Source organism: Cibotium barometz, chromosome 14 (genome assembly GCF_041138505.1).
Source record: "Cibotium barometz isolate CiBa-2024 chromosome 14, ASM4113850v1, whole genome shotgun sequence".
NCBI lineage: Eukaryota > Viridiplantae > Streptophyta > Polypodiopsida > Cyatheales > Cibotiaceae > Cibotium > Cibotium barometz.
Window position 1 is genome coordinate 36,362,453 of NC_141059.1, and position 72,089 is coordinate 36,434,541.

Here is a 72,089-nt window from a genome sequence, read left to right on the forward strand (position 1 = left end):
TGGGGGGGAGGAGTCAGGAGACCAGAGAAGGAGACGAACCGGAGATTCAAAAAAATGGAAAACATCTTCTGTTCATGTCATGTAGGATTTCAAAATACAGAGGAATTCAGGCTGCATCTAGCGATACGCCTCTTGTAATTTCCGACAAATAAAGGTGACGGGCTGCACAACTGGATATGGAGGGCAGCCGTGTGAAGAAGAAGGCGGGCTGATAATACTGGGGGGCGGCAGCCACAAGGAAGGATAGCCGTGTGAAGAGCTGGGCTCTTGTGTGCAGCCGTTAGCGAGTGCCATGGAGCAGCAACTGGAGGAGCCTGAGGGGTGACAACAGGCACAGGTGACCCTCCAACCAGTGACAGAGAGGCTGCAGGTAGCCATATGCAGAGGAGGAGCTGGAGCAGTCACAGTGGACTGTGGCTGGTGGAACAGGTGGGGCTCTGGGAAGCAGGGTGCAGTGAAGGGGGCTCTTGGGCAACAGCGTATATATGCAGAGAGACGCCAGAGGTATGTGGCCAACGTGCAGAGCTACTGGAAGCCTTCCCTGTGAAGAGCAGTGAAAGGGCGGCTCTGGTGTGAGTACAGAGGACGCAGCAGTGGCTAGCGTCAAAGGGCTTACGGGCTGGTGACTGCAGCCGCTAGTGTATGCAGAGGAGGGTTGGCATTGGCGAGCATAAATCAATTATGTCCAAGAGCAAGACAAGCTTGTATTATGAAGATATCGCAAGTGCGAGCCTTGTTTAAGTTGCTTTTTGTGAATAAAGAAAGAATTTGGCCTAGCTGTAAATAACAGGTCTGAGGGTGTGGTCCAATGATGCCGAGTTAAATGAGCAGGTTCAGGTATTGCCAGAAGTGCCAAGCTCTACTACATTGAAGTACAGGTGTGCAGGCACCAAACACACCATATACAAGTCAAGTAATGATATTGCTGCTTTCTTAAACAAATGATTGCTCTCTCATATTGCAGCCACAAAGCTGTGGCAAGTTCAGGGAATTAACATATAGGGATTCCAAACAGGCAGTGATGCACAATGCAGCCCTTGAATCCCACAAGATTGATATGCAAATGGCTGATGCATGGCTGATCCAAAGATCAATGTCTTTTAGTGATCATGAGGTCACAATGTTATGGTTTTTCTTGGGTTTTGGAACCATAAGAAGGTTAGTTTGCTCATGTATATGAGGTGTCTATGTTGGCTTTGATTTTATAGTTTTGTTGGATGTTGAGCCTCTGATGCTCCATGATAGCCATGTGTATCTTTCATGTGAATACCATGAGGTGATTTTCTGGAGTGCAAAGCCATATGAGATGAGACATGCCATGTTAATGTCAGTTTTTATATGTATCATGTGTCCAATATTGGCTTTGAGGATGCACATGTATAGTTGGGTACTCAATCTTTGATGGTACCAGCTTCTGCTGGTGGTGCCCCTTGAGGAGCTATCTATTTTGTTTCCTTGCTGGGATTTTGGAAGCTACTCTCACAGCCAGAAGTCTCGCACTTTCCCAGCGACACCGCCCACGTCACGACAACACGAGCTTAGATATATATGTACATGAAACACATTAGTAAAAAAATGCATACCTGCTCACATTGTTGTGGCAATACGAGCCTATCTTTCTTTGTTTGCCAAAACTTTGTAGAGTCAATAGTTACATAGCCACTTGCATGGCGTTTTATCGTTGCATCAGGCCCTTTTTTCACCACGTTCATTTGCCATTTGACATCCAAAACATACACAAAGAAGCGACGAAAGTCAAGCCTAAATATGTCTTGGATTATGCCACAATAATCATCCATTTTTCCATTAGCTCCCTCAAAGCTACTAATGACACCACAATCTTGTGTATTTCTCTTTTCATCAATTCTTTGTGTTCGAAAATGCTTGCCTTCACACCATATAGCATTGAACATAGTGCACTGGACCAAAATAGAAGCAATATTTGTGTAAGCAATGTGAATAAATATTAAAAGCAAATCACTTACAACTAATGCAAAACATTAGTTCTATGTACCTTTAACATGCATCCTCGTGCATACTCCCATTCTTCCGCCGTGATATGCAGCCCCTCGTCGCTCTCTGCTCTCTCCATTTCCTCATGCAACCAATCAACATGGATATCATTCGGAAGTGTTGCTAGATGCTTAGGGTACGCCTTTTGAGAGCCATGTTGCCTTCGAAAGAGAGCTCTTTCTGCTTGCCTTTTTGTCTTTGCATCCTCATATCTTGTAACCCATCTGCTCATCACATCACTATTAAGGATACAAGTGAAATTGAGGTCATCAATCAATGTTCTGTCAATTACTTTACTCTGTCCTTTTCCTTGAGGCACAATAGAGGTCATCCTCAAGTCCTCTTCATTGCTCCATAGTCGTGGCAAAGAGCTGTCCACCTGACCAAGAAATTCTGAAATATATACAAGAGACTCTTGTATCAACCAACCCTCGGCCATGCTTCCTTCAGGCCTTGCACTTTGCCTCACAAAGTCTTTTAAGGTCTTCATGAAGCGCTCTAGGAAGAACATCCAACGTCGTGCATGCACAGTACCCAATAAAGCGATTTCGTCCACTAAATGCACAATGAGATGTAGTTGACTTATGAGAATGGTTCGCGGAAAATTATCCTCTACCAAACAAACCACCTCCACTGCCATAACACGCGCATCATCCAACGTGGCTGGATCAATTGCTTTGGAACTAACATATCTGAAAAATAAATAAATAGTACGTTATACCTCATGCACGTTCATTTTGCAAGGTATAATGAAGGGTGATCTGACATGGGTTTTACATACCTCACAAGCTCGCCCATCTTATAAATACATTTTTTCAAACTCTTATTTGCACAATGGTCGATGCTAGTAGGTAGTATGAACTGCGCACATAAGAGCACATGTATGTATGGTTTATGGCATTACAAAATTTAATTTCAATGTACAAGACTTGGAAAACACTTACTTGAAGCATCTTGTGCCAATCGTGGGACTTCAACCCATATAGTTGCTCAACGCCTCTTTTCTTAGTGGTTGTAAAGGCTCCCTTCAATGATCTCATGCATCCAGTGGGAGTACGCAAAGTGGTGATGGCCTGCTTTACCTGCTTCTCCTCTTTCTTTGATATAATCCATGGTGCAGGCGGAAGACGAACGTGTCCACCCACCTCTCGTGTGGCCAAGCTTGACACATACGTCCTGCGACCCGCAAGTCCTCACGTACGCTAACATTGTCTCGTTTACCAATAATATGTTCCCAAATACCAGATCTCACATTCTTGAAGATGTGCATGGGATCAAGAAGATGGTTGATCTTAAGATGGGTCCAATATGGCAGCCAAAAAAAAATGGAGTACCTACACAAGGGATTGCTCTATGTGACCTTTAATCCAATTAGAGACTACACAAAACAAGATTGAAAAAACATTACTATACCTGTTCATGCCATCTGGAGGAAGAATAGTTGTAGACTCCCAAATACGCTTCCAATCTTTTGCACGAAGTGTTTGTGGAGGAATGTTACTCTTACTAGCAACATATTTAGGATGATCTGAGGGGAGAAATCGATGATGATTATCGAATATGGTTTTACACAAACCGTCAGCATACTCATGTACTAACGAAGGGCCACAAAGAGGACATGCATGTTTACCCGATGTTTTCAAACCTGTTAAAATATAAATAAAAGTTAGAATAATAAAGTCAATATGTATAATTAATATATATAGCCAATAGTAATAGAGTAGAGAGGTAATTAGAATTCTTACCAGAACAATCGCTGTATCCTGGAAAGTCATGCATTGTCCACATCAACACTGCTTTTAAGTCGAAGTGTCGAGAGGAGGGAGGCCTACTAATGTCCACCACCGCAACACCTCTCCATAGTTCCTCCAACTCATCAATCAATGGTTCAAGATAAACATCCATATGCTTGACTTTATGTTTCCCTGGAATTAGAAGGGATAACATAAGATGTCCCTTCTTGATCGCCATTGATGGTGGAAGGTTGTAATTCACCAACACAACTGGCCACACGCTGTATGCGGTGCTTTTGAAACCAAATGGATTCACTCCATCCATACCTAGGCCAAGTCTCAAGTTTCTGGGCTCTGTTTTAAAGCTGGGCCACTCATCTTCAATATGCTTCCAAGCAGGAGTGTCTGCGGGAATTCTCCACATGCCATCATCCGATCGATGTGAGGAATGCCATGACATGAGCTCTGCTATGGATTTGCACTTGAACATGTATTTGATGCGAGAAATTATAGGAAAGTGTCGCAAGACTTTACGAGGTACATCAAAACTCTTCATATCTGTTCTATACCTTGCTTCACCACAAGTGGGACAATGTCGAGCCTCCTTATGCGTCCCACGAAAGAGAATGCAATCATTGACGCGTGCATGTATGCGATCATAATCCAATCCTCCAAGAGATGTCACATAGCGCCTTGCTATGTCTCTTGAGGTGGGTAGTCTATTTTCCTTTGGAAGCATGTTTGATAATAGCCTGCATCCAATATCATCAATTATAATTAGTCTTAAATCCTAAACCTTAAACCACTAATTCAAATTTGTAAGTTAGAATGCTTACTTCAATAATGCGTCAAGACTTGCATTGCTCCATCCATAAACTGTTTGTATATTGAGTAGTTCCAGTGAAGCACGTAAAACAGAGAATGTGCACCCTTCAAACACCGGTGTCGATGAAGCCTTGTAAAGATGCTCTTGTTCCATATCATCGTCGTCCATACCTTTGGGATCATCCTTAAAAAGATTCCGCACCATATCATCAAGCATCTCCTCTTCCACAACTTCGTGGGGTGCAGGGCTATTGTCATCCCTTTCCCACTCATCTCTGACAATAGATCCCAAAGCTCCAGCATCATCTCGTCGATGCTTTGCGTGCTCTCGTCGCGCGTAGGGTACCATGTTAGGGTGTGGTACTGCATCCTGCTTCAATTAGAGTTTATATATTACAACTCTATTAATTTAATTTGGATACCATGAGTCATTTGAATACCATCAATTTACATCTACTCACCTCTAAACCTGTTTGATTCCATTCTCCATACATGGAGATGTGATTCAAGGTAATTCGACGTGGTCGTACAATGCATCCTTGACATCGATTACACATACATTTGATCCGTTGTCCCAACCACACATCGCGATTATGATGACGCATTGTCTCATCTTCCCCAGAACTGCTTGAAGAGGTTGATGACATCTTATGTACAAACCAAAAAACACAAAATCATAATATGTTTTTAATGAAAGTATAAAAATCGTGTGTATTGACGCGGCTATTTCCTAAAAATTGCGTGTATTAACGCGGCTATTTCCTAAAAATTGCGTGTATTAACGTGGGTAATTTCTGCAAAACGCGTGTATAAATGCAGCAAAATTAACATACACGCGAACATACACGCGTTTATAAACACGACGGTCTGTTTAAACTAAAAATAGCCCGCCTTCCCCAAATATAGATTTTGAACTAACATATCAACACTGCTTTCGTTTTCGCCTCTTCCAACAGAAACGAAACCAAAGTGCAAGGAGGGAGCAGAGAAGGAGCACACACGGGAGGAAACCGAGCAAGAAAGAGGACTCACTTTTTCAGAGGTGAGTCAGTTTGTCCTTTGCCTTGTCTCCTTCCTTAGATTTGTTTATGCTATTTTCTCTTGCTTTTTGGGTTTGTCTCCGTCCTTTTGCTTCTGTGCACACGATTGGGTGAATGATTCTGACAGGGGCGACAGTGGACCTTTTATAAGGACACTTTGTCTTTGTCGGAGGTCGGTCCTTTTGAAATTTTTTTTTCGCAGGTCGCGTGTAGAAACGCGTGTTAAAGCGCGTGTACCCTGTCTGCAGAGTCTGTTCACGCGGATATACACGCGTTTCTGGACGGGTGTATACACGCGTTTTTTGACGGGTGTATACACGCGTTTCTGCATGGGTGTATACACGAGACTGCGTTTCCTGTTTCTATGATTTGCAGGCAACACAACTGACTTGAATGATGATATTTGTGTGAGTCAAAAGACAGCCCATGATGTACATGAGGATTTTTGTTGTTGCAGGTTCTTTATGGATATTCCAGGTTCTTCATCCGATTCATTTGCGTATAGCAACTGGCTGATGGAGATGCTGAATCATTTTAGGCGACATCCTGGTCCAGTTGAGCTTACAGAGTATATGTATGCCCATCCCCCTCCTTCCCTGCCTGATGTCTATACCCCTACCGCGAGTATCCAGGGCACTCCAGTGCCGTCTATTCCTACGAGTCCGACGAGACGGCATGCAGCTTCTCCTCTTCCACGTCCACCGAGGAGACATACCTCATCCCAGACACACTCACGTACACCCTCACAGCCACCATCACGTGCTCCCTCTCAGAGCCACCGTCACGTCAGGGCTTGCAGCCACCGTCACGTAGACAATCCCCCAGTCGTGACTCCACCCGCAGCAGTAGGAAGAGTGGGAGTGGAGGATGCGGCGAGTGCTTTGGTGGGGGAGGTGGGGGGGAGGTGGGGGAGGTAGTAGGGCACGCGGTGAGAGAGGAGATAGAGGGAGAAGAGTTAGAGGAGACAGTTCGGAAGAGGAGGAGATGAGAGAGGTGGAGAGAGTGATCTGTTATGATGTGACGGATAGGGGCGGGATAGTGATGGATGCGAGGGGGAGGGAGGTAATGGAGTACATGCGTGGGGTAGTATCAAACTCATATAGAAATTGTTTTATTAAATTTAAAGATCAAAATAGCCGATTAGTTGGGGAGGTGATAGAGGCTGTACATAGTCGGTACCCCAATCCCCCACATGCTACATTCTCGGATGTATGGGGAAAGACGCGAATAAGGGAGATCTTAAGTAATAAAAGATCTCACCTTAAAAAACTCGCGTACGATGACCGGCTAAATGTAGCTGTGGGTGGCTATCCTGCCAAGAAACCTGCCCACTGCGCACAAACGCGAGTGGAAGGAGGCAAAGAAACGAGCAGAGGGTGGCGTGAAGAGCAGGCAGCATGTGGAGGCACGGCGGATCCAGATGGAGACCATTGGATCTTCGCATTTCGGATCTGGCGGCATCGAGTCATGGGAGGCAGAGTTCATAAGTATCTTGCCACTTTATTTGATTGTTTACTTAATTCATTGATTCTATGATTGTTTTAATCTTACAAATTGTGTTGATTATGATACAGCACGGGTTACGGGGAGGAAGCCCACAACCCACGATACTGCGTATGCTCGCCGGCATAGCAGACGTGACACGTGGGCCATCTTCAGAGCCAAGGGACGTATTACGGACGCGCAGTTTGAGATGGCCATGAGACCATACGGTCGACAGGTACTTGAAAATTTTAAACGAATGATTTTGGTTTATTGAATTACATATATATATATATATTATATACGATATATTACTTGAACAGGCACAAGCTGCTGATGATCCACCCGCCGCCACTGCAGAGGGTGGACGTGAGCACTACTCATCGGACATTCCGACCGATGTGAGCTCATCTGAGCATGGAGGGAGCACCGAGTCATCATCTGGGTTTGAGTAGTACTCAGACTTATAGTATCACGTTCCATATTGAGGATGTGGCTGTATATATTTTTTTGTAAACTGAAGCCATGGGCTACTTCGAGATATGGACTCCCTTGAATACATGTATGAAATTTTGATAGTAATATTGAATTGTGAATCGATAGTATTACATTCATGTCTGTCTTGAATCGTGTATTGACAATGTATGCATTCATGTCGTTCTTGTCTTAATCTCCCTCGTGCATATGTTCTTCGTGGATGGTCTAATGCACAAAAAAAAAAAATCCAGAGAGTGTTGGAATGCTGGAACAGTATTCAGCCACCAAATAGCACTCTCTGGATTTTTTTTTTGCTCTCTGTTCGCGTGTATAAACGCGTCAGGAACTGCTAAAAATCGCGTCTATATATGCGGATAATCTGCAAAATACGCGTGTATTAACGCATCAAAACTGATAATTACGCGTGTATAAGCGCATCTAAATTAAAGAAACGCGTGTATAAACGCATGTATCAACGCGTCTGAGTACATCTGAACTGAACAAAAACGCGGCTATACACCCGTGTATAAGCGCGTCTAAGACGTCCTATATACACGCGCTTTTACACGCATGTCTGTGGTGGCCGCGATGATACACGTGCTGATACACGGGCCCGCTACTTTTTTTCACAAGTCATTTTTAGCAGCTAGGAGCGCGGGTATGAGCCCGATCCCTTGTAGTGTATGCACTATCATGTGGATTTAAGGATAGTCAGTTGCTTGAAGATTTTGGAAAAATGGAGTTTCTCAGGTATAAACAAGAATTAGCTACTCCAATCGAAGATCATGCAGACGATGAGGCAACTCCAAAAAGGAGAAGGATTTAGTGGTATTTAAGTGATGATGATCATGATACTCATCAACATTGTATACAAAGTTAACCAAAAATGAAGTAATGCAATTTTGTATAATTACATTCTATTAATCCAGCTGTTGAATTTTTAAAGGCCTCAGCTCTTTTCTGTTTCCTCGCCTCTATTTCTTTGAATGTTTGAAGCAATATTAAGGACTTTAAGGTTTCTTTCTGATGAATCTAGTGGAGTATTTTGTGGTAGAACCACTAGAATACTTCATGCATGTTGTTTTCTTTTCTTCTTCCTCCACCATGTTGTGTATGTCTGAAATATGCATTGCGAGCCATGTAATGTGATTTCTCCATTCCTTGAGTGTTCCATATACTTGGGTCCCCATATTTTTGAATAAAGAATGGCATTTGATTGTAGCTAATATGTGGCAAATCAACAAAAAAAAAGAGAGGTTATACATTACACAAGCTACTTCTACTAAAAAAAAGGCATCAAGCTTACCATGTAGTGTGTTACGTTGAATTTAGTCCAAGAATCCTTCATGACTTGTTTAAATGTTTGCAGATTGTCTTGAAAGTCTTTTTTATCTTGCTTTGTCCAAGTAGATTTCTTAAACATCTTGAAAAGAACATCAATTGACCACCAGACCTCTACTTTGGCATGTCTTAATTCACCCTCTTGGTCTTTCACAACATTATGGAGATTCTTCCATTGATTATACTTGATTTTGCTATTGTAGTTCGATTTGTATAGATTTCTTGTCTTGGTCTTTTTCTTTTTTCCAGGATTGTAGAGGTTTTGAAAGAAATCTTCTTGCTTTAGTCCAAACATCTGTAGGAGTTGGAAGTAGTCTCCTTGTAATCTTGGCAGTCTTAAGAATTGAAGATTATGACTTTTGAAGAGCATTGTAACCTTTACGACGACTGACACCATTAGTATCCATAACTTCTTGTATTTATGATGCGAAAACTACATTACTACTAACAAAATGTTGTATAATATCACTTTTGACCAACTTGAACTTCTTTCTCTACATCAATTCCTTTACCATTCTTGAAGTAAGGAAAGGTTTTAATTGCTTTTCTAGATGGAGATTGTGGTTGATATTCTCCTTGTCAGGTTGCATTATAACCCTGTGGTTACAACAATGATAAATTCTAATATCTAGAAGAAAATATTAACAAAGCAACTTCTTTAAGTACATTTATTACTTGATTGCTTGAATTCTTTTCTTCACACCACCTAAGCCAGGCTTCAAAGTCTCAACATTTTGGAACTCTCTCCTCCTCTGCCTTTCTCCAATGCTAGTGTCCTTTGCCCTATATCTCCTTACTTATGTCCTTAATATTATAATTTCAATCTCATTTTCCTCCAATCTTCTGTTGAACGGAGGAGTTTAGTTGCTTGATGTGGTGTATAATGTATTTCACCATTTGCATTTCAGAGGGCCTTGCAATCTTCTGTTGAACGGAGGAGTTTAGTTGCTTGATGTGGTGTATAATGTATTTCACCATTTGCATACGTAGCAGTGGATTTGCAATATCCTAGCAATCCATTGACTCCATCTCCTATAAAACGTAATAGAGAGTAGTTGGGTTTGAGAAGGGAGGATGGGAAGCGGTCATAAGATTGAAAGGGTAAATTGATCCATCACACCAAAGATCTATGTTCTGCAACCCTACCATTCACTTGTTTTCCTTAACGTTTGATGAGAGGATTGCATAGTTTTTTCTGCGCTTTTGAATGGGATCATACTCATCACTATCAAGATTAATGTGCATATGATACTTTTTCTTTTTATCTTCTTGATTAATATGGTTAATCGAAGGGTTACTTGCATTGTAATCCTCCATTGGTTACATGTAAAGATGAAAGAGGGTGTGTGGAAGTGGTTTATTATTTGAATTTCAATTATACTACCATAATTCTTCATTAAAGAGGAAAATCTTAGTGAAGAAGATTCAAAAATACAATTGAAGCCTCATTAAATATCAGAATATAAGGTTATGACAAGCTTGCAGTCTTATTCATAAATAAGGTTATGACAAGCTTACAACATTTCTTAAATATCAGAATGGTAATTTCGAATAACATGTACATTCTGATATTCAAACATTTTGGTATTTTTTAAGTTTTCTCTAGTGAGAGAAATTAGAAATTAGTGAATTTTTTACAAGGCTCTCCAAATGATCTTCGAAATGTCCTAATGTGTCGCAATTGATGACGTCTCAGAGAACGTTTCACACATGCATCCGCACCATCATGCTCACCCCGTTGACCAGTCTCAAAGAATGACCAAATCATAGGGATACTATCTAGACTGCACATGCCACCTATAAACCCATAAGAACAAGTCTTAGTTATTGTTTTCTTTAAGATGTTCTAGTGAATTTAGTTTATTTACAAATCCTTGAGAACTATAAGTACTACCTGTAGAGCCAATAGAACTGTTGTGCCGACTTGAACTGTGCACCATAGCCATCTGACCAAACCCATCGCTGGCGCCATGTGATCCCATAATCTCGCAAAAAAATATCATGGAGATAAAAATACTATCGCACAAAATGTGCATCATGTGAATGATCATCACACTGATGTAGAAATGATACTCTTGAATATAATGACACGGGCCTTGAGGGTACTCGCTATTCCATCTATATGTGCCTCATAATAGCAACTTGGTGAGGTAAGGGAGAGAGATGATTAGGGCACAAAAAATCAATTAAGTAATATAGCTCAAACACGAAACAGATATGATGAAATATAACCATTACCTACTTTGAGAAGTAATGGTGAGGTAAGGGAGAGAGACGATTAGGACACAAAAAATCAATTAAGTAATATAGCTCAAATACGAAACAAATATTATGAAATATAACCATTATCTACTCTGAGAAGTAATACTAACGTCGCCACGACACTATCTCTTGGTCACTTGCATCAAGATCTACCATTGTAGCCTTGTGCAAGTGAACCACATGATGTGCAATTTCTCTCCACACAAGGCATCATATGGAAATGGGCATCCTCCGTGCGTGCACACAAAAGAGATTGGATGAAATCATGAGGACTACGAGAGAACTCTCTATGCCCACTAAGAGAACGAAACACATCATAAAAAAGTTGTAACTCAACATGGTAACGACAATAACATGTGTCACGTTGTTCGTGAGTACCTCACAAACCAAGGCTTACACCCCTCTAATGATCTTTACCCAATTTTAAGGTCTAGATATGATGCCACAAACTGAGAATACAACTCTATTTGGGTCATTTCAAAAAAAGCAAGCACCGTGCTCAATGAACACTCCTCTTACGCAAAGCTTTCTTGAAAATTGGTGAGGCACGATAATTTTCCTCCCAAAACTTTTCTATCAAGGCTCTAATGGTTTCATCTAGTAGGCGATCATGCCTAGCTACACGACCACTACTTGCCCACAAAGCACCAGCCTCATTGGTATCTAAACTTTGCTGTCTAATAGACCCAACTCTAAGTGCATGTGGTGCTATGGAAAGGATTCGAGATGTGGCGCTCACCTTACTCTTCATTTGGGAGCTACTTATGGCTGCCACAATAGCCCGTCGAGCAACCAAAGTGTCCATAGAGTTCCTCTTCTTGTTAACTATATAGGAACAACGAACACTTTGTAGCACCGCCATGCCATCTCTCCTCTCTCTTTGACCTCCAATGTTCATGCGGGTTATCTAAACTAAGGGATAATCGGGGAGAAGAGGGTGGAGGGAGAGGAAGAGGAGGGGAAGGCTTGGATCATTGCCAACATAAGGTGTTGCTCGTTAACGTGCTCTCCACTCTCTCTTTCTCTCATGAGCTACCCTTTTCCTCTCCTCCTCTTGAACTTGGTGGACGGGGGAAAGTCTAGTCTTATCACGTTTGCGACTCCTACGACTTTGAGAACCCATTCTAAAGGAAGCTAAGAGAGAAAAAATTATGAAGGCTCAATAATGGGATAGTACTAGAGATGTGTGTTTATATAGGAAAAATAGCTTATCCACTTCAAATCTCATTGGATTTCCTATCCATTATTGATTAGATAATTAAGATAAACATAAAGATAAAAATAAAACTATTATCCACTTGAAAATTTAATATTATTAATAATAAATAATTATAAATCTAAATATATATCATTACTAGATATATAAATATCTTTTAAAATTATCTTTTGTTTTATAACTATATAACTACATTTTCTTTCATAATGTGTTTTTTTTTAAATTTTATTTAAAAGTTTTTTCTACGCGTAAAATATTTTTAAGAAATATTAAATTCAAAAAATCAAAATTTTAAAATGAAATAACATGAAATTTAAAATTTTATTATTTATCTAATTTTGAAAATATAATTCTTTGAAATTAGTGATTTTAAATTCTTTTATATTAATAAGTTATATATATTTTATTCTTTAAAATTATATATTTTATTTCTCTTTAAAAAAATAAATAGTAAAAATATACTTAAATTTTAAATTTTAAAATTTTAAAATAAATTAACATGGATATTGAAAAATATTATTTATCTAGTTTTAAAAATATAATCCTTTGAAATTATTGATTTTTAAATTCTTTATATTAATAAGTTATATATATTTTATTCTTTAAAATTTAATATTTTATTTCTCTTTTTTTGGAAAATACTAAAAATATACTAAATTAACTTTTTCAAAAATATATTTTTGAAAAAAATAGGAAGGTGGGAAGGAGGTGCTAGGTGTTAGGCGTACATGCAATATGGCATTTACTTAACATGTAGCAATATTATGGTGGCTGATGTGGCTATTCCATGATGTGGCATGCCATGTCACCAAGTGCGAGGTGGCATGCAAAGGTGACAAAAAGATGTGGCATTAATGATGACTAGGATATTGAGGTGGGAAGTCAACTAGATTGACCATGTTGATACGGAGGGTGGAAGTGGCAAGGTGAGGTGGCATGGTGCTTATGTGGATCCTCTCAAAGCTGATGTGGACATAAAGTGGCATGCATGTATAAGATTTGTGCCCATCCAAGCCTCACACATGGTATGATATCTAAGCTTTGAAGATTACCAAGCCTAGATTTCCAAACCTAGGTTTTAGACTTGAAAAGGGGAGAGTGGACACAATATGGAAATTTTCACTTGGGAGGATTGAAAATGGACCTTCCCATAATCAAATTAAGCTATTTAAAAAATAAATTCATGGTAACAAGTATATTGATCCCTAGAATTCTTAGATTGAAAGATTCAATATTTGATTTTGTAGAATTAAATTACAATTGATTTAATGGGTCTCTGATAGTCAAATTTTACAAAGTAAATCTACAAAAATCAAACCGTTACATTTAAAATTTTACCCTAGATCCGAATTCTACTAATCTTTCCCAATCTAATCATCTCTGGATCCATACAAATTGAGCATTTTAAATGGTAGATGTGGTGGGAGGACAAAATAGTATGTTTTTTTAAATAATTTTAATGCCTTTTAAATAATATAGAAAATAGTAGAACACATTAAAAATTACTTGATAAATCAAGTTAAGCTCTATGTTGTGTGAATTTGTGATATGCAAAGTGGGAACATCATATGAGTAATAATGTAAAAGTTATAGACAATTTACTCACATTTAGTGTACATGTCCAAACTTCTGATATGGCATGTATACAATTTTGGTTCCCAAAGAAAAGGGGCTTTATAATTATTGGATATCCGATAAGATTATAGTTTTAGTTGCCCAACTTTACATATGATGTTTCATTAGAAGAGCTTGAAGTGAAACTCCTTGGCTAACTAGGAGAGATTGGATATTCTTCTTGAAAAATTGCATGTTTTCAAGCTAAACCCAAGGGTTTCCACTAAACAAAACTAGACTCACCTCATCTTGCAACCACCCTACTTAATTTATTAATGTAGGGTCTCTATATTGCATAAAGTTTACAATAAACAAATAGCAATAATATAATAGTTCATATAGATCACTTTTTATGTATGCCTTGTTTCTTCTCTACCTAGGAGAGTATGTAGGCTTTTGACTTAGTAATATACTCTACTCTGACTATCTAATTTTTATATATACCAATGGGTAAGATGTAACATCTAATGTTTGATTAAAGAAATAAATAAAAAAAGGTAAGAAGAAAATTGTCTTAGGAGGTAACACAAGGCTTGGGGGGTGCACTACTAAGAAACCCTATGTATCACTTGTGGTTCAAGGGGTATTTAAAAAACCCTTTACCTGTGAATTTTTTATGAATAAAACGACCTCTTTTTCTTTATAGACTTATGATTTTTTTTTCAAAATTGAAAATTGAGGGAGAAATGTGCTAATATGTAAGAATTCACAGAAACGTGCTCAAAACAGTTAATGTTTCAGAGGCTTGACACTTATGTAGGACTCACTCTCACAAGGAGACCTTTGGGGAAGGTGTTGTGGACTCTTCTTTGCTAGTGCTATCCTTATTTCTAATCTTGATCATTGTTTTTCTTAAATTTGAAGTGCTATGTTGGAGTGAAAAGTAAGAAACTATTTTGGAGACAAATATAAACCCTTCTTTTTCACTCTAAAAAAGAATGGTTCACATTCATATATGCTCAAAGCTAACCCTTCCTCCTCCCCCTTCCACGTCCCCACAAGGTGTAGGGTTCTTTTTTTTGGGCAAAAATCTACACTTAGAAAATATGAAAATTATAAGTTTAAAGAGACAAATATGTATACCAAAACTTGTGAATAATCTATTTATACAAGACTCAAAAGTGTGAATAATCTATGTTTTCTACGAGTGTGAATAATCTATTTACACAAGTAAGACTCAAAATAAACCAAAATTAAGTAGATTGCAAATTAACTATTCCTTTTGTGCCATAATTTAGGAAGGGTAAAATTCCTATATATTACATACACTATAATTATGTAAATGCAAAATTGCAACATAACTTGTAGGGACAGTGGAACTGTGGAAGTGGTAGTAGTATGAAAAGAAGCTACAAGGGTGGTTGCAAGATGAGGGTACTCACTTTTGTTCACTCTCTCTAAAATTGGGACATCCATGCATCTCGGGCGGAGTACCTCGATCGTGATAGTGCCGCGAATTAAAAGACGACACGTGCCTCCCGAGCCTAAATCGACATATCTCAATCGAGATGCCAACTAATGCCACGCTAGCAGGTCCGGGTTTCCAGGCGTCATCCATGTCACCAATACATGTCACCGCCCGCCACCACATTATCTCGATCGAGATATCTATGCCACTCGGATCCACATCAGGGCCACGCTGTATCCCCCTAGGCATATTTGACTAGCACATCTCCATCGTCCACGTATCTCGAACGAGAAATTAACATCAAATCGCGACCATTCATTGTTCGAGGTAATGGGATACAATCTCCACCATCCCATATCTCGATCGAGATACTGAGATCAAATCTCAGCCGTCCAAATATCTCGATCGAGATACAGAGATACAATCTGCACCGTCAAAATATCTCGATCGAGATACGTAGATGCAATATCCACCGTCCAATTATCTCGATCGAGATACGTAAACGCAATCTATACCGTCCATTCACGTACGTTGGAAGATGCGATCTCGGCCGTTTAAATATCTCGATCGAGGTAGATAATGAATCTTGACCGTCGAGATACCTTGTCGTGGTAATGCCTTTAAATCGTGGCCGTCTATGTACCTCGAACGAGATAGTAATATAAAATCTCAGCCGTCGATCCTTCCCCAACCCTAAAATTAGGTGTGTATCTTGGCCGTATGTTGCACTAACCCTAATATCCAGAGCGTTAATCTTGCAAACCCTAAATTGCATGATGTACCGAACCTCGATCGAGGTTATAAAACCAGAAAACTTTTTTTTTTGCCTCATTGTCACAAGTCGTTTTCACTCTCCTTGCTCTCTTGAGTTGGATTAGCATTAGTGAGCCCATTAGCATTGTTTTATAGCTTCATTAGTGCTGCTTAGCACTAAGCATTAGACCCTTCACATTGGACCCTTCACATTAGACCCTTCACATTGGACCCTTCACATTTGGCTTAGGTTTTAGCATGGAGTCACACGAGGAGGGCCACGAGGAGGGCCGCTCATCTATTGCGGACCTCATCGCGGAGATAGACCGCGAGTTAGCGGCTATCCGTAGGAGTGCTAGAGACACTCCGTCTACATTACATATCGTGGCAGACTTGGAGGCGATGCTTGTGTCCCTTCGTAGCCTTCACGATATTGTTTATGTAGATGAGTGGATAGCCCACCATCGCACTGCTCCTGTGTCACATGGCCTGACATATCGTCAGGTCTGTGATCTTGCTCCTATTAGGGATGGAGCCTACCTAGATCTTTTCCTCGATAGTCGTGGGATGAGGCCTGGGGCGGGCAAGCCCCTCACTATTTCGCGGTGTTCGCATCCTCGTATGGCGGCACATATCTATAGTCGATATGTTGCCGCATATGGGAGGATGCCGAACAACCGCCAGATTCCCATATACTTCGCAAAGTAGTTATATGCGGAGTTTGTCTTAGGGGAGGAGGTGGATTACACCAGCCATCGTCCGGGTGGTGGTGCTGGCCGAGGCCGTCTCAGGACCAGGGTAGGCGGCCTCCACTAGCCCTTCGTGTAGCACCTACCACAGATCCTTCATTTGTGCCATTGTCGACAGTAGAGGCTCTTGGCACCCAGGTCGGCATTGACGTACGGAGTACCACGGAGAGCATCCAGCACGTGGTGCGCCTGTTCTCACGATCTATACCGACGACAGATGTCGAGGTATTTACATATATATTACGTCTTAAGTTTTTTTGGTCATTTATCTTCATGTTTATATATACTTTTCTATATTTTTACATGAGCAGCATGGTTGATTGTGTCACGTAGGTTCCCACACCTACCACTGAGAGGCTCACTCAGGAGTTGGTAGAGGCGAGAGCGGAGATTGACCGCCTCAGAGCTGCATTACAGATGGCAGAGGCAGCTACTGCAGAGGCACAGCATCTGAGAGAGTCCGACATCCAGCAGGTAGGTTTCTCTTGCACGTAAAAGAGTTATAATTAAGGTCCTAAGTTATAAATTTCTTTAAGTAATACCTAATGAGAGACTAATCAATTATTTTAATGCTTTACTTTTTTGCGTAGGCTCGGACCGAGGTAGAGAGCTCCAGAGCTGAGGCACAGCATCATCAGATTATGGAGCAGATTGCCCAGCACAGGGCAGAGCAGCTGATGCTGCATGTTCGAGAGTTTCGTAGATCCTCGGACGTGATAGTGCCTTACCTACCTTTATATCCACGGCCTGTTTTCACAGAGGTTTTTTGACGACCTCTCCCGCAGGATGCACCACCCTTCCTACGTGATGCATGCTGCTCTTTATGTATCAAGGACATTGATAGTACAGGTGGATATGCCCTGGGATGTGGACATATTTTCCACTTGTCTTGCATCACCCAGGAGCTAGTCCGGTTCTCAGCATGCCCCTCCTGCCGTGCACGCGTCGACCTAGCGACGTACAGGGTATTGGGCATCGATGATCTTCACCCAGGCGCCTCGTTCAAGTAGATGCCAGGACTGGCAGGCCTGTCGACTTTACATCAGCTATGGACTTGGGACTCGACGCCTTCGACGATAGAGCCGAGGAGCCTGAGGTGCCTCCTGAGATAGAGTGGAGCTCACATGAGTTCGACGCTTACCAGAGAGTCCTACATGAGAGCCAGGTCACAGCATATGAGCGCGTGGGTGGTGCTGGCCCTAGTGGCACCTCGGGTGATGGTGCTAGCAGCAGTGCTGCTTCTCATGAGCAGCGTGTCCTTACAGCAGAGGAGCTTACACGAGCAGAGTGGCAGACACGTACCATTGCAGATTATAGATTTTGGGTTTACAGACAGAGGCGTCTTGCATTAGCACGACGTAGAGAGAGAGAGAGGGCCATAGCAGCTTTTGGGACTCGTGAGCTCCCGAGTACACCGACACCAGCTCACGATCCTGCCTTTGAGGCAGGCCTCCCCGCAAACATTCGACGACCCCCGCAGCCGGCAGCACAGCCTCCTCGACGTGCACAGCAGCCTCGACGCGCACGTCGACCCGGCAGTTAGAGATGACGATTTTGATTGGGTTGCTGTTGATAGTGACTAAACTCAGACTAGCTGGGTTAGCTCACTTACATTGTACTTAGATTTTTGGGCAGTGACTAACCTCAGACTAGCTGGGGTAGCTCATTTTCATTCTGATGTACTTATTTGATGTTTATATCATTATGAGTTTTTTCATTATTGAGTATCATTACATTTTAGTTGATGTTCTTGATTTTATTATATTTTTTATCACTTTGGCTATCATATTGTTTGTTGAAAATCTCCATGCCATCGTACCCAAACATGCTCTGATGGTGGGGACCAAACTTTGCAAGCATGGGGGGGGGCACCCACCCCCACATGCTTGCAAAGTTTGGTCACAATCAGAGCATGTTTGGATTGGTAATTAGCGCCCAGTGCGGGTTTTTGAAGTCTCTTGGTGCTTAAGAGGCCATGGAAAATCCGGGCCTTCCCCATACCATCGTACCCAAACATGCTCCGATGGGGACCAAACTTTGCAAGCATGGGGGGGGGCACCCACCCCCACATGTTTGCAAAGTTTGGTCACAATCAGAGCATGTTTGGATTGGTAATTAGCGCCCAGTGCGGGTTTTTGAAGTCTCTTGGTGCTGAAGAGGCCATGGAAAATCCGGGCCTTCCCCATACCATCGTACCCAAACATGCTCCGATGGGGACCAAACTTTGCAAGCATGTGGGGGTGGGTCCCCCCCACATGCTTGCAAAGTTTGGTCACAATCAAAGCATGTTTGGATTGGTGATTAGCGCCCAGTGCGGGTTTTTCAAGTCTCTTGGTGCTTAAGAGGCCATCGAAAATCCGGGCCTTCCCCATACCATCATACCCAAACATGCTCCGATAGGGACCAAACTTTGCAAGCATGTGGGGGTGGGTCCCCCCCACATGCTTGCAAAGTTTGGTCACAATCAGAGCATGTTTGGATTGGTAATTAGCGCCCAGTCCGGATTTTTCAAGTCTCTTGGTGCTTAAGAGGCCATGGAAAATCCGGGCCTTCCCCATACCATCGTACCCAAACACCGATAGGGACCAAACTTTGCAAGCATGTGGGGGTGGGTCCCCCCACATGCTTCCAAAGTTTGGTCACAATCAAAGTATGTTTGGATTGGTAATTGGCGCCCAGTGCGGGTTTTTGAAGTCTCTTGGTGCTTAAGAGGCCATGGAAAATCCGGGCCTTCCCCATACCATCGTACCCAAACATACTCCGATGGGGACCAAACTTTGCAAGCATGTGGGGGTGGGTCCCTTCCACATTCTTGCAAAGTTTGGTCACAATCAGAGCATGTTTGGATTGGTAATTAGCGCCCAGTGTGGGTTTTTCAAGTCTCTTGGTGCTTAAGAGGCCATGGAAAATCCAGGCCTTCCCCATACCATCGTACCCAAACATGCTCCAATGGGGACCAAACTTTGAAAGCATGTGGGGGTGGGTCCCCCCCACATGCTTGCAAAGTTTGGTCACAATCAGAGCATGTTTGGATTGGTAATTAGCGCCCAGTCTGGGTTTTTCAAGTCTCTTGGTGCTTAAGAGGCCATGGAAAATCCGGGCCTTCCCCATACCATCGTACCCAAACATGCTCCGATAGGGACCAAACTTTGCAAGCATGTGGGGGTGGGTCCCCCCCACATGCTTGCAAAGTTTGGTCACAATCAGAGCATGTTTGGATTGGTAATTAGCGCCCAGTCCGGGTTTTTCAAGTCTCTTGGTGCTGAAGAGGCCATGGAAAATCCGGGCCTTCCCCATACCATCGTACCCAAACATGCTCCAATGGGGACCAAACTTTGCAAGCATGTGGGGGTGGGTCCCCCCCACATGCTTGCAAAGTTTGGTCACAATCAGAGCATGTTTGGATTGGTAATTAGCGCCTAGTCCGGGTTTTTCAAGTCTCTTGGTGCTTAAGAGGCCATGGAAAATCCAGGCCTTCCCCATACCATCGCACCCAAACATGCTCGGATAGGGACCAAACTTTGCAAGCATAGGGGGGGGCCCACCCCCACATGCTTGCAAAGTTTGGTCCCCATCAGAGCATGTTTGGATTGGTAATTAGCGCCCAGTCCGGATTTTTCAAGTCTCTTGGTGCTCGAGGCCATGGAAAATCCAGGCCTTCCCCATACCATCGTACCCAAACATGCTCCGATGGGGACCAACTTTGCAAGCATGGGGGGGGGCACCCACCCCCACATGCTTGCAAAGTTTGGTCACAATCAGAGCATGTTTGGATTGGTAATTAGCGCCCAGTGCGGGTTTTTGAAGTCTCTTGGTGCTGAAGAGGCCATGGAAAATCCGGGCCTTCCCCATACCATCGTACCCAAACATGCTCCGATGGGGACCAAACTTTGCAAGCATGTGGGGGTGGGTCCCCCCCACATGCTTGCAAAGTTTGGTCACAATCAGAGCATGTTTGGATTGGTAATTAGCGCCCAGTGCGGGTTTTTCAAGTCTCTTGGTGCTTAAGAGGCCATGGAAAATCCGGGCCTTCCCCATACCATCATACCCAAACATGCTCCGATAGGGACCAAACTTTGCAAGAATGTGGGGGTGGGTCCCCTTCACATGCTTGCAAAGTTTGGTCACAACCAGAGCATGTTTGGGTACGATGGTATGGGGAAGGCCCGGATTTTCCATGGCCTCTTAAGCACCAAGCGACTTCAAAAATCCGGACTGGGCGCTAATTACTAATCCAAACATGCTCCAATGGGGACCAAACTTTGCAAGAATGTGGGGGTGGGTCCCCCCCCCCATGCTTTCAAAGTTTGGTCCCCATCGGAGCATGTTTGGGTGCGATGGTATGGGCAAGGCCTGGATTTTCCATGGCCTCTTGAGCACCAAGAGACTTGAAAAATCCGGACTGGGCACTAATTACCAATCCAAACATGCTCCGATTGTGACCAAACTTTGCAAGCATGTGGGAGTGGCCCCCCCCCCTGCTTGCAAAGTTTGGTCCCCATCGGGAGCATGTTTGGGTGCAATGGTATGGGGAAGGCCTGGATTTTCCATGGCCTCTTGAGCACCAAGAGACTTGAAAAATCCGGACTGGGCGCTAATTACCAATCCAAACATGCTCTGATTGTGACCAAACTTTGCAAGCATGTGGGGGTTGGTCCCCCCTCCATGCTTGCAAAGTTTGGTCCCCATCGGAGCATGTTTGGGTGCGATGGTATGGGGAAGGCTTGGATTTTCCATGGCCTCTTGAGCACCAAGAGACTTGAAAAATCCGGACTGGACGCTAATTACCAATCCAAACATGCTCTGATTGTGACCAAGCTTTTCAAGCATGTGGGGGTGGGCCCCCCCATGCTTGTAAAGTTTGGTCCCCATCGGAGCATGTTTGGGTGCGATGGTATGGGAAAGGCCTGGATTTTACATGGCCTCTTGAGCACCAAGAGACTTGAAAATACCGGACTGGGCGCTAATTACCAATCCAAACATGCTCTGATTATGACTAAACTTTGCAAGCATGTGGGGGTGGGTCCCCTCCCCATGCTTGCAAAGTTTGGTCCCCATCAGAGCATGTTTGGGTACGATGGCATGGAGATTTTCAACAAACAATATGATAGCCAAAGTGTTAAAAAAATATAATAAAATCAAGAACATCAACTAAAATGTAATGATACTCAATAATGAGAAAACTCATAATGATATAAACATCAAATAAGTACATCAGAATGAAAATGAGCTACCCCAGCTAGTCTGAGGTTAGTCACTGCCCAAAAATCTAAGTACAATGTAAGTGAGCTAACCCAGCTAGTCTGAGTTTAGTCACTATCAAGATAGAGATCTAGTCAGCAGCACCCTCTCTAGCTCTCAACTGCTCTAGAATGCTCTCATGGTCATCCACTCGAAGCCGAAAACGAGGGTGAGAACTGTGTTTTCGGCTGTGTACTCGAACAAGAGTGAGCCTGGTAGCAACCACTAGATGAGAGAACTGAAATGCCTCTAACTCCCACTTCCAGTGCTGGAACTCAAGACTCCCCCGATGAAGTCGAATCTGCTGGTAGAACCGGCCTGCCACAATCATGCTATGGGCGTCATAAGAAAACCCATGATCATCCACTGTATCCTGGTCAAGCATGCACTTTGGCCTAGTGCAACTCATCAGATAGTAGTCTACTCCCTCGCTATTTCCCTCACTGGCAATAACAGCAAATACATCACCCTCCTGTAGCAAATCTGTCAGGTCATCATAACTGACCATGAACGCAGGACCTGTGTGCTCATCAGACACCACTGGATGTGAAGGATGCTCGGGGGAGAGGAATGTCTGTATCCATGCATCTGCCCATCCTCTCGAGGCACAATGTGACCAATCGCCATCCATACATGCTCCACAGAAGCATGCAAACCGTCGGTGTAAATCGTGGGGGCCGCCATGCACGTGCTCCTGATGGAATGTAAGCCCAAGGTGCCAGGTACTGTGTCACAATCATGGGAGGCTCTATGGTCAATCATGCCACCATCCACATGCCAAAAAAATCTCCTGACAATCCGAGCATCACGTTTGGGGTACGATGATGCTGCACTCCCACACAAATATTGGGAGCACCACTCGACTACGTGGCCCGCATCTCTGAACCGCTGAGCATCCCGTTCGCAGTTGATGACGCCTCAAGGCACGTTTCACACACGCGCCCGCACCATCATGCTCTCCCTTCCCGTGACCAGTCTCAAAGAATGACCAAATCACTGGGATACTAGACTGCACATGCCACCTATAAATCCATAAAAGATAGTCTTAGTTATTGTTTTCTTTAAGATGTTCTAGTGAATTTAGTTTAATTGTAAATGTAAGAAAGCCATAAGTACTACCTGTAGAGCCAATAGAATTGACGTGATGACTTGAACTGTGCGTCACAACCATCCGACCAAACCCATCGCTGGACATGTCTGATCCCACAATCTCCTAAAAAATCGTCATGGAGACGAAAATAGTGTTGCACAAAATGTGCATCATGTGAACGATCATCACACTGATATAGAAATGATACTCTCGAATAATGACACGGGTCTCGGGGGTACTCGCTATCCCATCTACATGAGCCTCTGCATGTCGATAGCTAATGTGGACCAAAATAGCAACCTGGTGAGGTAAGCAATACATACGTTTAGGACACAAAAAATTCAATTAATGTAGCTCAAACATAAAACAAATATTACAAAATATAACCATTACCTGCTCTGAGAAGTAATACTCAGATTGTATCTCCTGAAAAGGTGTGAAAGTGTAGTTCTCTGCAAAATCAATCACAGAGACGACCACACCAATAGGAAACTCTGCTAGGCATGCTCGGAACTGACGATCCTGCCACTTGGCACAATGACTGTGCCGTATGTAGGGGTAGATCTGCTCCCTAAATGTGGCTGTGAAGTGACAACGTGGTGTATGTTTGTCCACGAGCTGCAACTTCCTGGACTGTCCACCACTCTGGAGCTGGTGTGTCACATACTCATAACGTTGCCATGCCACTATCTCTTGGTCACTTGCATCAAGATCTACCATCTGTAGATGTGCAAGTGAACCACATGATGTGCAATTGCTCTCCACACAAGGCATCCTATGGAACTGGGCATCCTCCGTGCGTGCACACAAAAGAGAGTGGATGAAATCACGTGGACTACGAGGCAACTCTCTATGCCCACTAAGAGAACGGAACACATCATAAAAAAGTTTGAACTCAACATGGTAGCGACAACATGTGTCACGCTGACGTGAGTACCTCACAAACCAAGGCTTACACCCCTCAAATGACCTTTGCCCAATTTTAAGCTCTGGATACGAAGCCACAAACTGAGAATACAACTCAGTTTGGGTCATTTCAAGAAAGCAAGCACCGTGCTCAATGAACACTCCTCTTGTCACTCTCTTACGCAAAGCTTTCTTGAAAACTGGCGATGCACGACAATTCTCCTCCCAAAAACTTTCTATCAAGGTTCTAGTGGTTTCATCTAGTAGGCGATCATGCCTAGCTACACGACCACTACTCGCCCACATAGCACCAACCTCATTGGCATCTAAACTTTGTCGCCTAATAGACCCAACTCTAAGTGCGTGTGGTGCTATGGAAAGGATGCGAGATGTGGCACTAACCTTACCCTTCATTTGGGAGCTACTTATGGCTGCCACAATAGCCCGTCGAGCAGCCAAAGCGTCCGCAGAGTTCCTCTTCTTGTTAACTATATAGGAATGATGAACACTTTGTAGCACCACCATGCCAGCTCTCCTCTCTCTTCGACCTCCAATGTCGGAAAGCGCCCTGCAGTTGGCCATGTTGGGCAGATCAATCAAAGCATCAAGCACACATGCCTGTGAAGACGTGAGGTCTTTGAAATAGGAATGGAAGATTGCATGGGCACGACGATGTGCCCCTGACTTTGATAGTTCTTTCCTATCCACACGAAGGGCGCCCAAAGGAGGGGGGTGGGTTCTTGTAGAAGAGAGGACTCAAGAAGGGCGGGTTCATGTGGATTATCTAAACTAAGGGGTAGTGGGGGGGAAGAGGGCGAAGGGAGAGGAAGTGGAAGAGGAGGAGCAAGGCTTGGATCATCGCCAAACGGAAGGTGTTGCTCGTTGACGTGCTCTCCACTCTCTCTTTCTCTCACGAGCTACCCTTCTCCTCTCCTCCTCTTGAACTTGGTGGATGGGGGGGAGTCTAGTCCTATCACGTTTCCGACTCCTACGACTTTGAGAACCCATTCTCAAGGAAGCTAAGAGAGAAAATATTATAAAGGCTCAATGATGATGGGATAGTACTAGAGATAAGTGTGGGATAGTACTAGAGATGTGTGATTATATAGGAAAAATAGGTTATCCACTTCAAATCTCATTGGATTTCCTATCTAAGATTGATTGGATAACTAAGATAAACATAAAGATAATTAAAGATAAAACTGCTTTTTTTAAATAAAGTATTTTTTTTAAATTTTATTCAAAGGTTTATTCTACATAAAAAAATTTCAAGAAATATAAAATTAAAAAATTTATTTTTTTTTAAATTAATAATATGATCTTTAATAATATTTTTATTGATCTAATCCCAAAATATAATCCTTTAAAATTAGTGATTTTAAATTCTTTTATTTAATAAGTTACATATATTTTATTATTTAAATTTCTATATTCTATTTCTCTAAATTACTAAATTAACTTTTCCAAAAATATGTTTTTGAAAAAAGAGGGGAGGTGGGAAGGAGATGCCACGTGTCACAAGCGTGCATGACACGTGGCATTCTCTTGACATGTGGCACTATTATGGTTGATGTGGCAATTCCATGATGTGGCATGCCATGTCACCATGTGCGAGGTGGCATGCAAAGGTGGCAAGATGATGTGGCATTAATGATGACTAGGATGATGAGGTGGGGAGTCAACTAGGTTGACCATGTTGACATGGAGGGTGGAGGTGGCAAGCTGCTTATGTGGATCCTCTCGATGCTCACGTGGACATAAAGTGGCATGCATATATAAGGTTTGTGCCTACCCAAGCCTCACACATGGAATGAAACCTAAGCTGTGAAGTTTACCAAGCCTAGATTTCCAAACCTAACTAGGATTGGTTTTAGACTTGAAAAGGGGAGAGTGGACACAATATGGGAATTTTCACTTGGGAGGATTGAAAATGGACCTTCCCATACTCAAATCAAGCCAAATGTTTTTTAATAAATTCATGGCAACAAGAGTATTGATCCCTTGAGTTTTTAGATTGAAAGATTCAATATTTAATTTTCTAGAATTAAATTACTATTGATTTAATGGGCCTCTGACAGTCATAATAAATTTTCCAAAGTAAATCTACAAAAATCAAACCGTTAGATTTGTAATTTTACCTTATACCCACATTATACTAATCTTTCCCAATCTAATCATCACTAGATCCATACAATTTGAGCATTTTAAATGGTAGATGTGGTGGGAGGATAAAATAGTATGTTTTTTAATAATTCTATTATCTTTTAAATAATATAGAAAATAGTAGAACATATCAAAAATTACTCGATAAATCAAGTTAAGCTCTATGTTATTTGTATTTGTGATATGCAAAGTGGGAACATCATATGAGTAATAATGTAAAAGTTATAGGCAATTTACTCACTTTCACTATACCTGTCTAAACCTAGGACAGGGCCTGTATACAAATTTGGTTCCCAAAGAAAAGGGGATTTGTAATTATTGGATATTCGATCAGATTATAGTTTTAGGTGCCCAACTTTGCATATGATGTTTCATTAGAAGACCTTGAAGTGAAACTCCTTGGCTAACTATGAGAGATTGGCTATTCTTCTTGAAAAAATGCCTGTTTTCCAGCTAAAGCCAAGGGCGCCCACGACATGAAACTAGATAACCTCATCTTGCAACCACCCACAAGTACACTAGCAAATTATCTTTCAATTCTGTGAGAATGTTAAAAGATCTTACCCTCTCATCTTTTTTTTTTCCTCCCATGTAGGGGGGGACAGGTGATGAATGATTGATCTTTTTCAGAAACAAATTTCAAAAAGAAATAAATTATATATGATATGAATGATTGATCTTTTTCAGAAACAAATTTCAAAGAAATAAATTATATATGATATGAATGATTGATCTTAAAAATCTAGTAGCAAAAAATCTAGCAATAAGTTTTTGATCTTTTGCCATTAAATGCGAGCAAAAGCAGGGAAGGCATAGACGCAACTACTTCTTGTCATCCTAAGGTTATATACTTTGAGAGATGAGAGATTAACATCATCTTTTTTGATTAAATTGTGTCCACTCTTTGTTATATCAATTAGCCTGCTAATTTGCAGAGATCCACATGGACAATTTGCCTGCGATGCTCCACACCCTAAGCATGGAGGCAAAGACCAAAGGTGTTTATTATATCTTCTCTTTGCCATTTCATTGTAATTACTTGCATTTAAGTTATATAAGCTAGGTTATGAGCATTATTTGGCTTAATCTCTATGCCATTCGATTGCTATTAATGTAATGCGCATTGTAATAAGATAGATTACGAGAATTATAGGTTAATATCTATTCGCATGCTACGCTATATCGGCATTTGGAAATATGTTCCCATTTAAATCCATGCAGGTTATACAGAAGTCATTAATTAGCATTAGAAAGCTATAGATCTGTCTATGGTATATAGAGTAGACATTATTTAGCAGTAGAAAGTTATTAATTGGTTAGGTAGAAGGTACAAGTAATTAAATGTGATTACAATTAGGCTGGCATGATTGGCTGGATACTAGGTAGCAAAGTTTGAGTTGAAGCTACTGCTCGTCGAGTTGATGCTAATCATATATTATATGTGTCCTAATTCAGCTTTGTCATGTAATTAAGATGCATGTAATTACACAATATCTGGAAGTCGTGTGCTTGAGATGCAGCGTAAGATTATTTCATTCAACATGCGAGGCGCATTCTGATCTAGAATCTCATTTATTCAACTGCACAAATCGGAATAATTAATAATTAATGCGCGCGAGAGAGAGTGTATAATTATTATATTGATGGATGATGTTACTGCGTGAAAAAGTAATGATAAGGTTGATAATTAACGAGACTAGATTTTGTGCAGATTATCGTGAGAGACGAGAGCTATCAAATAAATGATTCCGTTAAGATTAATATTTTGGTTTTGGTGCAGAGAAAAGTTCAATGATTATATATAATTAGAGACTAAGATCGAGTAATTATGAAATTAAAGAAACCGAGGATGTGTAGTGAGCGATAACATGAATTTAAGGACGATTAATGAGCGACGAAATGAATTTAAGTTTGAGATTAATTTAATGGATTAAGGTTGATTAGTGGGCGAGATAAAATAAATTGAAGATGATAAGTGATAGATTTAGTGAGGTGTTAAGATCATCAGTGAGAGATTAAGTGGGTGGGTAAAGGATGATGAATTGATTAATGCAGAATATCTGCCGGAGAGGAGAGATCCGTTGGTGGTATCGTTTGGGGAGCTGCTGATTGATTTTGTTCCGACGATTGGTGGGCTTTCTCTCGCGGCTGCTCCGGCCTTCAAGAAGGCCCCCGGTGGAGCGCCAGCAAACGTTGCTGTGGGCATCGCTAAGCTTGGTGGGCGGTCTGCCTTCATTGGCAAGGTAATTAAGGGCCAGATTAAGCAGCATAATTAATTATTAATTGGCACTCCTCCTGCAATATTGTGTATATTAAGTATCATATTACAATTGTTTTTCAATAGTTTACTCTTGTAAAGATGATATTGGAAAGCCCTCAGCTGCTCCCTGGTACAAATCCTTGCTAACTGCAAATCATGATTATAAATAGGATAATTATAAATCATGAGATTGAAAGTTATAATTTCAATGCATGCACATGTAGGTTGGAGAAGATGAGTTTGGGTATATGCTGAGAGACATTTTGGTAGAGAACAATGTGGAGTCTAAGGGCTTGCGGTTCGATTCACATGCAAGAACAGCTCTGGCATTTGTCACCCTTCGGAAAGACGGCGAGAGAGAGTTCATGTTCTATCGAAACCCGAGTGCCGACATGCTTTTTCAAGCATCAGAGCTTGACTTGCAATTGATCTCTGAGGTGTGTATATAGCTCTAGCATATAAATAAATTTGCCTTCACAAATGAGCTATCTCAACATAAATTTGCATACTCTACTATTTAACATGTAATTCTTAACATCCTCGGGGGGGTTCACTATAAGTAAACCCTTTGTATCATGTACGTTTAAGAACTATTTAAAAAATCTCTTATTTGTGAAATTTTCATGAATAAAACATACCCTTTTTCGATTCAACCTGTGTGTATACCCCTTTTAAATGGTACCCTTCTGTATGTAAAAAAATGTGTAAAAAAAAGATTTTAAAAATCTCTTCTGTTAAACCCACATGCTATGCTTACATATTTATGAGTGAACCCCCCCTCCCCCCGCCCCCGAGTTAACATCTTAACACTTTAATTACATGCTTAAGGAAGGTAGTCCCACACCATCTCTAGCCACCTTAATGCTAGTACATGCAGTTTGGTAGATTTATTTGTGGGTAGTATATTATCATCTCTTGATGTACTGAGAAGAGGGTAATTTCACACACACACACATGCATGCCATGAGTTTGTATACTTGCACATGTCATATATATGCAGTCATACTTACATGCATGGGCACACATTCATACATACATGAATACATGAGCACTCATACATATATACATACATTGCTTCATTCCCGACATTACATGCATGGGCACACATTCATACATACATGAATACATGAGCACTCCTACATATATATACATACATTGCTTCATTCCCGATAACAGTATCTCCATGATCCGTTTTTTGGTGGAAGAAAATTTGATTTGATTCATTAAATTTGTGATCAACAGTATATCTTCTTAAACATAATTAGTGTTGATTCTTACATGCATCTCTCTGTGTGCATGTTTTTTAAAAGAGGATAAAAGGCGCTGATCTTTAATTATATCATGGTAATATGCAGGCCACAATTTTCCACTATGGCTCCATCAGTCTCATTTCTGAGCCATCTAGATCAGCCCATCTTGTAGCTATGCGAGCCGCAAAGAGCACGGGATCGCTTCTTTCGTATGACCCAAACCTAAGATTGCCCTTGTGGCCCTCTGCTGATGAAGCAAGGGAAACCATCCTCAGCATATGGAAGGAGGCAGACATAATCAAGGTTTTACTTCATCTTAATAAATCACTTTACTGTCTAATCAACCAATTTGCAACTTGATTGTGATCAATAATGATGTTTACTCAACAAGCTGTGTTGTACATACATGGAATAATCTTCATAGCTTTGATTGCATAGCCTATCAGCTTTTCTTTTAGACCACACTGTTTGTGATTATAATCGACTGATGGGTGTTGATTAATCCGCTGTAGTTAATAGCGATAATCGTTGAGAATCGAGATTAATCTGATTGAAAGCGATTGTTGATGCTGATTAACGTGCAGGTTAGTGATGACGAGCTGGAGTTTCTATTGAAAGGCGAAGATCCAAGAGGAGATGAGACAGCTCGGAAGCTATGGCACCCCGAGTTGAAGCTCTTGCTCATCACCGAAGGAGCCAAGGGGTGTAGGTACTACACAAAGGTGAGCCAAAAAAACATCACAGGTTAATTGATGTTCTTAGGTATAACCTTAGAAATTGATCCTACCTAGGTTAGCGCCAGGATTGATTCATGCATTCGTAATTAGGTGTAACTACAGGTCTTACTTGGATTACTGCAGGTATTATTTCATGTGCTTAGGTGCTTAATAGGATATAACTAAGTTGATCTTCCTATGATGCTACTAATTAATTAGGAGTTGGTGCTAATTAAACTTCAATTCATGTTGTTTATGCAGGACTTTGAAGGCCGCGTTGGTGGCATGAAGGTGGAACCAGTGGACACTACAGGAGCCGGAGATGCATTTGTTGCAGGGCTTCTAACCCAGTTTGCTACAGACCTGTGCCTTTACAAGGCATGTGAAATTAAAGAAATTGCACTAATTTGTGAAAGGTCTTTAATTACAAGGGTACATTAGTGGATTTACAAGGCATGCAAAATTAAAGAAATTAATCTAATCTGTGTTTAAATGTTTTTAAATAGAACCTAGAACATTTGGAGTATAGTCACATAACTTGTTTTTAGTAAGATTACATGGTTGTAATTTTTTAAGTAGATAACATTTGAGATAGCAAAAAAATAGAATTGGCATATTATTTAATAAAGGAAATATATTTTATTTATTTATTTAGTTGAAGAAGGTAGTAATTTAGTAGTTGTTTTGATAAAGAAAAAGATATGTTTTTATTTATTTAGTAGTTTTGTTGTAGGATGAAATATTTGAATTTAAAAGTGTCTTTACATCCTTAAATTGAAGGGGATTTAATCATGAATTTATGTGTTTGATGAAATAAATATAGTTTACTTATTTAGTTGAGGAATTATGGTACAGGATGAAATGAGATTACACGAGGCTTTGACATTTGCAAATGCTTGTGGTGCAATCACTACTACAGAGAGAGGGGCCATTCCTGCTCTACCTAACAAGCAAAGGGTGCTCCAAGTCTTCCAAGGTATGCATGTACTCCTCTATATTTACTAGAAGGAAGTGGGCCTAGTACATCCATATTAAAATGATTCCACCTTAAAAACAAGATTAATTTTCAATACATTCATCAACATAAATGTGCCACCTCCTCATTAGTACAAAACTTCGAATTCCTTACCTACTCCAATATTTTAGTTATCAAAGCATGTCCATAAAAAAGAAAGGCCTTACTATGTTTTGATAAAAGGTTAAATCCTTCATCGTTTCAAGTCACTTATTTCATGAAATTTGAAGTTTCCCTCAAGCATATCTCCCTTCATAATCTGACAAGAGTACCAACAATTTCCTAGACCCCTCTCTCAAGCATAGTCGGGGTGGATGCATGAAAGCAAGCATTGCTACCTTCATTGCATTCCAATATGAGAGAGAGAGAGAGAATCTTTTTAATGACTATTTATTTACATAAAAGCTATAAGAATTCTACATCAAATTATACTATTTATTTACATCAAATTATAAATTTTTAAACAAATGTGTAACAAATGAATGGAAAAATCATGTGATTTTGAAAATATGCCTGGTTCACATTACTTAAATGCTAGATTTCTCTTTTAAGAAAATAAAGAGTAGCAACATGGCCCTTAATGATGACTTCTGTTTATATCGATTTAAGCTCAAAACTTTCACTTTTGTCTTAAAGGTAGGCTTACATACTCATTTTACATGACATGTTATGTTGATTTTTTTTCTCTAGGCCATGGAGTACCATACTCAGTCAGCCCACCGGTACACTCGTGGCAAACACTATTAAATAATGAGATTCAAAGCACATGTGTATAAGCAAACACATTATGTATGTTTTCCCATAGCTCTTTAATGGGCATTATCTATGATAATATCCATGCGTATGACTCCTAATTGGGAATTGTTGTTGTACTATTTAGAAATGCTTTCTACAATAGCTTTGTAATATATAAACGCTTTTCTACAATAGCTTTGTAATATGTAATTGCTTTTGCATGTGAAAAATCTATCCAAGTGTAGGTTAATATTATGTTGCTCTTTTTGCTTAGTTGTATCTTGAAATTATGTAGAATGTATGTGTCAAATTACATTGTGTTGATAACTGCATGATATCGTCTATTGAGGGCTCAAGCACAATACAAAATCAAATCAAAGTGTGTGCGTGTGGTGTGTGTGTGTGTGTGTGTGTGTGTGTGTGGGAGCATATATTAATACCAAGTTCTACACCCACTATTGGGCAGTGATTTAATATCTCGCACACATGCACTTGAACAATGTGATTGTTCTAATAACATCCATACTAAAGTGTGTCTTTGATTTCACACACATGCACTTGAACAATGCCATTTCTTTTTGAGCATGACAATGTGATTTTTTTTTTCTACATCAAAACCTTGGACATGGAAAACACATAAGTAGTGGTTCTAAAATTTTCATAGTAGAATATTTTTAAAGTAATGAAAAAACTAGACAATTGAATAAAATGCAACTTCAAAAATTTCATTCCAGATAAATCCTCTAATTCAATTTACACTCCAAAAAAAATTGCATCTACATTGAATATTTAATCTACGACGACAGTCTCATATATATAATATATGGTAAGGTAGCATCATTACACACTAAGAAGGCAATAGAAAAGAAAAAAACATCAATATATTCAACCATCTACGTTGTGAAACAATTTAATTATTATATTCATTATTTTCCACTGAAAACACAACCACTATGATTACTATATGCGTGCATCTCCTCGAAAATTGGATATCTAAAAATTGAATTAGCCGACCGTTACATGTAATCAAAAGTCTACTCTAATTCTAAAGACGTCTTTGTGTGCTGGGCATTACTGGAATGTTTAACTAGGTGTGAAGCAGTGCATGCACGCTACAAATATAATGCCCATCCTATAACATCCTTGCAATTGTTCTTGTCTTTTGTCTGCGCATCTCTCCTCTCTATGTGCTTCTTCAATGGTGTTCTTTAAAACCTATTAAGGCCTCCTGGCCTCTCCTAGTATTTCCACATGGTATAATTGATGGCCTCAAGCAATCATAGGGCTTGTGGGTGCTCACCCTCTACTACACTACATGATCTATGTCCTAGCTTTATTCAAAGCTTTGTTTCTCCCTTGTGCTACAACGGGTATCCCTCTAGATGTTCCTCCATGAGCCACCCTCACCTCTATTGACCAAAAAGTAAAGAATCAGTTTGGTTCCATCAAAACATAAGGACACAAACCTGCCTCTTTAATCTCTATTAAAGCTCTTAATCATGAGGCAGATGCAGAAGCTTCACATGCATTAGGTGAAATTAGGCAGATGCAGAAGCTTCACATGCATTAGGTGAAATTAGGCAGATGCATTAGGTGAAATTAGGTGAAATTTGGACTAAAAAAGTGTCGTATAAGAAAGTATTAAAAAAAGAATAGTCCATCTAATGAGAGAGCTCTGATTGAAGATCCATGTAACATGGATCTTTTTTAATCTTCTATAATAAGGTAAAGTTTCTCAAATAAATGTTGAGAGGTTTATATTAAAATATTAGGAAGTGGCAGATATACCTTGTACTCTTGATAACAAGGTGATTTGATTGTAATTCAAAAAATATCACTTCCTACTTTTTGTTTCCTCCTTTTCGTTTGCTTTTTTTTTTTTCAAGTTCCCCCTCCCCTTCCCCCCTGGCGGACCTCCCTTTTTTTAAATTCCTTATTCAACTCTACCATAGCGTTTTCTTTTATCCTTCTTTTGTTAGGAAAATATTTTTAAAGCGTGTTGCTTAGTCTACTAGCCTTGAAATATTTATGATTCTAATTTTTTATTATATCTTTTTGATGTTTATGTCATTATTTCATTAGTTTTTAGGTTTCAAGTTATTGATAATGCGTGTAATGTTATGTTAACTCTTTCTATTTTGAAGCTTTGGTGCTTAAAAGTTTTGGTACTTAGAATTTTTTCGGAGTAGGTATAATAACTCTTTAGATTTTTAATTAAGTTTAGACTTTAGATTTGGAGGTTAAACTTTCATGATGTTTGTAGGATTTTTTAAGGATAGGTAATAATCACTCTTTAGGTTTTTAATTAACTTTAGAATTTAGATTTGGAGGTTAATGTTCCATTATGTTTGTAAGTTTTTTAAAAGGTTTTTTAAAGGTCTATCGGTTCTACTTTTTTGATAATCTCCCAAAATATTTCTCTTTGTATAGTTGTTGTTACTACACAGGTTTAAGTATTTGCTTAATTTTTCAATGTCTTCTTTAAAGATCTATACGGTAACACATTTAACATTCTACTTATTCTTTGATTCTTAGTCTTATTTTTATTGTAATGTCTATTATATGCATATTGAAAAAAAATGAAAAACAAGATCTAAACTATTTTCCTTTTTGTGCATGTAGATGCCAAAAAGACAAAAGGTTATAAGTTCTATACATGCGAAGTCTCCTCTATCCATGCATACACTCCTCTATCCATGCATAAAATAATCGCACGTGGCCCACATAAATTCACAAACACACTTGTATACACATGCACATGCCTAAAACACCCTCAACACACATTCACATATTCTCACACAAATGTGCACATACACACTCCCTCTTTACACTTGCATGGATGTGCACATACATAAAATGAAAAGATTGGGGGAGGAGAGATAACTTAAGATCTTGCATTTGAAGCATGCACACACACACGACAATGGATAAGACACACATAGAAGACTGAAACCTTCTTATTATTGTTGCTCTCTCAAAAGAGGTCTTTAAAAGATGAGTGCCAACTATGTAAGTACTAGAGTACTATGTACAAGTGGTCCATAATGTGAACACACTAAGTAGGTGAACTAATAAGATAAGTATGCCATAACTCAGTTGGATTAGGTAGGTGTAGTTATAGAATCACTGGCAAAGATCTCTCGTGTCAGCTACCAAAGACACGAGTGGTGTAAAGGTGGAACGATCACCCAAGCACATCATAAGTGTCAGCTCGTGTTGAGCTTGAAATCTGAACACTCCCCCTCAATCTCAAACTCCATGTCTAAGACTCCGAGCATAGTACATAATCTATGAAGCTTCTCTATTCCCAAGGCCTTGGTGAAAATGTCAGTTACCTATTCTCGGTGTTGATGTACACGAGATTAACATCTCTTGCCAAGACCTTCTCTCACATGAAGTGATAACGGACCTCTATATTTTTGGTCCATGCTGAAACATTGGGTTCTTGGCCAACTATATACTACTTAGGTTGTTGCAATAGATGACAACCTACGTGTCCACATGCAACCCCAAATCTCCAAGTAGCTTTAAGCTACCTCACATGATATTGCCACATCATAACACTAATGTACTCTACCTCTACTACTCAACACTTGGGGCAACTATCGATGACTGCTTCTTGCTGCTCCATGTAAGAGTACCACTCCCAAATAAAATCATATCTTCTATCCAAAATGCTACCATCCCAATCTATATTAGTGTATGCATACACCAAATATATATATCAGATCTATACCAGCCTCATAGAAGAGGCCATAATCCACTATGGACCTCATGTAGCGTAGTGTGCGCCTCACAGTATCCAAGTGTGGCTTTCAAGGAACTTGTATAAAGTGGCTCTCCAACCCAACTGTGTATAGTTCATGTTTGGCTAGGTGATCATTATGTAGATCAAGCTGTCCCCTCACTATCTTCCTATATGTATTAGCATTCTCTAAGAACTCACCTACGTTTGCGCTTAGCTTGCCATTCTGATCCAATGGTTGAGACATTAATAGATCCAAGGGATTCAACAATACCCTTGATCTTGAATGCGTACTCATTGATGGATATGTTCTTCTTCTCAACTATATGCAGCTCTTATTTTAGTTGCAACTTTCATGTCTTTGTGTTTGTTTGGAATATCTTCCCCAAGTTTTACCATGTAACTACTAAAGTCTTAGCATCCTATATATGCCCTCTATATATGCCCTATCATCGTGTCTGTCACAATTAAAAGCCAATACATGACTTTCCTTGCACCTTGGTTCCAATATTTAAATGACTTTATCTGTGCTAGAGTAGCGTTCTCTTCAAGCAATCCTAGAGGCTTCTCTGATTATCTCTTTCAACATAGTCCCAAAATCCTTTCCCGTTAAGAAATTGGTCATTCTCAACTTCCATGCATGGAAGTTATTCTTGTCAAGCTTCTCACTGGTAATTTGATTTATGTTGTCAGATATCTTTGCTTTTAATAACTAGAAATCTACAAACAAACAATTGTTTGTATGCAACCTATAACATAACAATATCTGCTACAAACAATTGTTGTATGCAACCTATAACATAACAATATCAGCTGCTATAACTCTTGTAGCGGTACTTTTGCACAATATGTATTCCACAAGACATGACCAGAGTATAGTACATATACCCATAATCAACAATACATGTGTAATCATTGTTTGAACACCCAAAATGTACTACTACAATGCAATAACCAAAGTTCGGATAGAGATAGTTCCAAACCAGAACTTCCTAGAAGTGCCTAGAGCTGCTACCTAGGGGATGTTGTACCAAAACAAGAAGGGGGGGAAAAGAAATGATGATGCTCTTACCCATGTACTACTTCCTTTGCATTCGTATCTCCCTTTGCTTGCCACTCAGCTCCTTAGCTCGAACTAGGCTTTGATACCATAAAAAGATTGGGGGAGGAGAGAGATCTTGAGCTCTTACAAGAATGCACACACTCACACTAAGACACACAGAAAGATAGAAGGCTGAAATCCTCTTCTTCTTGTTTCTCTCAAAAGAAGTTTTCAAAAGATAGTGAAAACCAACATAAGTACTATGTTGGTTGAAAGCTTCTTCTTTTTGCTCTCAAAAGAGGTTTTCTCAAAAGATAAGTGAAAATGAACATAATTACTAGAGTAACAGTCCATAATGTGAATATGCTAAGTAGGTAAGCTAACAAGATAAGTATGCCATAACTCAGTTGGACTAGCAAAATGTACCAGTGGTGTAAAGGTAGAACGATCAACCAAGCACGTCATGAGTATCAACTCGTGTTGATCTTAACATCTCAACATAAAACATACATACCTGCATGTGCATATACACTCTTTAAACACATCCTCTTTACATGCACACATAAACATCTACATGTATATGCCCTCTATCTTTGTGCATATTCACAAATATACTCACAAACTTATCCACACAAATGCTTGCATGTATACATGATGCTCACACAAACACTCGCACACATGCACACCACCCCATCTCCATGGTGGGGGGTTTTTAAATACCCCTTGAATGCACGTGCTACGTAGGGGGTTAATAGAGTAAAGCCCATAAGACACACACACACACACACACACACACACACACACCCCTACACATGCACGCATGTACATATGCACACCTATACACATACAAATACACACATGCACACATATACACACATATACACACGTGATGTGCATGCGTGGACACACACAAACACATATACACACTTGTACACATACGTTTTGGAAAAAAAAACTTTTCTTTCATTAAACTTTTGAAATAACCCATCCTCCTAGGGGCCCTTACATTACACCCCCACCCCCTCCCTCCTAGGATGGCCTTACATTCCCCCCCGTCACCCCTCCTTTTGTGTGCATGAACATGTAGGTCCTGATGCCCCCATCCATGCATACATGCATAACTATGTCGATTCATTGGTTGCCATCTGAGCTACCCCTCGACAGATTCATCACCTTTGGTTTTTCCACCCACATAGTCTTGAGATATGGAGCTCAACGTAGTGCGGTGGATATGGATAACACATTTGTACTTATACCACTTAGTCTAGCATAATTGGTGAAATTATGGTTGATATGCTACATGCAGTTTATGAGCAATATAAGAGCCACTTTGGTTTGCTCTAGTATGCTAAGATAGGCACCCACTCTGCCTAACCATCCCTCGAGGGGTGCACCTCAAAATATGTAAGTCTACCACGTGCGATCATTAGGTGGGGTTTTTTTAATCCAAAATATTGGGTAAATTTACAGAAATACAATTACAAGTGGGGTATTTTAATTGTACTTTGGAAAAAAAACCGTAAGTTTATAAAGAAAAAGGGGTAGTTTTATTAGCTCAAAATTCACAGATAAGGGTATTTTTAAATACCTCTTGAACGCACGTCGTAGGAGGGGCTTCCATATAGTGGACCCCCCGAGAACCATCCCTCTTGTCTTCTACAAAAGATAAGATTGGGGGAGTTGAAGACATGAGGGGTCCCCATATATACCCTTTCATCTTCCACACAACCTTTGCATGTGGAATTACTTGGCATCCCTTCATCTTGCAATCCCCACTGTTGTGCCCAATGTTCTTTCTAGAGTTGCTAGCACCCTTAGACACATACATCCACATGGGCCAAGGGCTCTAGCAAGTCACTGCTCTTGAATCTTCTATAAAAGATAAGCTTGGGGGATTTGAAGATAGGAGAGATCCCTTTGGACTATATATACCCTTTCATCTTCCTTCCTCTGGACTATATACCCTTTGGATGATACATACATAAATTCCTTGCATCTTCCACATTTCCTTTGCATGTGGAATTACTTGGCATCCTTTTCCTATCTTGCCATCCTTTTTTCCATCTTGAAATCCCCACTACCCATGCAAGAATTGCACCTCTAGGCATTGTCTATGAGAAGATATTCAGTTAGATTGCTAGGATGGCAATCATGAGAGAAGTCATTGCTATGGCTACTATAGCTAAGGGATGGTATTTACATCAGATGAATGTGAAGAATGCATTTTTACATGGTGACATATGGGAGAAAGTTTGCTAGGATGGCAATCATGAGAGAAATCATTGCTATAGCTACAACTAAGGGATGGTCTTTACATTAGATGAACGCATCTTACATGATGGTGACATACAGGAGGAAGTTTACATTGTGTACAACCACTAGGATATGAGGATCATGCAAAGGAGGAAGTTTACATCGTGTAAAACCACTAGGATATGAGGATCATGCAAAGGAGGAAGTTTACATCGTGTAAAACCACTAGGATATGAGGATCATGCAAAGGAGATCGTGCACACCTAGATTTCTTTTGAAAGTTACACACAAAGCCTTATATGGCTTAAAGCAGGCACCTAGAGCATAGTCACAACAACAAGATAAGGGGCTATCTTGTCATTATTAGATTTTAGATATATCCAATGTTGATTTCTCACTATATGTGAGAAAGACTGACAAGGTAGTAGTTATCTACATTAATGACTTGATTGTCATAGTGATGATGACATTCATGAGGTGAAGATTCTTCTTAAGAAGAAGTGTAGGATGAAATATTTAAGTGAGATACGATGCTTCCTAGGTATAGAAGTGATTAGACCATGTGATGGAATTTGGATTTACAAAGGCGGTATGCTTTGGACATGCTATTTAAGTATGGGATGATAGGGTGTAATATAATCTCAGTGACATTGGAGTAGTCCACCATTGGAGTAGAACACAAGATTGTCTACAAATATACAAGTGATCTTTTGGAGGACCCTACTATATATAATAGGTAGTTTGATTTTTACATGACTATCACTAGGCTAGATTTGAGCTATTCAGTTGGATTGGTGAGTCAGTCACATGTAGGCCTTGAGGAAGCCACATTTAGATATGGCTAGCATGGTACTTAAAGTCCACAACATATTATGGACTTCTCTATGAGGCTGGGATATATGCACATGTAAATGGGTACACATATGTAGATTGCACTAGTAGTGTCTCGGATATAGAAGATCTACTAGCAGCTTTATGTTCTCTTTCAGGGAGTGTTGTTATTAGCTGGAGTAGTAAGAACTAGCCAATGGTTTTTTATCAAGTATAGAGGCTAAGTACATTAGTGCTACCATGACAACATGTGAGGTAGCTTGGTTGCAAAAGCTACTTGTGGATATGGGTGAGGGCCCATGGATAAGGTAGTTTTCATTTGTTGTGACAACATGAGTAGTACACATTTGGCTAGGAATGCACTATATCATACTAGGATGAAGCCATTATGGCCGTAATTATCATTTTGTGAGGAAGAAGGTTCTAGTAGCAGGTGGTGATATGGATTTGGTGTATGTCAGTATAGAGGATTAGGTGGGTAACATCTTCCATGGAGGCATTAGGTATAGAGAAGCTTTGTACACTCAGAAGCTTACTTGGAGTGCAGAATATAAAGTTGAGCTCAAGGGGGAGCGTTGAGGTATCAAATTTAGTGGAAGTGTTGAGATATTAAGCTCAGTGGATATGGATGATATGCCATGAGGATGATATCTCCACATTTATGCCACTAACATGGTTGGTAAGATTATGGTTGATATATAGCTAGTGGTTTACATGTTGTATGGTATCCACTTTTGGTTTATTAGAGTTATGGAATAGTTACAATGCTAGCTCATATAGTCAGGTTCACACTATGAACTATGTATATTTTAGTAGTAGAGTCTTCTCTCTTATAGTATGTACTCCTATCTTTATGTTAGGGTTGTAGAGAAGTGAAGAAGATAGTAGAAAATTCAGCCATCCATCTCTCCCTTGTGTGCTTGTCTACTCTTGTGTATGTGTGAAGAAGTTTGCTCGCAAGAAGCTCAAGCTCATCTTCTCCCCTAAATTCTTCTCACATGTGCAAAGTGAAGGGTTTGCATCATTTTTTGAAGTTTTTTGGTTTTGTTTTTGTTTTTGTAATGTTTTCTCTCTCCACTTCTGCCCATCATAGCACATTCCCACCCATAGTGTAGAAAGATAGAGTGAGAGGGAGTGTGGGAGAAGCCACGACAAAAAGAGAGAGAGAGAGAGAGAAGCTGGGAGAAAGGGAGAGAGAGAAGCCTAGCACAAGAGGGGGAAAAAAGTCAAGCAAAGCCAACAAGACAACACAAAAACAAAAAGGAAAAGCCAATTCTTACCTATATAATATTAGTAGCATTATAATTCAAGATCGATAATATGGTGCGTTTTAAACCAATAATTGGAACATGGCTACGTTGAGCTTTGCCTAATGATTTATATGTTTTGGTCACAATCCTCGCATTGATTTGCTGTGCGGAGCTCGCTGTTTAGTCTGTTTTTGCTATAAATTTAATATAGTATTTATATTAACTATATTTAGAGCCTGATACACATGATGATACAATATATTATATTAAACGTTATCTGTCCATCTGCATCCCGCAGCATTCCTTGCAGTACTAGCTGGGAGAAGGAGCCTCGAGGGCCAACCATGCAATGATGGGGCTTCTCACATTGTGAACCCCATCACTCCAAACAAGAGAAGCAGAGAGGTTAAGGTTGACGATGTTATTAATAGCAGGCTCAGTGCTATTGATCGCAGGCACTTGAACCTTAATCTCAAAGGCTAATTGTTGATTAAGCTCCGTGAAAGAGAGTGTGGTGGGACTCACGATCACCTTAAGCCCCCCTACTGTATTCACCTGTGCTTTGTATACGGATTTTGCAAGTCCAACATTGGTGACTGTCCTTGTATACTCCCTCCACACCACCCCTGTTGTACTACTGCCTGCCTCTACTGGTATTGATATGGCTGGATAGTTTAGGTCTTGTATGGAGAACTTTGATGTGCATGCAGTGTTGTCTCCTGTTATCAATCTCACCACTGTTGTATTGTAGCCCAAGTAGCATAAGTATTCCATATATTCTTGGGCTTTTATGTCATAAACCAGTCCCGGATGTACAGCTCTTAACGGATCGATGTGGCCGGACCCAAATGCGAATTCTGCATCTTTGTTGGATGGGTGCTCAAGGTCCAAAGGTTTTGCTGCCCAATTAAATGCAAAGGCTAAGGTTTAGTCGAGGAATGACGATTAAATAAGCGAGCATTAATTAATGCAACTTAGGATGAAAGAAATGAGTTACTGATTTGAAGAATATAATTGCCTGTAGTCATGAGGGCGGACTTGATTGCTGCGGGGCTCCAATGTGGGCGGAAGGATTTGATGTAAGCAGCCGAAGCAGCGACGTGGGGGCATGACATGGAAGTCCCAGAGATGATATTGAAGTTGACGAAACGATCATCTTGCGGTTCATCTGTGAGGCTCCGAGCAGGTGACCAAGATGCCAATATATCGAGCCCGGGAGCGGTCACGTCTGGCTGCATATAAAATAAGTGTGAGAGAGAGAGAGAGAGAGAGAGAGAGTCAGAGTTAGGTGATTCCTTTTTTCTCTTATTATAATTAGCATTTTATGGCCAAAGTACACTTAAACATTTCTTTTTCTTTGGCTAACTTAGTAATAATATGACCTTACTTTGAAAGCTTGATTAGTACCACCAACGTTTGGAGGAGCTCCATGCCTTCCCATCCATACATAAAAAATCAAAATGCAAAATAATTGTTCTAGTATGTCTACCTTCATCACTTGAAAAATCATTGGATTTGGTCCTCGAGAGGAAAACGTTGTCATGAGAGGCCAAGGAAAGTCCGTGGGTGTTGAAGTTGGAAGAATTTGGCCAATAGGATCCCTAGACAAATAATTTATAACATGATAAGGTCATAAGAAAAGTTTTATAGAACATGATTGAATGGCATAAAGAAGGTTCTTGTACCTTGAAGAGTTAATATAAAATTTGATCCTCGTCCCATCCTCGTCACTAATCAAGCTAGTGGGGACACCAAAAGAGAAAGCAACATCTTTGTCATGATCGTCTATGATCACCATGCCAACACCTCCAGCGGATAGAACACTTGTGTCTTCATCATCGTCACCGTTGTCACATAAAACTATCTTTCCCTTCACTTTCGTAGCATCCAAAGAATTCGTGCTACAATAACTGTGATGAGAGAAAAAATTACCATTGAAATGACATAATAAGGAAGGGTAATTGATGCACTATAATTGCACCAATGCCATGAAATACAAGAGTGCCGATATGATCTTTACCGTGCAAATCCATTCAAGCTAGCATCTGCAGCATATATGAGAGGATATGTGCCATTGGGAACCTTGGTGTTGATGGCTTTTCCCTGCAAACAACAAGCATCGATCACAAATGGTTTACATACATGCTCACAAGGGACCTATACGACTTGCAATGAGTAAAGGAGGTGACCATACCATCAAGGGGGCACTTCATTTATCTATTGTGTGTAACGTGTGGGTGCACATTACAAGGACTTATCTATATTACGTGTAGCATGTGGGTGCACATGTTACACATAATGAGGATTTATCTATATTATGTGCAACATGTGGGTGCACATTATGAGGATGAACATGAGTCTATATGCAATGGCTAAGAGGATTTTTACTTGTAGAGTTTTGTTGTTTCCAAGCACCACAGTTGATATACATTGGCGATCAATGGAGCTTGCTCCCACGGAAATCACCCAAGGTGCCACATTGACAGCAGTAGCTAATCCTGGACCATCATTTCCTACTGCACAAGAGACAAGGATTCCATGTTTCATGGCATGATAGGACCCAATGGCGATGCCATCTGTGAACAAGTGGTTGCCAAATACTCCCATGGAGAGAGACAACACATCAACACCATCATGAATGGCATCGTCAAATGCAGCCAACACATCCACTTCAGTGCCACTTAGTTGCCACATAACTTTATATGCAGCGACTCTAGCCCCTGGAACCCCTCCTGTTAAGTCCCCATATGCTAAGCCAGACAAGCTTGCACCTTTAACAACCGCGCCCGCTGCAGTAGATGCAGTGTGTGTTCCATGGCCTACCACATCTCTTGTGGATCGATAATCAACTTTCATGTGGCCATCCTTCACAGTCTCTAAATCATGATATGCAGCCTCGTATCCCTTTAAATAGTACCGTGCTCCAATCAATTTTCTGCAAAACGTATTTTGAGCCAACCATGCACGTCACTATTCGAAATTATTTGATTTCCTATTTTATTTTAAGCGCAATGGGGTGAAATAATCTTGGCTCAAATACAAGAAGAAGTAGTTTTTCAAGCATTTAGAAGAAAAATAATGTATCGTAGTTTGGTCGATGGACCACCATAAGAAATAAAAAGTGAACCTGATCTCTCTCTCTCTCTCTCTCTCTACTGTAGAGTGCAACAATTTATGCATTTAACTCCTTAGCCAGAGGTCTCTAGTTCAACTCCCATTCTTTACACTTTGGGGTTATCATATGCAAAACTTGGTTATAAAATTAGAGTGAGTGTGTGTTTTGTTGTAGTTTTGTGAAGGTGTAGGGGGGCAGTGAGTGTGTGTGTGTGTGTGTGTGTGTGTGTGTGTGTGTGTGGTGTGGTGTTTTGTTTTGTTTTGTTTTGTTTTTTTTGGGGGGGGGATGGTTAGTGTAGTTGTTTGAAGAGGGGTGTGTGTGTGTGTGTGCGCACGTGTGTGTGTGTGTGTGTGTTGTAAGGGTGGGTCGGTAGGTTACCATGATAAGGGTTAAATATGATGAGGGGTGTTGTGGGTGAGTGGGTGGGTGGGGATGGGTAGGTTAAATATGATAAGGGGTGTTGTGGGTGGGTGGGGCTAGGGATAAGGGTAAAATATGATAAGGGCTAGTGGGGGTGGGTAGGTTACCATGATAAGCGGTGTTGGGGGTGGGTAGTGGTGGGTAGGTTACCATGATAAGGGTTAAATAAAAAATGGTGGCTCATACTATCTACAAAATTTGAAAGAAACTTAGTAGACCCACATTTGCCCCTACATTTTGCAATTCCTCCCATTATGTTTTCTAGTGCTCATAGGAGATTCTCATACAATTCTTTAAGAAAATAAATCAAGTGTAACTATTATACTAGTCTATATAGTTTCCACAATGTTATATCCTTTTATGGCGTTGAAGTGTTACAACTTTAGGGAAAACCCATATCTGCTATATTCACCTATTGCAATTGGTAATATTGAAGCTCTCTCCAATTTGGCAAGATCCTTGCCACTTTGTTGGAATTGGACCCAAAAGATCATCATTGAAGCTTGTAGACTCAGGCCAAATGCCTAATAGTAGGAAACATCTTATTAAACTTGTGAGACAAAAAAAAAGCTATGCATGTACAAGGCATTGTATATGCATCTTAAAAAAAAACAAAATTAACATGTAAGAAACCAATTTAAATAGGGAATACCTGTGTCAATGACTCCAATAATAATGTCCCCCTCCATTTCAAAGTTTCTTTGAGTGAGTGATGACATTCCCATGAGTTTCCAAGTTCTTGTGGTATGTAGCGTCAACTTCTTGCTTTCAAACACAGAGGCAACCGTTGGAAAATCTATAATCATACCATTTATGGGATTCATTAGAGGGGTGACCCCAAATTTGCACTTGGATAACCTTATGCATTCTATCTATATAAATTAAAAATTACAAGGGCAAAGTATTTAAGAGAAACTCTCAAATAACACAATAAGAGAAGCTCTCAAACCATGTAAAAGAACACAAGAATGTGATGTGACCAATACTCAAACCAATGATCTTTCAAAACACACAAACTATGCTAAGGCTTACACAAGAAAAAAGATGGAGAATTTAATGTTAGATACCCCCATTAATTATATATATGGCTTCAAAGACACTTTCTTCATGGTTGAAGCTTAAATGGATCCTCAAATGCTCTGATAGATGATGTAATGTTGAAAAATAAAGGGGACCTTGGCCATGCCACAATGCACAAAGAAGTACAATATTCTATGAAATATAGGGGCTTAGGGAAGCCCTTAATTTCAAGTCTCCCAAAGTATCATATTCAACTAAGTTAATGGCATCCATATATGGTCCAAGTCAATCCCTAACAATAGCTTACATATGCCCCTTCAAGACCACAACCAATAGGCCAATCCCTCAAACCAATGTGCCTAAATTATTAGCCAAAGTAGGCCCAAACTAGCTAGCTAAGCAGCTAGCTCTCACAATGTAGTCAACATTTTCTCCATGGTTTCTATAAAGCATAATTTTACACCTCCATGATGATTTTAGTGTGTGTAAAGTGCATGTTAGCATATATGCTTCTAGTGTGTGTGTAAAGTGCATGCTAGCATTTAAACAGCTTTTGAATCAAACATTCTATACCTTCTGTCAACCACCATAAGGCCTTATTCAATGCCAAAACTAGGGTTTAAGAGTCTAGGCTACTCATATATGGCTACTCCTCATAAATGGCTCAAAATATATTATTCCTCCCAATGCCCAAGCTTTTGGTAGCCTTGAAAGTCTTTCGGTTCCAATTCTTGCTTCCATTAACTAATTGGGATTTGCCATACAAAAGTACTGTGGGGATAGGAAGCCAGGTCCTCCACACTCCACCAAGAGCTTTCCACCATCACCTCCGACATCTCCGATTGCCAGTGCCCTTCGACATCTCCGACCGCTGTCACACCGCCGATGCCCTCGGATCGCCAAAGCTCTTTGACCGCTTCAACCTCTGTCCACTGCTAGTGCCCTTAGACATCTTCAACCGCCGTCACTGCTAGTGTCCTTAGACATCTTCAACCGCCGTCTTCCGCTACCCTCCGACTGCTCTGACCGCCGTCACCGCCAGTTCCCTTCAACCACCTCCGACTGCCGTCACACTGTCGGCGGTGCCCTTCGACATCTTGGACTGTCGTCACCACCGGTGCCCCTTCGACATCTCCGAAGTGCATGGCCAACTCTAATGGCACTCATGGAGGCAACACCTCTCTCCTTTTCTCGAGGGATGGCGAGATCCTCTCAAGCACCATCTTCCTTCCTGACGGAAGATCTTCCCTCTACACTACATGATGAGGACTACATGATGAGGGTAAGGATTTCGAGGGGGAGGACATCCAAGGAGGAGATAGGGGGAGCACTCTCTTGGCATTGGAGGACAGACACTCTCTTGTAGGACATACATTATAGCACATTTTGGCAATCAACACTCTCTCTTGTGTCAAATTCACTCTAGCACATTTGGCGGAGAGCACATTCTACGGTGTATGAAATTGTCTGTGTTGGAGCACAGTCTCTCTTGTATCATTCTTATCTACAGTCTCTCTAAAGTTTGGTATACAGTGTTGTGCTCTTGTGGTGTTTTGTCTATCTCTCTGTGTGAGCGAGGTGAGTGAGTGGTTAGTGGATGGGTGTGGTGTGAGTGAGAGGCCTGTAGGGATACTGCGGTGCTAGGTGGTGGTTGGAGAGCACGGTAGATAGTGCAAAGCATAGGTCTTGCATGTCTAGCCAATGAGGTCGACTCATCCTTGGTGGGTATACTTCCCTAAGAGGATCTGCGATCCCTTTTCCCCAACCCTAGGGTTTGTGTCGGTAGTCCTAGAGTTCCCTAGCGAGGACTGGCGGAGTCATCTACAGCTTAGACAACACTCTCTTGTAGGTCATACATTTTTGCACATTTTGGCAGTCGGCACTCTCTCTTGTGTCACATTCCCTCTAGCGAGGACTGGCGGAGTCATCTATAGCTTAGACAACACTCTCTTGTAGGTCATACATTTTAGCACATTTTGGCAGTCCGACACTCTCTCTTGTGTCACATTCCCTCTAGCACACTCGGCAAAGAGCACATTCTATGGTGTATGACATTCTCTGAGTTGGAGCATAGTCTCTCTTGTATCATTCTTGTCTATAGTTTGGTATACAATGTTGCGCTCTTGTGGTGCTTTTGTCTATCTTTCTGTGTGAGCGAGGTGAGTGAGTGCTTCCTTGGCGAGTATACTTCCCTGAGAGGATCCACGATCCCTTTTCCCTAACCCTAGTGTTTGTGTCGGTAGTCCTCGAGTTCCCTAACGAGGACTAGCAGAGTCATCTACAGGTACAATAGCTTCATTCAAAAGTAAGATCATAGTATTAGATATTCACAGATCCATGAATTTTGGAACTTCTAGGAGGGCCCAAGTTATCATGCCGGTTTATCCCACTTTATGTATTTGTAGTATGTTTTCTCATGCCAAATATGCATAAAACAAAGGCAATGTGGTTATGCAGGAATGTGTTAGAGAATGTTTAGATACTACTCTTGGTGCGAAATGGAAGATGAAGGAAGGGACACATTAAGGTGAAGTGCTCAAGTGCAATGTTTACTAAGTTAATAGTAATGTCATATCACAACTATCGATAAACCTTATACATGGGTTTAGAGTGTAGACACTTGAAGAATAGAGGAAGTTGGTTTCCGTTGGATTCACAAGAAAGTTTAATTCAATTTGAACCTAACGTTCAAATGGGTCATGGAAGCAACAAGAAACTCTTGCTCAATTATAAATGGACCTTGAAGGATGTTCATCAATCTCTTGAGTTGTTTCTAAATGGCACACCAGATAACTCTAAATTTTGACTAAACGAATACATTGTAGGTAGAAGGTCAAAACCTATCAACTTATATCAAGTATCTTCCTCCTGCTTCTACTTTGGCATTTGAGGCTTAACTTAATATGGTGAAAGGTCAAGAAGCACATTAAATTGTGTATAAGGTATTTAGAACACCCTAGGTTAGGGATAATGTCAAACACCCCCCAACCAGACCAAAGCTGCCGGATGGTGGCCTGCGGCGGTCAATCTATGTTAGTTGGGGGGAAGTTTAACATTTATTTTTCACTTTGGCTAATCCAGGGTGGAATATAAACTGTATGGAGACCTACTGGTTTATAAAAATAACAATTATAATAATAATTTTATTTTAACTCAACCAAAGGTAACAACTAGTTTGGGATGCTTTTTTAAAAATTTTAAGCAATTTTTGCTATCCCTAAGGCATGTACAAGGTTTGTAAGGAGAAGGAAAATGCTACTGCCATATTTTGTTGTGAATCAACAGATTTGAAACTACTCTCTTTCGTAATGCCTCCTCTTTTTTCTTCTTGACTAGCTCTACAATATTCCCTCTTTATAGAGCCACTACGTGTGCAATAGTCACACATCTAGGCTCAACTTTCCTTGTTGTGTCCTTAGTCACACCTCCAAGCTCAACTTTCCTTGCTGTGTCCATAATCTTATAAAATGAGGAGAAGAAGTGTTTTCTTACAATAAATATTACTATTTAAAGACATTACCTAAAATAATAGTTCTTACTTATATAAAAAGAGAAAGTATATTGAAAACTGAAAATTTGATATTTTAATACAAAACCACACATTGCTTCCATGAAAATAGTCCCTTTTAAGTATAAATTAGCAGCTTGTGTCTTAATCATTTGGCCTACATGCCTATAGAACCAATTAAATAGTTCACGTAATGAGTTGCTTCTTGGATTGCTTGCTTGATTGGTTGTGTTGTCACTTGTTTTATCATTATGGTTAAACATAAATCATCTAGCTTTTTCTCCTCCCAATTATATTTCTGATGGCACATCACCTGTATCACTCGCCTTTTTAGAATCCCTCTTAATCTCAATGTGTTTTCCATGAGCCACCTTGCTATAGGATTCAAAGGTTCTACAAGCTCACTCTCAAGAGCCACCCTCTCTACACAATCCCACACTCTTTGTAGGACCTTCCCATAGGATCTCACTTTTCTAGGTTCAAGTGGCATCACAAGTTATGCAACTTTCTCAACCTCCATTTGATTTTGATCTCAAACTCCCACTTTGTGATGATGGGGAGGATGATTCCCACTAATCCAACCCCTTGGGTTGGATTCTTTATGTGAAATTTATCCCTTCTCAAAATCTATAGAGAGGATCTCCTACCATATTGGGGAATTTGGAAAAATCCCAAGACTTTGGGAATTTTCTTTTCAATCTACTTTTTGGTGCATCTTAAGCATACAAACTCGAAAGATGTCAAAGAAAGTGCATTTAAAACCTACTCTTTAAGCTCTTTCCAATGATATGTCACATGAGGGGCTTTTGACAAAAGCTTAATAAAAAGGTTCACAATGGTCCCTTTTTTACAATCTTGCAAAATGGGAATTGGGATTTTTCCAATGTGCAATAGTTAAGGGTAAGGGGAACATTTCTATTTTTCCTATTTTAGATGGTTAATTTTTTAGATTACTTTCAGACAGACATTGCATGTTTTTTCCCATGTATTTTAATTCGGAGAGTGGTCATTGTAATAGCATTAGGCCTCTTATGAGCCTAAAGTGTTCGGTCGGCCACAATTTAAGTGAGTGTGAACACTTCTCTCTTGGTGTGACTATGGTCGACACCTCTATTATGTAATTTAATTTATTGTTCTCTCTAGGTGTCTCTCTAGATGTGGTATGATTGTGATCCATACTCCTTTTGCATGTTATGTGGGATCCGTTCTCTTTTTCTTTGTGTTACTATATTTTATTTGTTTCTCTAGGGACATGAAATGAAGAGTCCCAAACATTTGTAGGAGGATTAGCAAGTTTCAGCATGCCTAATTAAGTGATCAAACCATTGAGTGCCCACACCATGTCCCATATGACCAGTCATTCATTCTTGCCTAGTCAGATGGAAACAATTTGTAACCAATAGGAGTGAGGTGGGGCCCACTAGCCTATAACAATGAAGGAAGTGTGCCTTAGAGTGTGATGGCCATGTTTGGTATAACTAAGCATTCCCTCTTGTGAAGCCTCAAAGTGTACTAGTGTCAAGGTGATTAGCATAATACCGATCGACTACCTATCAACAACTAGTCTATCGATGTACCCCCTGACTCAATTGGTCCATAAGTCACCTGCTTGAGTTAGCACATAGGAATGAGTTAGCACATAGTCAAGATCCTTAAAAATGGAAATGAGTTAGCACATAGTCAAGATCCTTAAAAATGGAAATGAGTTAGCATAGACAAGATCCCACAAAATGGGAAATCGTGGAACATCTATAACAGTTCAAGAAGTTGTATATAAGGAAATATTTATGATGAATAAGTATAGCCCACTGGACTTTCTTTGTGGAAAGCTTAGCGGGTCCTCAAGTGATGTCATAATATCCCTTAACTACCACACTTATTTTGATTGTAAACACCATAACTATAGGCATAAATGCTATTTGGAAAGTGCAAATTTATTCCCATGTTGTGAATTTGAAAAAGGAGAATCTGATTTATCCATTAACTATCACACTTATTTTGATTGTAAACACCATAACTATAGGCATAAATACTATTTGGAAAGTGAAAATTCACTCCCATGTTGTGAGTTTGAAAAAGGAGACTCTAATTAAAATGGTCATCCCTCATTGGTTAACATGAACACTTTCTTTTAAGGCACCTGTCAAGTTGATGTTATTATGTAACCGCCAAGCTTTGTTCCCTCTGCTATATATGAAGTAATCACCACGGTATTGGTTTCCTCTATATATCGTATACCATGTAGGCATTGCGAAGTTGGGTTTATTTAGCTAACTAGTTGTCAAAATACCATCTAACTAGTTCTTATTATTTGATGGCAAACCAAGTGGCTATTTTCTATCTAGTCGATTTTCAAGCCAAGGAAGCGGGCTAGCTTAATTGGTGTGAAAACTAGAATTTAATATATTAAAAATATTAAATCATAAATTGAAAACTAGGTAAATTTTGAGTCATAAAAAATACTAAAGAAATTATCTCATCAAATTGCACCAAATTAAATTAATACTGAACAAAATTATGCATAAATTTTAAACTTTAAATTTAAGCTAGGAAAAATACGAGTTGTGAAAATTACATTGAAGCAAATTTTCATCATAAAAACCTAAACATTTCTGCTTAACTAGGGGGTGGGTAGAGGGGGTTAAGCAGTTGTTTCATTTAAAAATATATAAATATGTAAATGAGAGAGAGAGAGAGAGAGAGAGAGAGAGAGAGAGAGAGAGAGAGAGAGAGAGAGTCTAATGTTAGGGGAGGCCCTATGGTGAAGGCATTTCAAGAAGGATCACATGTTTCTAGGAAACAACCATCTAGAATTGGATAGCATCAATTTAGAGGTCCAATTTAAAGAGATTCAATGGTAAGGCTTTATAATGAAGGAATTACAAAGAGGATCACATGTTTCTAGGAGATAAGCAGACATGAGGGCCAATATGAAAAAAAATGGGCCTTCTAAAGTAAGAAAGTGATTAAGTTAATTAATCAAGGGTGAGAAGGTCCCTTTCTTGAGGGATTCCACCATGTAACTACTTTAAAAAGTGCCATTTTATCCCTATATGTGGGCCCTATTGCCTAGATTTCTGGCTCACTTTATAGATTTAACTTTCCCATAATGATGAAAATAGCTCTTTTCCAAATTTTTAAATTTTAGAGATAAAAGGTATCATCTCTCTTCTCCCTCCCTCCCCCACACTACCCTCACTTCTCACCATTTCTTCTTCCTCTTCTTTCCTTCATAGCTATCTCTCCCTAGAAACTTGTTCATAGTAACATTCCATGGCATTTAAGATTTTTTTTCACATCCCTACATACCAGTAGCTTTGCCCTTCCCTCTCTCGCTCTCTCTCTCAATATTCCTCGATCATCCATTTTTCTTTACATAATTTCTCTCTTTGTGTTTCTCTTTATCTTCATCTATATCTTTGTTTACTGCACCATTATTCCATGATGCCTCTAGAGAACATAAGAAAAGATATCGTGTCAACTTGATGCTAAACAAAGAGTGTGCTACACGGAGGTGCTCTCAACAAAGGGTATTGCCAGATGAGGCTGAAGCACAGAGGCTACAAGAAGAAGGAAAGAAGCACATAGATCTTTGGGTATAAGGAAACTTTTATCCACTAGATCCATGCACATGTTAACATCCTCCTTTTGAATCATTATATGATATTTTTTGTTTCATTGGTGAAGGTCACAATGGTTTATTAGGTTATTTCTTGGCCACACCAAGCTTAGAATGCTCATAGACATTCGATTCAAGCTGAGATGATGGTAGGCTTCTCTTACCAAGCTATGCAAGGATTAGAATTACTTTGAATACACTTTAAGAAGATTTGAGGAGTCATGCTTTGAAGGTAAATGAGTTGAAGTCACTCTTGGAATCTTCTCAAGAAGAAGCTTCAACAGAGCAAGGAGCTAAAAGAGGAGAAGGAGACTTTGGTTTCCACTTCACAACTATGTGACAAGATTTAAAAAATGGCTAAACAACATGCAATGCTCAAAAGCATACCCATGGCACTTAAGGTGAGGTATAGACAAATCAACTCTGTTGATAGCTTGGCCGAAAGAGGAGGTGCTAAGAAATGAAGAATGCAGATATGTTCGAAATGTTATAGGGTTTAATCTTCAAGAATCAAGTGATAGGGTCTCTATGTAAAACTACATAAAATGGTTTATAAAAGAAGCCTTCTGAGACTTTTGTGATTTGGTTAAGCCAAATGAGGTGGCAAAGGTTTGTGATAAATTTGAAAAAGATATCCTACCATCTCCAAGATTTTGTTCAAGTAACTCAAGCCTCGGTGGTTAAAGGTTTTTGTTCTACCAAGGCCATACAATGTGTGCAAGGTAAGGCAATAGGAGAACTTGGTTATTTCTAGCCTCGGTGGTTAAAGGTTTTTGTTCTACCAAGGCCATACAATGTGTGCAAGGTAAGGCAATAGGAGAACTTGGTTATTTCTAGCTTGATAGGCGAGTACAAATACATAGCTCTAGGGAATTATGCCACTACAACAATAGACCAAGAAGAAGAAGACCAGCATATTTGAGTACAATATATTCAACAATGTTTTTATGGATGTGAGGAGAGTATAAGCTTGCATGGTTAAGTACTATCGAATGACAATTGTAGATGATGTATTATTTGAAGCCACAAAAGAGTTCAAAATTTTCTCATTCTTTTTGTTTGTAAGAAGAGATGTCTATTAAGTCTCATTAAAATTATATTATCTTACTTTATTATAAAGTGTAATGGAAATCTTGTCTTTGTGCTTAAGCTTCATGAGGCTCAAGTTCTTAAGCATCAGAATATGGAATGAATAAGAATTTCATTAATGAATAGAACTTTTGATTACTTCAAATGTAAGAATGATTCACTTGGGTTATGTAGTTTGAAATGGAGCTATGGTGGATAGCATCATCTCAAGTTTCAAATAACAATCATGATACCCTTAAATGGATATTCTCACACTCTGAGATTCTATCCATAATTAATGCTCAGAATAGAGGTGAGTTACTACAAGTGGAATCTATAGCCTGGACCTTCACAGTAGAGTGGCATATGAGTGCAAATTTTAGAGTGTTAAAATGCATGTTTGGAATATCTAAGGTTTCAAATGCAACACACTCCTACTTGTATTACATGGCAACTATGGAAGACATGATCAACAACAACAAGTCAGGTTGTACGATGGCTCAAGAAAAGCCTCCAATAAGAGATAAGATGAAGCTCATGCATTCTGGTGTTTGAAGAAGTAGATCTATCTAGGAAGAAGAAAAAGTCTTCATCTTAGGTTAAAAAAAGCATCAAATGTGCCAAATCAAGAGGACTATCTCATTGTCCACTACAAAGGAAGTTCATCATGCACAACCATAACTTGTACCCAAGGATCTTGCTTGGGATCCAATATTACCTGAGGAGCTTACTTGGGATCCACTATTACCCAAGGATCTCAATGACATCATGAGGATCTTGTAGAGTGGGTGGAGTCTAGACATTGGTTCTTGAGAGTTAGCCTTTAGAGCTTTAGAGCTATAGTGTGGAAGGTTGACAGGTGGATTTTCACATGGTGGATTTTGAGAGTGAGCCTCTAGAATGCAATGGAGATGGTTGATGAGTGGCTTTTAAGAGTGATCTTGGAGAGGCATGGGGGTTGGAGAGGGTTGATGTTAGAGATAATAATCTCCTTCTCATCATAGTGGAGATGTAGAGTGTGGAAAAGGAGACTCTACTAGAGCATGGTGAAGCTCTTGTGATGCACAAGAAGGTGGTATAAGAAGGTGAGGTGAGGCTTAGTGGGGTGAAGATGGTGTGATGTGGTGTGGATGCATGGACTCAATGGCCTCCCAAGGTGTTTAAGAGCAAGGAGATTGGAGATTGTATTCAAAGATCCAAGCATAGAGGACATGATAGAGTAGATCAAATTGTTGGTCCTAACATGTGACTCTAGTGTGCATTGGAGGCTACATAAAATGCAAAACTATCATGGAATGTAGAAGTGATGTGAGCACATAGCCTACCTATCTTTTGCCTCAAAGGCATGGATTTATGTGTTTGTAGAGAGATGAAGCTCATGCTTGTAAGGGTGCCTTGATGTACACATGATTGGCTATATGCATGATGTTTAGGGTCATCTCATGCTATGAACCAACTTGGTTAGTTGGGCCAAGGAAGGTGTGGACTGAATATCATCGGCTAGGGTGCAAGGTCCAAAGATGCAAGAGTCAATAAAAAGCCTTAGGGAGGAGATCAAGAAGATGGCAAAAAACAAGGTGAGTTCTCATGGGTCTGATGGCATGCCATTTATTACATCAAAAGATAAGTCCACCTTGACCTTATAGTGCTCTAAGGTGGTTGAGGTGGAAGGGGTGGTTGGTGGGGTTCTGATGGAGAGGCATATTAGGTGAGATACCGCTAGAGTAGATGGGGTCATGGCAAGAGTTGGGGGAGTACAAGAGACCACTCTAGTGAGGACGATGGGCAATGTGGTAGCTCAGAAAGTGGGAGATGCATGCAAGTATATGGGGGTGTAGTAGAAGCCTAAATGAGTCAAACAAGGGGGGTCCACCATGTAGAAAAAGGAAGTGTGCAAGTGTGGGGGTGATGGAAAGGCAATTTTTGGCATGTTTGTGGGCGAAGAGGTGTCTTCTTGCAAAGTAATGTTGTACTTGTAGGGATGAAATAAAAATAATGCTAACTAGGGAGATCGAAGAGGTGGTAGGAAGAGGGTACTACTGTGGTGGGTGGGTGTGTGTGTAGGTGGGTTGTTGGAGCTAATAGATCCTATTATAGGAGATGTGTGTGGGTCTAAGAGGAAGAGGGTACTAGTGATGTGGTAGGAAAGAGGGTCTAAGAGGAGGATGGTATTGTTGTAGGTGGGTTGTTGGAGCTACTAGATCCTATAGGAGCTGTATGTGGTGTCTTCTTACAAGGTAATGTTGTACTTGTAAGGATGAAATAAAAATAATCCTAAGTAGGGAGAAAGAAGAGGTGGTAGGAAAGAGGAAGAGGGTACAATGGTGGTGGTTCGGTGTGTGTAGGTGGGTTGTTGGAGCTACTAAACCATGTAGGAGATGTATGTGGTGTGATGTGCACCAAGATGTAAGTGAAAAGAGCCCCAACATGAGTGCTCTGCATATTATCCATTGTGTATTACATGAGGGCTATGTGTATTATCTACTTTGCATAGTAGTTATTGTAAATATGCACTCATGACCATGTCGTATGGATGTGTCCTCCCCTCTAATAGGTTTATGAGCAAGGTTTATAATAGGAAGATATATCAAAGGCTAAGGTGGTGAAACTAAAGCTGAAGATTGCCATTTGTAAATCCACACATGTCTAAAATGATGGATAAGGGGGAGTGTTAAAAATAAGTAAATAAACATCCATCAACAAATAAAGTGAGCAAAAGGTTATGGGACACCTTGAGGAATATTCTTGGGTGCTTTTATGTACTTTTGGTGCCTACAAAAGGCTCAACAGAAAATATACTTGTGGTTCTTGGCTCATTCTCACTTTTTCCCTTTATGTGTGTCCACATCATGTGCTACTACTGAGTATCACTAAGTGTTAATCATATTCATTAGCAATGACCACCATGCTTAATTACCACTTCTTTCCACCTTAGGCTCTCTCCAAACCCTAATTCCAACATGGGTGTCAGCACTAGAAAGTGTCATGCCCCCATGTTGCATTTTCATGAATTCCTTCATGAAATAGCACTCACTTGCATCATGAACCATCTTCTTACAAAAAGAATAATACTTATTTTGCAGGCAATTCGAAATGAAGTGATCTTGCTAGTGGTAAGAAGCACCCTTTGGTCATGTTTTGTAAGATCTTGAGAGGGAGAGAGGGAGGGAAGATTGTAGAAATGTACATTACCCTTCTAAATATTAAACCTTTGTTTAATAATTTAAGTTGAAATTCTAATTGAAATTCTAGATTTCTAGCAAGAAAAATAATTTCTCTATATTTGGCCTTCCTTTGAGTGAGAGAGAGAGAGAGAGAGAGAGAGAGAGAGAGAGAGAGATTATTATTATTATTATTTCAATGCTAGAAAGAGAGAGATTATTATTATTATTATTTCAAATCCCTAATATTATTTCAATGCTAGAAAAACCCCATTTTCTTTGCTAGCTACTATAATCTTAGAAACAATTGAAAAAAAAAAACCTATCTTCCCTTTTCCCTTTTCTTTCTTGTGTTGGAAAAGAAAATCTTATGAAACTAGAAATTAGATAATATGCACTTCTGAATTCTAATCGTAGAAAAAAAATAACATACTGATTGGTGTCTTCCTTTTTCCCTTTTCTTTCTTATTTTGGGGAAAAAAAATCTTAGTTAAAAAATATGAAACTAGTAATTAGATAATATAAACTAATAATTAGATAATATAAACTAGTAATTAGATAATATGCACGTCCAGATCCTCTCTCTCTCTCTCTCTCTCTCTCTCTCTCTCTCTCTCTCTCTCTCTCTCTCTCTCTCTCTCTCTCTCTCACTGTCTCTGACACAGACACACACACACACACACACATTCACTAGGCATGAATTTTGGGTTCTCACCCGAAATGGTAGACGCCTCTTCGGGTGTGAGCATTGCTGCGAATCCATTGAAGCTTTTAGAGTAGCTCATGACGTGCCGATGCTGGGCTGCTTCTTTACTGCAATAATTTAACACCACATGATTATGATCAGAGGATTAATTAAGACACAGTGGACGTCAAATTATTTTTATAATTGATGGGTATCCAACGTTATCCTAATTACCTCGGAAGCACAGAGGATAGCATTCTGTGATGAGAGGCTATGGTGAGCTCTTGAGAGGCCTCCAAGGTCTCTCCTATGTACACAATATAGAGCTGCATGTATGATTATATCAGTGAGCAGTCCTCGGCTCCGAGTTTTTTTTATATCATAATGTGAAATTAGTGAGAGATTAATTAGCATTATAATGAGCTCAAATTCGTCTGATTAGTTGCAAATTTAGAAGCGTGTTTAGGGCCGGTCTACCTTTCTCTCATTATCTTGATTGCTTTGCGCCATCCATGGGCCTGTGGAAATTAGCTGAATTGCAAGAAGGATTAGTGTAGTGGAAGCACAAAGCCGTCCCGCCATGGCTTCAACAGCACTTAATCTAACTCTACTCTAATCTAGCTCGACTCTAATTTAACTCCAATTATGATCATAAACCCATGGTCGTCCCTATAAGAAGAAACCATTCAATCCATCCATTTGTTAATCTATATCGTCTTCATCAAGGATTTGTCTTACTCAAAGTTGAATATAACTTCTATCTCCTTAATCCTATCGATTTTCCTAGCCTAGATCACAACGTGTTTTGTCAAGTTCACAAACATGCTTCCACACACTCCATGTAATTTAGCTTCTTCAATGTGAAGATAAGAGCCTATTTTCATCCTTTCTCACACTCCTAATCTTGAACTTTAGTTCCTAATATGCTTTTTTTTTACACACTGTTTTTTCTCCTAATCTCAATTCATAAGCTATTTTTTTTCACACAATATACAAATTTAGTAATATGCATCTAGCTCTTGTAGCTAGGTTGTGGGAGTTGAACTTCAGTTCCTACTTGGTAACTCGAATATTTCTACCATCAAGCTATAGGAATCCTCGGGGGGTGTACTACCAGAAAACCCTAGGTATCACGTGCGTTCAAGAGGTATTAAAAAAACCCCTTAACTAAAATTTCGCCCCCAATAAAACAACCCCTCTTTACTTATGAACTAACGGATTTTTTTCTAAAGTTGAATAAAAAAACCCTTCCTGTTCATGTAATCCTATTAAATTTTCTCAATGTATCTAATTAAAAAATCCCTCCTGCTGAACTCACGTGGTACACTAACATTTTTTGAGGTGAACCCCCTAAGTAGGAATCAAGCCATAGGTATGTGGGTTTATCATATCTATAAATATTACATTTTTATGGATAATTAAACTCTCAACAAAAAGGATAAATATCATACTTGTGAAGGTACTTGTTGTAAAGAATTCACAAGCATTTCAAATCTAAGAAATTACAACATTCCAAAGTAGTTGTGTTAAAAAAACTAACAAAATCTTACCACTCACAAGAGCTACTCCCCTAACTACTACACTACACCCTCATAGGCCATATTTATGAATACTATCAAATTGAATTCTTAGACTTCACAAGTATGGAAGAATAATAATGTTAGCATATGTTCTTATGGTTAAGAAGCCAATTTTGGTCCATTTTTCTATAGTTATACTTGTAATGTAGTACTCCATTATGTTCTCTAAATTTCTTCATAATATGCTTGTTCTTTGATTTGTAATACACCATAAGCCTTTGTCTCCCATGAATTTGTAATAAGAATAAGGGAATAACAAATAGCATGCTTGTGTTCTCATGAATATGCCATTTATTGGCATCACATTCCTTAAATTCCAAAAAAGTGGCAAAAAACAATTAACCAAACAAAAAGAAAAAACGATTAGGTGAACTTTCATTGTAGGGTAATTGAATATTTGGGTAAAAAGAGATCGTATGTATATCCTTATTTCATTTTGTAACTCGATTTTGTTGAAGAGAATGAGACAGTGGGGTTAAATGTTTAAAACACGCACATGTTATCTAAATGTTTTGAAATAAGATACCAAAGGATTCTTACTAGAGTAAGCACGTTGAGGAATAGCATCCAAGATGACTACACCACCTTGATCAAAGTGAACCGTCAAGTCATGGTTTAATAATGACTGCAGCAAAGAGAATATTTTGATTGTTATTTAGAAGACATCCTACAACTTTCTAGTATCACTAGTGCTTGACACAATAGAAATAGTATCGATGTCTTTCATCGAGCATTTAGCATTAGTGTATCAATGTCTTTCATCATTGAGCATTTGATATCATTCCCAACTACTAACACGATAAACTCTCTTGGTAGTTGTAAAAAGATATATCAATCCTTCTAATAGTCTCATGTCTTGAGATACTCCATCCACAAAACCATTTGGTGCTAAAGAATGCTCTTTCTTTAAATCTCTTTTACATTGCATTTATTTGCTCGAATTATTTAAAAAGTTAAAATTTTATCTAAAATTTAGAAACTTCTCAAATTTAATTTGTGAAAAAAATTTAGCCCAAGTTATTTTCATTCAAAGAAAATTTATTATAATTTTTTTATTTTTATTTTTGTATACGAAAGATATTTCCTACTATAAAGACATGCAAATTTGTTTTCGTTTAGAAAAAAATTACTTGCCTTCCCTCCCCGCCCCCCCGCCCCCCTCCTTCTTCCCGCGGTGTAAAGGAAGAGCTCCATTGGGGTGTGAAGGAAGAGCTCCATTGGGGTGTGAAGGAAGAGATTGATCCATCTTGATGTGGAGGTAAAAATAATAATTCCTACACGTGGCTCTAACTCACGAGGCAAAAAGACAGGTGAAATTCAGGTAAGAGAGAGCATTCCCAACCAAGAGAGTAGAAAGGAGAGAGAAGAGAGCTCACAAATATTCTATTGGCAGGATTATTGATTATGTATTTCTTATTTGTCAAAATTATATAGTGTTCACACTTCGCCAGCCATGACTTAAAAATAATGTTCACAATTGGGCAACCACCATGACTTTAAAATAGTCCATGGCACTTTATTTCTAGCCTAAGCAATTATATACATGAAGTTATAGACCTATTTTATTTGGCATACTCTCACATGGTAAGGCCGCTTTATATAATTCAATGCCATTTTACAAAAGATAAAAAAAGCTATACTTTCATTGCAAAAGAGGCACATCGCCTTTTAAAGTTAGGGTAGGCGAGGCCATATTAATTGGAGTGGTTAACATACCCCTCTTACTAACAATGATGAGATCACATCCTCGCGTCACCACCAACCTCTAGTGTTAAATATGCCAATAATCTTGTGGAAGTTGATAAAAGGCTTGTGAAAAAGCCATTGGTTAACATACCCCTCTTACTAAAACAATGATGAGATCACATCCTCGCATCACCACATCCTCTAGTGTTAAATATGCCAGTAATCTTGTTGGAAGTTGATAAAAGGCTTGTGAGAAAGCCATTGGCCCATCCGTTTCATTATGCTAAGGCTCTTTTAGAAACTTTTAGCATATCCTCAAAATGTTGATATGATGCCCACGAAGGTATTTCACCATGCCATAATATTTATTAACCTTAGATTACCCAAGACCATAGGCACAAGTTTAAACATTAATAGACACTTATAAAGGTGTTAAATTTAGTAGTAGTAGGCTAGTTATATATTCATACCCTTTGGATTCTCATACATGTATATTTCGATCATCTTATATGCATTCCAGAAGGAGAGATGAAAACACATTATAATGTAAGCTTTTTTAAGCAATCAATGAGAGAGGAAGGAGAGAGGAACACACACCGCAATGGAAGCATTTTGAATCAATTTCAATGAATGAATATGGAGTGCAATTCAAGGTGTTTTTCTAGTGTTTACTCCCATTGAACCAATTAATTAATGAATATGGAGTGTAATTCAAGGTGGTAATCTATGTTTATTCTTGTTGCCTAAGGATTCAACACACTTGGTGATCCTATTGGGGGAAAAGTGAGAGGCTTGATTAACCTGTTGAGACAAGTGAAAGGTTTAATTCTCTTATAATTAACCTTAATTAAAGATTTCTCATCTAAGTTTTTTTTCACATGCTGAATTCGCAATGGAATTTTCATGTGTTGGTGGATTTGGTGAGGTTTTTCACCTCCCATGGAAAACCTTGCCCATTTCCAAATGATAAGCAAGTGTTCCTTTAATCAACATGATGAGCTAGAACACCACTTCAAGTTTTGTCTCAAAGATTTTGAGTAGTGCTTTTTATTCTATTCTCATGTTGTATTAAGTTTTATCCATGATGGTGCTCTTGATTTATTAGATCCATAAGAGATCTAAGTGGTGACATCTAAGTGGCATCAAAATCATGGTGGTGGGTGGTGACTCTCAATATCATTATAATAGTTCTTTTTATCATGGTGGACATGATGGAAACACATTCTTTGTGTCATTTGGATGATGTGTATTCCAAAGTGGATGGTTTATACTAACTTCTAGATAAGAGGGTCATTACAAAGGTTAAGTTGGTAAAGGTCAAGTTGTTAACTCCATTTTGGTCTTAACAAAGGCACTATATACTATTAAGGGAGATAGAACAATAAGTGTCTTGAAAATGAACTATAAACATTGTACATATTATGAGAAAAGATGGGAAATTATCGAGTTTAGTATGTTTAGGTGCCCAAGTGTGAATAAGGGTCAATTTCTCATAATCTCTTTATGCTAAGTGAGCTCTAGTTATCTTCTTGGTCTTTGCTCTTGTTTGTGTGGAGAGAGAGAGAGAGAGAGAGAGAGAGAGAGAGAGAGAGAGAGAGAGAGAGAGAGAGAGAGAGAGTTGAAGCTTCTTGCACATATGCCTCTTTATGGTCTGTTTTGTGAGAGAGTGTAGAGAGTGAGAGAAGTGGCAGCGAAGTGTAGCCAACTTCTTGGTGACAACAAGACGGAGATTTGCAAGATTGGACCTAGAAACCACTCTAGCTTTTCATGATTTAGTGTCACATGTTTGCGTATGTGATGATATTATGGTTTGATTTGTTCAACATGTTGATGATGTTCTAGTATGCATGATGATTTAGTGTCACATGTTTGCGTATGTGATGATATTATGGTTTGATTTGTTCAACATGTTGATGATGTTCTAGTATGCATGATGATGTTCTTATTGGTGCTCACACTATGGTTCATGATGATGTTATTATTCATTATGCTCTCATGATTTATGATGATGTTGATCTGCAAATAGGTGTCACACTTGTACATGATCTAGTTATTGCGGCTTCCATCATTGAGCCACACTTATACATGATTTTGTTATTGAGGCTTCCATCATTGATCCACATGATGGTATTATTGAACACGATGATTCTTTGCACTCATCTCTCTTGATGATGCAATTGGCCTTGTGCATGATGTTTTAATGGGTGCATATCCTATTATAGGATATGTGTGATGTTTCAATGGATATTCCTATTGGAGATATCCACCATGAGTCTTATATTCTAGATATTCTTATAGATGTAAATGATGTTATTTTAGATGACGTTCTTATGGTGGATAAGCTTGATGATGCTCATAATCATGTTCCACATGGTTACGCATTGATGCAGATTTTTCTATAGGTGATAGACTAGATTATGATGATGGATTACGATGATACAAGAGGAGGCTTTACCTCTATACGATGTTGATTTTCCTATTCTTTCGAGGTTATATGGAGGGGATGCACCAAAATTGTGCATGAACATGATACTATATCTTTTGATTATTCATATGGTGAGTCCTCCATATAGTAAGAAAGAATAGGAAATTGCTATTCTTTTTGGTTATATAGAGGATGCACCAATTATGCATGAGCATGATACTTTACTCCAATTGCATGAGTCATGGTTTACTTTTGGCATACTACTATGATGATGATGTACTCATGTTTGTGGCTTCGTACTTCAGCTTGTCATAACACGTGTTAACCTTAGATTACCCATAGGCCTTAGGAATTAGTTCAAACATTAATAAATAAGCATATTTGTACATGTGTAAACCTTAGTAGGAATTACCTTTTGATTCTCGTGTATGCATTCTCAAGAAGGAGACAGGAAAACACATAGCAACGTAAAGTTACGTAAGATTTTTGAACCAATCAATCAATGAATATAGAGTGCAATTCAAAGCGTTATCCATGTTTATTCATATTGCAGGTTAATTCCAACAGTATTCAATTTATTGGTAAAATTTAGGTCATGTTTTGGATTGAAGACGAAGCTTTTGAGTTGAGCCCATTGGTCCTTTAGCCATTGTTCATATTGAAGATCAAACTTTTAAGTTGAGCCCATTGTTCCTTCGGCCATTGTTTAGATTGAAGACCGAGCCTTTTACCACTGTTCCTTTGGCCATTGTTCAGATTGAAGACCAAGGTTTTTAAGTTGGGCCCATTGGTCCTTCAACAATTTCTTAATGTGAGAAGGATGATTAACTCCAAGAAGTGGCACATTGCCCTAGGTCTATGTTATGAGAATGTATTTTAAGCTCTCTTAAAAATATTATTGTACCACCCTCTTAGATAATTTGGGGATGCTTGGATTATCTTTGCGTCATGCCAAATCATGTTAATATTATGGGTGATGCCATTATAAATATTAATACGTTTGGTGTACATTAACATATGTTTGGGGACTCCAATGTTTGTTATAGTTGGTTTGTATGGAAGGGTGATTCTTGGGTTAAAATATGTGTGTGGAGATGTTTTGTATACTTATGGAATATTTGTTTACCAATTTACTGTTGGGTATTTTATAGGTGAAGAAGATTCAGAAGAAGATTCTTGGGTTAAAATATGTGTGTGGAGATGGTTTGTATACTTATGGAATATTTGTTTACCAATTTACTGTTGGGTATTTTATAGGTGAAGAAGATTCAGAAGATTGAGGAGGATGTGCACAATATTATTTGTTGGCACAAATTTTTGCAAACAACCTTTGTATATATATGTGCTAGCTTATACACATCTTGATTTATTTTGAAAGATTAGATTTATCAAGCTTATACTTGAGCATTAAAACTTTTGTGAAGCGTGATATGCTTTAATCCTAGCCTCAATTTATGGACATGCTATTTTGAGCATAAGAGGGTGCCGTGCAAGCAAAAGCACCTTTTGGTATTTTTGAAGGTTATGGCCTATTATTGGAATGAAAATTACATAAATACTCATGTATGGGGAGAGGCCACACACGTGAGGGGAGAAGATTTCACCCAATGTTGAGTTGTTTTCGTGAGCTAAGTATTTTACATGTTATTTATTCAATTCTTGAATATGTTGAACTTGTGGCTTTTGATGAGTTGAATAATATATTTTCTTGCAAGTCTCTATTTTCTCTATTTTCCTATAAGTGGATCCGTGCAGTCAGTTGTATTATGGGTCCAGGAAGATGGAGGCAAGATTTAAAAGCTTGAAGGATTAAATCAAAGGTTTCAAGCTTTTATCCAAAGGGCAAAGACCACAAGGCAAAGAAGGTATAAACCATTATGCAAAAACCACAAAACCACCCTCTCTCATGAAAAGTGGTTTTTCTCCACTCTTAACCTCTCCATGATCTGATCATACAGATGTAATCAACAATTAAAGGGGGATTAAGCTCAATTGTCAGATTGCTAAGCGACTATGATGAGGTCTCAAGCAAATTAAAGGATGAAAGGGAGAAATCATTTTTTATTATTTGTAGGCCATTAATCATTGATTAAAGGGATTACTCAAGGGAAATTCAAGTTTGCTAGAAGGAGAATTAAAACGTTGAAATTTTCTTCTTCTTTCTCCATTGATTAGGCAATGGTGAAAAATCCAAGCACAGGCTGGTATTTCTTTTCTTCTTTGTTCTCTCGTAGCATTACCGACAGTTTTTACAACCATGAGAAGCTTTAAAGCTTGGTAAGATTTAAAGCTTATTATCACAATAAGCTTTCAAAAGCTTATAACCTTCATATATATTTTTTAAAAAGCTTATGTTTACCATAAGCTAAAAAGCATATATTTATTTAAGCTTTAAAGTCCCTCTTTGGCTACAAAGAAAAGAGAGAGCTCTACGAGAATTTCAACTTGTTGTAGAAAAATTACAGAAAAGTCTATGTCCACCTTTTGAAAATTTGGAAAGTCTCTTGTAAACAATTTTTGGGCAGTACCAAAGTGGATCCACCAAAAACAAATTTGGAGGTGGTCTTCACAAATTACTCATCACATCAAGCTTTTGGCAAGATTTTTGGATACTCTTAAGGGACTCAAAGTGGCTTTAAAAATCTTGGCAAAGTCAACCAAACACTCAAGACTTTTGACCATGCTCGGGATTCATTCAGAATTGGAGTAAAGGACAGTAGTTAGATTAACTTTTTGACAAATTTCAAACCCAAATTCAACATGGTTCAAGAGCTAAGTTTTTTATGTTTTTCCTCTACTACAACTTCAAATGGTTAACATAATATTTTACCATTTTGTCACTTCTTTGTTCAAAGTTATATAGTTGTGTCATTACATTGTGTTCAATTTCTATCTTAGAAAAGGCTACAATGAAGTCCTTTTCCAAGGTCTCAAATGCTTGTAGGATTGTGGGCTCCAAAGTTTAAAACCATCGTAGAACTTGATGGAAGGTAGCAATATGATCACAGGGATCACCATTACCATTGCACTTTTTCACCCCTTTCTATAGATTAGATGGTCTAATCCTTCTGCCATATTCATTCTCAAGTGTTTCAGCTCTAGGGTCTCTTTGCCCTAGTATCCCTTGTGGGCATTCTGCATTCTTGTTCTCTTTGATAAGGCTCTCTCATCTCTCTATTTTCTAGGAGTTTGAGAAATCTACTCAAAGGCACTCAACCAAACTTGAAATTTGGTCCAAGTTCGAGAAATCTACTCAAAGGCAATTATTGTTGAGATGTCGATCTCAACACGAGTTGACACTCGTGACATGCTTGGGTGATCGTTGCTGCATTTACATCACTAGTGTGTTTGGTAGCTGACACGAAGGATCTTTACCAGTGATTCTATAGTTGGAATATATCCACTTAGTCCACCCACCAAGTTATGACATACTTATCTTGATAGTTTACTCACTTAGCATGTTCACATTATGGATTTCTTGTATATAATACCTTAGCACTTAGTACTTTAGTACTTATGTTGTATTTCACTTATAATTTTGTAGACCACTTTTAAGAAGAAGAAAAAACATGTTTTTGTGTCTTCTATCTTTGTGTATGTCTTCTCCATTATGTGTGTGTGCGCCTTCTCCATTGTGTATGTGTGTGTGTGTCTTCTCTATTGTGTGTGCTTGTTTGCAAGAGCTCCATCTCTCTCCTTCCCCCAATCTTTTCATGGTATCAAAGCTTGGTTCCAAGCTAAGGAGCTATAAGAGACAACCAAGAGAAGCTATGGAGGCAAAGGAAGGGTACAAGGGTAAGAGCATCACCATCTCTCCTCCCTTCTTCTTGTGGAGCTACGTTCAGTTGTCTAGCTTGAAGATAAGCCCTAGGTTATTCTATGTACATCTATAACACAAAAGTAGATAGACTTGAAGCACTAGGACTGATGCTTGGGCTCTTTTTGTCTTCTGCGAGGTTTTACTCTTGACTCTTATTCCACCAACACGTTTTGGTTGGTGATGACTTGACTTTTGGATAGTGATATCGTGCCAAAGAGGTTGTATTATAAAATTTTTTCCCTCTTTGTCATAGGTAACTTTGAGAAGGGTATGGGGGAAGTTTGGCTCTTGGGTTGATACACTGCTCAAGGAAGCATCTAAGGAAGACTCTAAATCCATTCTTGGATAGTTATGTGCTCTTTAGGGGTCAAAACCACAACCAACTGCAAGTGCCTGAATGTTGTTGATTGCCCTCTTTCGCTCCCAAAATCCCCCTGGGGTGCTCTTCATGTGGGAGATGGTGTTTCAAAGCTTCTCAATGTGAGCCTCTTTCTCTCAATCAGCTTCCCCTAGCTCCAAAATCTTTGCTTATGAATCTTGTAATCCTTGTTGTACACCATTGAGAGTGCTTTGTAAATTTTACATTTGTGAGTGGAGGAGTTAGACTCTCCATGCATCACTCATGCTACTTAACCTTTTGTAATACCCAAGTAATCCTCTCTCCCCTTCTCCAACATATTCAATGAATGAGGGGAGGTCATTGAAGGGTGGAGAAAATTGCACAAGAGGGTCATTAGGGTATACCCAAAGATCCACATTAGTTTGAAACCCTCCCACCTTTGTGTGCAAGCTTCTCTTGTGCATTAAGATGTTCCTTTCTCGAAATCCACACTGGGTACTAATTGATAACCCAAACATCGTCCAATGGTCTTTGCGAGCGTGTGGGGGGGACACTAAGAGACTTGAAAACTCTGCATTGGGCGCGCTAATTGATAACCCAAACATCGTCCTATAGTGACCAAACTTTGCGAGCATTTGGGAGGGGTCCCCCCCACATGCTCGCAAAGTTTGGTCACCATTTTGGGTACGATGGCATGGGGAAGAGCGGGATTTTCCATGGTCTCTCGAGCACTAAGAGACTTGAAAAATTTGCATTAGTGCTAATTAATAACCCAAACATCATTCGATGGTGAGCAAACTTTGTGAGCATTTGGAGGGGGGTCCCCCCCCCCCACATGCTGGTAAAGTTTGGTCACCATTAAACGATGTTTGGGTATGATGGCATGCAGAAGAGCGGGATTTTTCATAGGGTCTCGAGCACTAAGATACTTTAGAAATCCACACTAGGAGCTAATTAATAACCCAAACATCGGCCGATAGTGACCAAACTTTGCGAGCATATGAGGGGGGAAACTTTGCGAGCATATGAGGAGGGACCCCCTCCACATGCTCGAAAGTTTGGTCACTATCAAAGCATGTTTAGGTACGATGGCATGGGGAAGAGCAAGATTTTCCATGGCCTCTCGAGCACTAAGAGACTTGAAAAATCCGCACTGGGTGCTAATTGATAACCCAAACATCGACCGATGGGGTGACCGAACTTTGCGAGCATTTTGGGGGGGGGCCTTCCCCACATGCTCACAAAGTTTGGTCACCATCGGACAATGGTTGGGTACGATGGCATGGGGAAGTGAGGGATTTTCCATTGCTTCTTGCACCACACTGATGCTAATTGATAAGCCAAACATCTCGCTACCAGACTTTGCGAGCATTTGGGAAGGTCCCTCCCCCCCCACATGCTTGCAAAGTTTGATCAAAATCGGACGATGTTTGGATACGATGGCATGGGGAAGAGCGGGATTTTCCATGGCCTCTCAAGCACTAAGAGACTTGAAAAATCCACACTGGGGGCTAATTGATAATGCAATACTCGTCTGATGGTGAACCAAACTTTGCGAGCATGTAGGGAGCCCCCCCACATTCTCACAAAGTTTGGGGCAAAGTTTGGTCACCATTGGACAATATTTGCGTACGATGGCATGGGGAAGAGCAGCATTTTTCATGGCCTCTAGAGCACTAAGAGACTTGAAAAATTTGCACTAGGTTCTAATTGATAACCCAAACATTGTTCGATGGAGGTGACCAAACTTTGTGAGCATGTGGGGGGACCATCGGAGCATGTTTAGGTACGATGGCATGGAGAAGAGTGAGATTTTTCATGGCCTCTCAAGCACTAAGAGACTTGAAAAATCTACACTAAGCGCCAATTGATAACCCAAACATCATCCAAAGGTTACCAAACTTTACGAGCATGGGGGAGGAGGGGGGGCTCTCCCCACATGCTGGTAAAGTTTGGTCACCAATCAGACAATGTTTGGGTACGATGGCATGGGGAAGGCCGGGCTTTTCCACGGCCTCTCGAGCACTAAGAGACTTGAAAAATCTGCACTGACGCTAATTGATAACCCAAACATTGTTCAATGGTAATGACCAAACTTTGTGAGCATGTGGGGGGTGCTGGTATTGGTGTACTCGGGAGCTCATGAGTCCCATAAGCTGCTACAACCCTCTCCCTCTCTCTACGTCCTGCTACTACGAGACGTCTCTGTCTGTAAACCCAAAATCTATAATTAGAATGGTCCGTGCCTGCCATTCTCCATGTGTAAGCTCCTCTACTGTTGTAAGGACATGCTTCTCATGTGAAGCAGCACTGCTGCGCCAGCACCATCACCCGATGTGCCACTGGGACCAGCACCACCCACACGCTTGTGTGTTGTGAGCCGTCCCTGGTATCCATCAAACGCTTGTGCACTCCACTAAATCTCTGGAGGCACCTCAGGCTCCTGATCCCTGTCTCGTTGGCGGCGTCGAGTCCTAAGTCACTAGCTAATGAATGTAACATCAAGAGGCCTACCAGTCCTAGCATCGACTTGGGCAAATCCTGGGTGAAGATCATCAATGCCGAGAACTCTGTATGTCACTAGGTCGACTCGTGCTGCTCGGCAAGAGGGACATGCCAAGAAACGTACTAGCTCCTGGGTGATGCAAGACATGGAAAAAATGTCCTCGAGGCATAGAGTGCAGCAAGCGTCGCCGCAGAGAAACGGTGGTGCATCCTAATAAGGGAGAGGTCGTCGAAAAACCTCCGTAAACAGGCCATGGATACAAGGGCAAGTAAGGCACTGTCACGTCAGAAGACCTACGGAACTCCCGAACATGCAGGATCAATTGCTCTGCCTGTGCTGCTGCACAATCCTCTCCATGATCATATGCTGCTCTGCCTCATCTCTAGCACTCTCTACCTCAGTCCTAGCCTACTCAAAAAGTAAAGCATATAAAAATTTGATTAGTCTCTCAGATTAGGTATTACTTAAAGAAATTTATAACTTTAGACCTTAATTATAACTCTTTTACATACAAGAGAGACCTACCAGGTGGATGTCAATCTCTCTCACATGGCGCGCTTCATTTGCAATGCTGCTCTAAGATGATCGATCTCTACTCTCCCCTCTAGCAACTCCTGTGTGAGTCTCTCACTCATAGATGTGGGACCCTACGTGACACAAACAACTATGTAAAATATAGAAAAGTAGATATAAATATGTAAACAAACAACTATGAAAAAACTAAAGAAGCAATGAATATGTATAAATACCTCGACATCTATCGGTATTGATCGTGAAAACAAGCGCATTACATGCTGGATGCTCTCAGTGGTAATCCAAGTGTTTTGCCCTATGTAGGAAAGGGACGAAGGATGCCATGGACGTTGACCTCAGTACCTTACTTCATAAGCTTCATCACCTTCCTTTGGAGGCTCAACTCAACATAACGAAGGAGGCTCAACACAATGTAACACAGTTTTTTATATATATAAAAATTAACAAATAGCTTCAACCAAAAGAAAAAGGCATCATCGCCTGGAGTAATAAACGGGATCGTCCAAACAAAAAAAAACAAGAGAGAGAAGAGGCTTCATTGAGCTTGGCTCTCAGACATTAGAGGAGAAGCATCACCCAGCTCTTATTGAGCTTTCAGCCGCTAGCGCTTGAGAAAGAGAAGTAAAAAAATATTGACCAACATGATTGTAAAAGGGAGAAGGAACACACTTCTTTTTAGAGGTTTTTTCCCCCTACTTTTCACACTCTCTCTTTCACACTTCCCTTAACCTAAGTTTTGCCACTTGACCACTTGCCCACTCAAGCCTTCATTTTCTTTTTTCTTCTAAGCCTTGTGACCACCATCAAAATCTTTTGCCCATTGAACACTAGCTCTTCATATTACCTTATCCACTCTAGTTTTGTTCACTCAACCCTAAAGGTGAAGCTTCTACACATGTTGAGCTTGTTGAGGTGTGTTCACATGCCTTTATTATTTGTGTTTAGGACTGTTCACACGCATGGTGTTTGATGAGGTGTGTGCACATGCTTTGAGTGTTCTTGGTGGTTGTTCACATTTGGGGATTCTTTCACATGGAGTATACGTTGGATTGTGTTGAGTTTCAATTGGCATTGTTTACGTGCATTGGCACTTTGTTTGGGATTATTCACACGCTTGGCGCTCTGTGAGCGTGTTTTCATCTTTTTTTGTGAAGTGTTTCACACATTTGGGAGTACTTTGTGGAGAGTGTTC

The 72,089-nt window shown here is 39.7% G+C and overlaps 2 protein-coding genes across 3 annotated transcripts; one reads left to right on the forward strand and one right to left on the reverse strand.

Moving 5' to 3' along the window:
• Positions 1–27,073: 27,073 nt before the first annotated feature.
• On the forward strand, positions 27,074–32,481 carry LOC147631963 (putative fructokinase-7). Of its 2 annotated transcripts, XM_086808502.1 has the most exons (9): positions 27,074–27,155; positions 27,249–27,311; positions 28,369–28,556; positions 28,798–29,010; positions 29,929–30,126; positions 30,408–30,545; positions 30,801–30,917; positions 31,395–31,515; positions 32,245–32,481. In XM_086808502.1, the coding sequence occupies exons 2-9, from the start codon at positions 27,257–27,259 to the stop codon at positions 32,328–32,330; spliced, it is 1,116 nt and encodes a 371-aa protein (XP_086664628.1). In that variant the 5' UTR covers positions 27,074–27,155; positions 27,249–27,256; the 3' UTR covers positions 32,331–32,481. The 2 variants fall into 2 exon arrangements, with proteins under 2 accessions (XP_086664628.1, XP_086664627.1); XM_086808501.1 differs by lacking the exon at positions 27,074–27,155 and having other exon boundaries at positions 27,162–27,311.
• Positions 32,482–41,598: 9,117 nt separating this feature from the next.
• LOC147631964 (subtilisin-like protease SBT4.3) lies at positions 41,599–58,668 on the reverse strand. Its single transcript, XM_086807910.1, has 11 exons — positions 58,484–58,668; positions 58,241–58,332; positions 58,037–58,134; positions 45,598–45,741; positions 45,358–45,469; positions 43,799–44,345; positions 43,431–43,513; positions 43,096–43,320; positions 42,900–43,011; positions 42,429–42,642; positions 41,599–42,309 (listed from the first exon to the last, which is right to left on the reverse strand). Exons 1-11 carry the CDS (start codon positions 58,586–58,588, stop codon positions 41,723–41,725), a joined length of 2,319 nt encoding a protein of 772 aa, XP_086664036.1. The 5' UTR covers positions 58,589–58,668; the 3' UTR covers positions 41,599–41,722.
• Between the last annotated feature and the right edge of the window lie 13,421 nt (positions 58,669–72,089).

Coding starts and splice junctions, on each gene's coding strand:
- LOC147631963 (XM_086808502.1), top strand. CDS start 27,257: ATGGACAATTTGCCTGCGATGCTCCACACCCTAAGCATGGAGGCAAAG. Junction 29,011..29,928: donor ACTTGCAATTGATCTCTGAG/GTGTGTATATAG, acceptor GGTAATATGCAG/GCCACAATTTTCCACTATGG. Junction 30,546..30,800: donor GGTGTAGGTACTACACAAAG/GTGAGCCAAAAA, acceptor TTGTTTATGCAG/GACTTTGAAGGCCGCGTTGG.
- LOC147631964 (XM_086807910.1), bottom strand. CDS start 58,588: ATGGCGGGACGGCTTTGTGCTTCCACTACACTAATCCTTCTTGCAATT. Junction 43,321..43,430: donor AGCTTGAATGGATTTGCACG/GTAAAGATCATA, acceptor CTCTCATCACAG/TTATTGTAGCACGAATTCTT. Junction 42,310..42,428: donor GTCCGCCCTCATGACTACAG/GCAATTATATTC, acceptor TTAATTGGGCAG/CAAAACCTTTGGACCTTGAG.